The following is a 71,402-nucleotide window of genomic DNA, read 5'->3' as shown; positions in this document are numbered from 1 at the left end:
CCCCCCGTGAGCTCACACAGCTGCAGGTTCCATGCCAGCAGGGAGGTGTTTACTCCCAGACACGCCTTTCCAGACCAACTTTCTTCCAAACTCAGGACTTGTGCGTCAAACTGCCTCCTGTACATCTCTCAAATGTCAAGCGATGTCTCAAACCCAACGTTTCCAAAAGGGACTGCTTCCTGCTCCCCTCAGCATGCTCCGTCTGGGGAAAGGAAGACCTTCAGTTGCTCAGGCCACCAACCAGAGACGAACTCCTTGTTCTTGCCTCACTCCCCAGGCAATCCTGATGACTCTACTTTCAAACTCCACACTGAATCTGCCTACTGGTTCCCCTCAGCCCCCACCACCCTGGTACCAGGGCCTGTGTCTCTTCCTGTGGAATGGGCCATAGCCCAAACTGGCTTTGGGTCTCCATTCTCCCCTGCCCAGTTACCTTTCACATAGAGTGCTGGAATCTGTTCCAGAATGTCAATTCTATCTTCATTGACTGGCTCAGAATCCTCCAATTTTTCACCTCTTGCCCTGTCCTGTGATGAAAGACACATGTCTGTGGGTCTTGAGTCTGCTCTGGATTCTGGTTGTCCAATGTCAGGTATAGAAGCTCATGACTTGAGTGATGGTTTAGCAATGATGGGAACTAGAGATGCCTCCAGCCTCCTCTTCATGCCCAGGTTTGCAAAACAGAATAAAACAGATACCCAGAGGGTTCAGCTGGGAGTAGGGAATAGTAAGAGAAACAGAAAAATTAGTTCATTAGACCTGGGGAGCAGTAAAATATTCATGCCAGCTGGTAATCTGTTTGAGAATGTGGAGTTGGAGCCTGATCAAGAGCAGGAAGTAGGGAGCAGGGCCCTCACTTTCCCCACAGAGGAGAAGACAAGCAGGAGACAAGACACAAAGAGAATTCCTTCTTTAAGAACTTCAGAGAAAGAACATCAGAAACACACCTCTAGGACTGATGCTGTGTGCCAGTCACTCTGGTAAGCCCCTCATGTCTTTATACAAAGCTAGGCATAAGTTGCAACTATTGTCCCCATTCTGCAGATAAGGAAACTGAGGCCTTTGAGGAAAATCAGCTTGCCTAAGGCCTCACAGTCAGAAAATGGCAGAGTGACTGACTGCAAAGCAAACTGGCTCCACACTCCCTGTTCTTAACCAAGGAAATTGATCTGAGTTTGAGGGTGGGCTGTGTGCCCTGATTCAAGTCCTAAAACGGAAATATTAGCAAACTCTATGAGACAGACAGTCAGGGCTTATTTATCTAAAACTGCTTCCTTGTACAGAGCCATAGCTTACTAACACCTTGGGCTGTGGCAATAAGGTTTGGACTGGCTGATAATGACCTCAGTGGGAGAGGGGTACAGTAGCCCAGGGACCACTCCAGCGGCAGGCAGTGTCTGGGGTGGGGGTGCCGGCTGAGGAGCTGGTGTGTAAACAGTAAGTGCTTCTTGTTGTAAATGTTAATACCAGGGAGCAAGGAGGAATAATGAAGTGAAGGAGCCTTTACTAAATAAGAATGAAATACTGAAAAATGAGAATTTTCCTATTTCACAATGTCTTTTTACATCATAGATTTATATTCATTTATATAAGATCCCTACCTTTAACCATGTCCATATACTTCCATTTGCTAAGCAGAGTAAGCCTCTCAACTATATATATATATATATATATATATACACATATATATGTATATATGTATGCATGTATGTATGTTTGTGTGTGCGCACACACACATATATGGAAGCATTTCTCCTACAAATGAAATGCAGGTCACACAGTAAAACAGGCAGTAAATGCTAAGTGCTCTGTGGTGCTTTTAAAATAGACCTACTATCTTCCTTGCTAAGATCGTGGCTCCCTTGTTCACCATCCAGGGCGTCCTGCCCCAAGCTCCTCAGTGGAAACCTGGACGTTCTCCGGATTCTCCCTCTCCTGCTCTTCCACATGGAATCAATTATGGGGCCCTGATGATTTTACCTCTGAAACATTTTGTGGCAGAGTCAGTACTGTGTTAGCCAGACCCATTTCCTTTCTGTTCTAAGCTCTCAGTTCAACTACACTTGCTAGACTCCCTCGTATTGGGTGGGACCACAAGTCTGAGTTCTGACAACCAGGATGTTGGCTGAAGTTGTGTGTTGGCCACACCCAGGCCTGGCCACTAAACTTTCTGCAGGATCCTCCGTCCTATTTCTTCCCTCTACTGCTGGCCTTTTGCAGAAGAACAAGAGACCTCCCAGGCTCTAGGAAATGGCAGAACTTCTAAACGAAGAGCTTGAATCCCTGCATGACTGCATGGACCAGGACCCTCTTCCCCACATCCAGGTCCCATTGCAGACCCTCACTGGACGGGGATGGGAATAAGAAATAAACTCTGTTATGTCACTGAGGTTTTAGGTTGTTTCTTATAGCAACTATAGCTACTTACCCTAATTGACCTTCTCCTAAATAATTCTTTCTAAATCTAATACTCTGCCCATGATTGACTTTCTACTTCTCTCAACAGGCCATGTCCTCTCAACCTCTATCCCTACCTTCAACCTTGTCCCTCGCAATTCCACCTGCTAAGGCAGAGAAAGCCTATTAAAACACAAGTCAGACCACAGCACTCCTTGGTGTAAATCTTTTAATGTTGACTTTGAATATGGCCTCCAAGTGCTACAATGTGACAGATGGTCTTTACATGCCTGGCTTTGGTCTACAGTGTAACCCTCATATTAGATTTCTGTTGGCACCTATAGGACCTGGCTACAGGGGGTGCTGGGCATTTCTGACTCAGGACTGTTTCTTTCAACATGCCTCTTCTGGAACATCCTTCGTCTGCCTGCCTTCTACCTCCCTCTGCTGGCTTAACTTCTCTGGGCAACACCTCTTCTAGGCTCCCTTCCTCTGTATCCCCCCAATCATCCACACACCACGAATGTCCGTGTTTTCTACACTGAGAGCACTTGGAACAGAGATTGTGTTGGTTGTCTATGCTTCTGATACACAGCAGGGGCTCAAAAGATACCCCCAGATGTGACCATCAAAAATGTCTTTAGACATTGCCAAATGCCCCCTGGGAGACAAGATCAGCCCTTAAGAAGCCCTGCTCTGGAGTCATGTGGGGGAAGGGACTGTCTGCTTACCCTGACAAGAAAGCACAGGGCACATTATCTTGGTGGAGTCACCCTTGTCAATGTTGACCTGAAAATGGATTTTGTCAAAAAGTGCTCTCAGAAGCAGACTTGTAGAGACCAAATTCAGAAGAGATTGGGATTGGTACAAAGCCACCATCTGCTTTTAGCTATCGGACCCCAGTCTCTTTCATCGTGGCCATATGCCCAGCACAAGCCCGTCTCGCGATTGGTCTAGGCCATTTGTAATCATTCTGTGTACCAATATCCCAGCCTCTCTTGCACTTGGGGGTGGTCTTATAACCAGTTATAGTCAATGTGATATAAGGAGAAATCTGGTGTGAGGGTTTCTTGGAAATGTGTGCTTCTTTTATATAAAGGGTCACAAGCAGCAGTCACCTGTCCCCCCCTTCCATCCCTGACTGTGGACACATGGCTAGGGCTGGGACAGCCGCGGTGCTAAGACAGGGGTCAGCTTAGACATCCTGGAGTGCTGCATCACAATGGCAAGAGCCCTCTATCTCCTGGTTTCTTGTTTGGGAGAAAAATAACTCCTTGCTTTGTATAACCCCCCATAGTGGGTTGAATAGTGCCCCCTCCTGCACCACCACCATTCATGGCTACCTAGAACCTCAGAATATGATCTTACAGTACTTGGAAATAAGGTCTTTGCAGGGTAATTGTTTAAGGATCTTGAGATGAAATCATTCTGGATTTGGGGTGGGTCCCAAATCCAACGACTGGTGTCCTTGTAAGAAGAGGAGAGAACACAAGGAGGCCTGTGGAGAGGACACATGGAGACAGAGGTAAATGCTGCCACAGGTCAAGGGACACCAGGGGCCACCTGAAACTGGAGGAGTCAGGAAAGATCCTCCCCTAGAGCCTTCAGAGGGCGGGTGGCTCTGGTGACACCTTGATCTTGGACTTCTGGCCTCCTCAACTCTGAGAGAGTAGATTTCTGTTGTTTTAAGCCCCCAGTTTGCAGTCACTTGTCACAGGCAGCCCTGGGAAACAAATACAGCCATTCTGAAAAACAGAAGTTTTCTATTACTCTTCATGGAACTATTCTTAATTGATACACAAAGACATAAATTGAGGGCCAACTTAGAATTTCCACTGGGGGATTTTATTTCCAGGAGACCTCCTTTGAGGATAAGCAGAGGAGCCAGTAGGAAAGGGGTGGGGAGAAATGGGCTGGTTTCTTCTAAGTCAAGGTGGAGCCCTTAAAAAAATGGCTCCAAATATTTACCACTAATTTATTTTTTCTTATGTATCATCATGACATTTAAAATGGAGAAAAGCATACATGCATAACACTCCATTTACCTTATTGAGAGGAAATAAGACTTTTCACACAAATTAATATTACAGGTAACTGATTTACCATTTATGTTCACAAACTACTATTCTCTAATCTATATCTATTTAATATTGATTTTGAAGCATTTTGAAATATTTATTTATTGCTTTCTCAAAACCAAATTGTTTTTTAACATGCTTTATGTTTGAATTTTTAAAAATATAATTTATTTCTTTATTTTTATATAATAAAATTTGTACATATTTAGGATATAGAACATGGTAATTTGATATACCTATAAACAGTGAAATGATTACTAGTCAAGCTAATGTATCCATTTCCTCACATAGTTACTTTTTTTTTTCAGGTGGAGGTTTTGGAAACTTCTCGTTTCCCCAGAGGTCACCTTCTGGTGAAGGACCATGTGTGCCCACCAGGATCAGAATGTGCATCCTTGGACAAAGAGAATCAAAGCATAATTTTGGGGCTCCCTGTTTATAGATTCCCTACAGACCATCTCCCCAGTTCTGTTACATATTCCTTCCATAGGAATATTCCTTCCATATTCTGTGTGACTGAATGAAGTTAATTTTTTATGGGGTATAACTCAGAGGATGTGCTTTGCTGAGGTCCCACTGTCGTCATCCTGACTGGGCTGTGGTTTCAGGCAAACCTCAGAACCCTCGTCTAGAAAGTAAGGAGTTAGACCTGACGATCTGCAGGGCATCCCCTGCTTCTCAGATTAGGTGGGTGGGGTAGTACTGGGATCCTGTGCTGGCTGGGTATGATGAGTCAGCTCTGAGGAAACAGTGGACTTAGTGTTTTAGGCAATGCTCATCCAAGGCACTAACGTCACCACAAGAGAAACCAGATGCTAGGACCCTCCAGGTGGGACACAGCACCACCTCTGCAGTCGTATTGCCAAAACAAAAAAGACTAAACCCAAATTCCATCAAGACTCCAGATCCAATGACCAATTCACAGAGAACAGAGATGACAGAAAACATGTTAAATGATACCACATGGAGATATAATTGCAAAATCCAGACTATGGGACAAATGAACTGTGTTCTTCAACAACAGATTAAAAAAAAAGATGCCCGACCGGGCATGGCTCAGTGGTTGAGTGGCGACCTAGGACCAAGGAGACTGTGGTTTGATTCCCGGTCAGGGCACATGTCAGGGTTGTGGTCTCGATCCCCAGTCGGGGGTGTGCAGGAGGCAGCAGGTCAATGACGACTCTCATCATTGATGTTTTTATCTCTCTCTCTCTCTCTCCCTTCCTCTCTCTGAAATCAATAAAGATATATTTATAAAAAATTTTAAAAAATAAAGGAGAAACTATACATTAAAAGCCTTAGAAGATACAAATCAATCAATTGCAATATATAGATCTTTCTTGGAAAAAAAACAAGTTAAAATTTTTATAAGATATTCAAAGATATTTATTACTGATCAGACATTTGATTAGATTAAGTAAGACATTATTAATACATAGATGAGAAAATATCATAGTTATGTTTTAAAACAAGAGTGCTTGGAACTTGGAAATACATACTAAAATGGGTGAAATAATATATTATCTGGGATTTGCTTCAAAATCATAGGAGGAAGTGGGTGAGGATTCTGGTGAACAAGTGTGGCCATGAGTTGATAGTTATTAAAGCTGGGTAATGGGTACACAAGGGTTCATTACATACATTCTCTCTACTGTTGTATAAATTTGAAACTTTCTATTATTAAAGAAAAGAGAAAGATCTACACAAAAACTCACTCCCAAGATTTCCTTTAATGAGTGGCACCAGTGCTTGAAACTTCAAAAAAGTTCAGCATCTACCTTTGCAGGAAACCTCTTTTCATGAACACAAAATCAAAACCACTCTGTGGTCTGAGGAATGTGGCCTCTTCCTGTGTACCTGGCCATGAGGACACCTGGGAAGAATCAGGGCTCTTCCAGCTAGAGCAGAGCAGGGTGGCACGGCCCAAAGACTTGGGTGGGCAAACAGCAGCCTCTGCCTAGGGGTTGACATTTCAAAACAGATTTCAGACTAAAGTCTGTATTTTCCAGTTTTTCATGAGACAAGATGTCTCTGGCACCTAGGGTAGGTCCTGAATTCCAGCAGCCTGGAGAGGAGTGACTTTGGACCCTTTACACCAGAATCCCCATCTGTCTTCATTCACATCACATTGGGGCCCCAATTATTCCCCTCCCAGCATCCCATGCCCCTTGCAATATAACTGAAACTCCTTGCATCAAGAGGTAAAACCGATTTCTCTACCACTTGAATCTTGTCAAGGCCTCATCACTTGCTTTGTTTCACATAATGGTGAGGAACCGAAGGCATGACAGTACTGGCCTTGCGCATGTCCACTTGCTTTCCCTTTCAGCCACCCTGAGAACAAGCTGGGTCTAGCCTGCTAGATAATGAGACACACGTGGGCCAGTCCCTGGTGCCCCAGCTGTCAGCCAGCCAATTGCCAGCTATGTACGGCCACTTTAGAACATTTGCCTTCAGCTCACCTGCCAGCTAACTGCAGCTTATAAGTGATCTGTAAGCCCAGGTTGGCTGTATCTGATTCAGGTCAGCAGAACCATGCAGTTGGTCCATAGACTTGTGAGCAATAGTAAATACTTATTTGAAGCCACTGAGTATGGGGGTGGTTTGTTACCCAGCAGTAGCTGACTAACACATATATCCCTGATTTTTTCAGTTACCTATTCAGTTCCTGTGAGCAGTTGAGTTTGGGAACCCTAGGTTAGGCAAAGGTTTTTAAACCTTACTGTGTTTAAGACTCTTTAGGAAATCCACTTAAAATACAGACTCCTGGGCCTCATTCCTAGTAGGTTTCAGTCAGTCAATTGAGTCACAGATATCTGCATTTTAACTAACCGGCATATCTAATTCTGGTGCAGGCAGTCCATAGTAGGCCACATTTTGGAAACCACTTGTTTGTGAAAACAAACTGTAATGTAATCTCTACTATTACTCCTCCTCTAATATCAGGAGAGACAGGGAAGAGTGGGTTTTGGCCAAAAAAGGGAAAATGCTGGGCTCATCTGTGAAACTAGGTAAGCAATGAGAAAGACCTCCCCTGCCCAGAGTCTCAGGGACTGCATTTTACTCTCAGTAGTGTTTCTTGATTTATGTTAAGAAATATATTGCTTCTAATTTACATAAAAAGATTTATGACCAAATATACAAACAACAAAATCCCAGATCTAATTACAAGAAGTTGAATGGTAGCTGATGAATCAAAATAAGGTAATTAGCTAGAGACAAACAGCAAAAATGGAGCATGAGGCTATAGAGGAAAAAGCTTAAAATATTAAAAAGAAGTAAACAACGACAACCTGTATAACAGAACTTGGAAGCTGGCAAGGTAAGTGCCTGCTTTCATTCCCATTGGGTCGGTGAGTAGGCCCTTTGTCATTCCACCGACGTTCACTGAGGACCTACCATTTGACAGACACAGTCCCTGAGGTGGCCCACAGCGTGGAAAGGACAAATAAAAATTATTCTCCATGTGGATCTTACATTCTAATGGATGAGGGGGCACAGATGATGAAAAAGATAAATAAAATCTTTTAGATGGTGTAGAGGGGTTGAATTGTGCCCCCCCCCCCCAAAGATATGTTTAAGTCCTAAACTTGGGTACTAGTACAATGTAACCTCATTTAGAAATAGGCTCTTTACACATGTAGTCAACTTGAGGTCATTAGGGTGAGCCCTAATCCAATATGACCACTGTCCTTATAACAAGAGGAGAAGAGACCCAGACACAGGGAGAATTCCATGCACTAATGGAGAAGGCAGTCATCGGAGATTGGAGTGAGGCACCTATAAGCAAGGAATGCCAAGAATTGCCCCAACACTAGAAGATAAGAGAAAGTAGGAGCAGATGCTCCCCTACAGCCCTTAGAGACAGTGTGGCCTTGCCAACAGCTAGGTTTCAGGCTTTTAGACTCTAGAATTATGAGAATTTCTGTTGTTTTAAGCCAACCAATTTGTGGTATTTTGTTACACAGCCCTAAGAAACTAAAGGAAATAAATGCTAACAGAAAAATAAAGCCAGTAAGGGAAGCAGAGTGTGTTGAGGGTTAGGTTGCAGTTTAAAAAGTCACTTGGAAGTCCTCACCAAGACCTGAGACTGGGAGGAGGGAGCCATGTGGATATCTGGGGGAGGAGCACCCCAAGCGTGGAACAGTAAGTGCAAAGGCTCTGAGGAGAGAGTATGCCAGCTGTGCTGTGGCTCGAGCAGGCTGGGCTAGGGGAAGAGCTGGGAAGGAAGTGGAAGGAAGAGGGAGGACCAGGCAATGCAGAGGCTTGCAGGTTATAGTAAGGCTGCATAAGAAAGCAAGCCACTGAAGGGTTTTGAGTACAAGAGTGACATGATCTGAATTTTTAAAGAGTAACACTTTTTTTTTAAAGGATCACTTAAGCTGCGGTGTTGAGAAAATGCCAAAAGAGGCAAGAATGGCACGTGGGAAACTAGCTAGAAGGCACTGTTTTAAAATAGGCTGGAAAAAGTGGTGGCTTTAAGGGGGTAAAAGTGGGGAATGAAGGAGGGAATAGCTGTTGGGTTTTCGCTGTTTCTTGCAGGTGGAGCCAAAAGGGTGTGTTGGTTATGGAGAGAGGGGAGCCTGGTATGACTGCAAGGATTTTGGCCTGAGTCACAGGAAGAATATAATGACTATTTTTCCCCCCACATCTGACTTTTGTGTGATTTCCCGGTTTATTTAATGCACATGTTCTAATCCTTGTCATAACTTCCACATGCACAATATACAAGTACTGAAAAACATATGAACCAAAATATTAATTTTTAAAATTAACACCATTTGAGAAAAACCTTAGTATACAACACACGACCTTTCATGCTTGTAAAATGTTTGAAGTGTCAAGTGCTTAGTAACATGTACTCACCTAGGTATTGACAAGAAAGCATTTAAAACATAACGCTCTTAAAAATACCTTGCTCTGCGGGGCATGGCTCAGCAGTTGAGCGTTCACCTAGGATCCAGGAGATGTGGGTTCCATTCAGGGTCCGGGCACCTGCCCGGGTGGTGGGCACCGTATGCAGTCTGGGTCTTGCAGGAGGCAGCTGATCAATGACTCATCATTGATGTTTCTGTCTCTGTCTCTCCCTCTCCCTTCCCCTCTCTGAAATCGGTAAAGATGTATTTAAAAAAAAGGCCTTGCTCATGTTGTTTAAAAGCTACGGTGCCCCGGTGCCGCAGGAGCAAGGCAAACAGCTTTAGGGCCCCGGCTTAGGTTCCTTCAAGTTGCCTACCAGGGAGCGCATTCCTTGGGCTCAGATGAGGAAGGGAGGGGGGTCCCTCTGAGACCCGGGAGTGGGGTGGGGCCAGTGGTGTCCGGCCATGCCCTCAGGGCTTGCATGGCACGTGCAGGCTGATGAGAGTCTGGGGTTTGCTTCTGACTTCACAGAATGCTTAGTCTTGGATTCCAAACAATACCATTGTCAAACTGGGCTCATGGCATCCTCTGCACACCCGGAACTCAAACAGCAGACAGCTGGGCGATTGTCTAATAAGTTCTGCCAACACTGTGCCAGCTTGAATAATCAAGGCCACGAGGTCCCACACCCAAATACACGGGGCTGTTTCACCGATGGGCAGCACTGCCAAGTTTGCCTCCGGAAGTCGCACCATTGTGCTGACCTGTAAGTCTGAACTTTGCTTTCTGCACATAAAACCATTTAAGAAAAGAAACAAATAATAATGAAACCCGGTAAGGTGACCCGCAGAGACGGGTACCGCCAGGCCACCCCCGGGTCCTGCTGCGGCGCAGCGCCGTCCAGGCCGCAGGGCGGGGGACCGTATCCTCCTGGAAGCCCCGGGCGAGCACGTGGGTGCGCGCGGACAGCAGTGACTGCAGCGTGACCGGCTGCACGCCGAGCCCCGGTGATGGACGAGAGGGGCCTTCGGCATTTCCGCCTTTTCCCCGGAGCAGCGGGCGCAGCGCGGCGACGCTGCCTCAGCCCTTATGTAAGGCTCCCATCTGGCTGCGCGGAAACTTCCACCCGGCGGCGGCGGCTTCCTGCCGCTGCGCACGCGCGGGGCGGCCCGGCGGCTGACAGGGACCCCGCCCCGGCGCGCACGTCCCCACGCCACGGCCTGCGCGCAGCGGCAAGAGGTGGGACTGGCGGGAGCAGGCCGGCCAAGGGCGGCTCTCTGGCTTTCGCGTTACTTTTCTCTCACCGCAGCCAAGTTTAGGCTAGAAAAGCCCACGCTGCCGTTGCCACCCCTAGGTCAGCCCTTCCCAGTCGGTATCCTTCGGACACGCAGCTTTCCCCACCCACACCGAGGTGTGTCCCAGTGCGCAGGCGCGGTAACCAAGGCGGCGGTGTCTAGTGAGGATTTGAAATTGGCCGCGCGTGCGCACTGGCGCCCCGGCCCCGGCGAGGAAGGCAGTGCTTCCTCCGCGCCCGCCCCGCCCCCGCCCGCTCTCCGCCCCTCATTGGAGCGGAGGCGGCGGCGCCCCCTCCTTCCCCTGCGCCCTGTCGCCGCCGAGAGTGTCTTTTCGCCGCCTTCGCTGCTGCCGCCGCCGCCGGAGCACGGAGCCAGCGGCGCGAGCTGACTGAGGGCCGGGCGCACGGCGGCCCTCCCTCGGGTCTCGGGCCGCGGCGCCTGGGCCCGCCCCCTCACCAGGGCGCCCGCCCCTCTCCCATGGCCTCTCCCCGCGGCCCGTGTGGAACGCCGCCGCCGCGGCTCCAGCGCCCGCCCCGCGCCGCCTGAAGGAGCCGACAGGCCCGAGCCGACCCGCGGCCTGCTCGGGCCGGCCCGCGCCGCTCCGGGTCCCTGGGAACCGCCGCCTCGAGCCGGCCGGAGCCATAGCGCAGGCCCGTCCGCCCGCCCGTCTGTCCTCCCGCAGCCCGTCCGTCGGTCCGTGCACGGCGCGGCCGGGCTCGGGGCGCGGCGGGGGCGGGGCCGCGGCGGGGCGGGCGGGCGCGCGGGCCCGCGGGGCGGTGCGTGGATGGATCCGCGCGTGGCCTGGATCCAGCCGGAGCAGAAGGGGCCGGCCAATGCCCTGTGGATGCAGATCTGGGAGACCTCGCAGGGCGTGGGCCGCGGCGGCTCAGGCTTCGCGTCCTACTTCTGCCTCAACTCGCCCGCGCTGGACACGGCGGCCGCGGCGGGGGCTGCCGGGCTGGGCGGCGGCGGCCTGGCGGGGCCCGTGCGGCCAGCCGCGTCGCCCCCGCCGCCAGCGCCTGGCCCCACCGCGCTGCCCCCAGCGCTGCTGACGGCGCTCGGGCCCGCTGCAGAGGGTGCTCGGCGCCTGCACAAGTCGCCGTCTCTCTCGTCCTCGTCGTCGTCCTCGTCCAACGCCGAGTCGGGCACCGAGAGCCCTGGCTGCTCGTCGTCGTCCTCGAGCAGCGCCTCGCTCGGACGGGCGGCCGGCGGCCGCGGCGATGCCTTCTTCCACTTCGCCGACGGCTCCCCCGGCACCGCCGGCGCGGCCAACGGGCACTCCGGGCCGCGTGGCCCCGCGCCGGCCGGCTCCCCGTCGCAGCACCAGTTCCACCCCGGCCGCCGGAAACGCGAGAACAAGGCCAGCACGTACGGCCTCAATTACCTGCTGTCAGGCAGCCGCGCGGCCGCGCTGAGCGGAGGGGGCGGCCCCGGACCCCAGGCGCCGCGGCCCGGCACGCCGTGGAAGAGCCGGGCGTACAGCCCAGGCATCCAGGGGTGAGTGCGCGCGGGCGGGGGGGCGGGGGGGGACCCGGGCCTGGAGGGCTCGCCATGCTGCGGTGGGTGCTGCGGCCCTGACATTCCCGTCTGGCCTCTCGTTTTCTTTCAGGGAGGCTAAAGTCCGACTGTGTTATAAGGTTCTCGCTTATTTTTATTTTTAAAAATATTAATCTTCAGATTCTGGCTGTTGCCTTGTTGTGCTTGCATATTTGCAAGTCTTAAGATTCTAAGGTCATCCTTATCATATATTTCTTAAAAATATTAAACTTTTATAAACGAGTGATCAATTCGACTTGTGCAGATGTTTGCCCTTTTTTTGCCTCTTGAGACTGAAAAGGGGGATCAGATACTTTCCTCCTTTTCTTCCCTCCCTCCCCAGACATGCTAGGGACCGACCCTTTGTCTAAGTGGGGTGCAAATAGGTATGGAGTTTTATGTAAGTTAATTAAGTTGCAGAGTATTTAGTATTGCCAGGAATTTGAATCAAATTGAAGGTAAATATTAGCATTTTTTCTTTTTGGCAGTCTTTTTAAAAGATGACTTTCTCTTTTTTTTGGTAGTAATATAATTTGACCCGCAATGAATTTAGAAGTATCTTATGTTATGATTTAATTTTGTGCTGAAATTAACATAAAAAGCATCAGTTGCATTTTTTAAAAAACCAATAGCGTTCAAAGAAGCTAAAAACGATTATTGCACATACTTATTCTTTGGAAGATGCCACCTTTATTTTAAATGTTTCCACACCAGGCTAGAGGGACTTAGAAGTTCTTAAGTTTAGTACAATTACAGATGGCTAGGACTGGTTAAAAACGTGTGTAGTTGGGTGGAGCTGTCCCAGGTGAGGCTGCTCAGGTATGAATGTTACTTATCCAGTCCATATGCTTGTCTGTGCTTTTCTCAGCCTCTAGAAATAATATATTTGTACATAGGTTTTATTTCAGTATTTTAAGACTTAAATCATAAACTTTGTTTGCACAATTACATGTTCACCTAAGGATTTCCTAAGGTATTACAGTTGTCACAAACATTAGAGTCCTACTAATTTCACAATTCCTAGGCATTGGGATTACTTCTTAAAAGAACTCTGTTTCTTATAGGTCTGTTTATTCTCATTGGAAGTGTGTTGGAAAACCAGTTGATCCTACTTTAAAGCATGTGTGATACACATTAAAGCTACATGTTCTGCAACTTGTTTCACCTGGTTTGGGTTAGAAGTGTTACTTTCTTAATTCCCTGAAGCATGAGCATGCACTTCGGACCCAAGTAGGAGCCCAGCCTCCTCTTCCTCTCTCCTTCCAGTTCTTACTTGTAGAACTTGTTGAGAAGAGGTGGTGGGAGCACTTTCTTGATGTATGACATTATACCTGAGTTCTTCGGGGGACCTCCAGGTTTCCAAACTATCATGTAATTGGAATTGGCTCTGTATCTTAATACTAGGAAATGGAAAGATACATGGTCTTCACTGTAGAGCATTTTTAGACCCAGACAGCTGGGAGTCCCAGTTCTTCCCTTCATAAGCTTCTAGCAGTGTCAGCATCATGCCCTGTGCAAATCACTAGGGCTCTGAACGCAGTTTCCTCACCCTTAGGTTTCTATCTAAGCCACCTGAAACACTCTCACTTGTGGCTTAGAAAGGGAAAGGGCTGAGATACGAGAGTCCCAGGCTGGCCAGTAGAATACCTTGCTGATGAGAAGCTGCTCAGACTTAATGTATTGGCCCAGCACAGGTGTTTCTGGAGAGTGTCTGCAGTCCTCAAGAGAGGATAAGCAGTTGCCTGGTGCTTTGAGTAACATCAACTGAACCCAGTTGAGCCTTTTCCTGGTGGTCCATGGGGCAACCTGCACTATTCATTCTTTTTTGGAGAGGAGGTTTCTGCCCTTGGAAACCTTGCCTGGTGGCCTGGCTTTGTGGGCTTGCCATTCTCTGTTCATCCTTGAGTAAGATAAAGAAAAAGCAGGTGAGAGGAGAGGGATTAGTGCAGGAACCTTCGGAGTAGTGAAGGTGAAATACTTGTTTGGGGGCTCCATTGGCTCTAGTTCTTATTTCATCTTTTGGTTGAACTTCCACATTTTGGGAACAATGTGGACAGTGAGATTTGCTCTCTACCTGGGCTTCTGACACAGATGGGAGCAGCTTCCTGGCTTCTGGTTGCTGCCATTCTCCCATGCCCTCTACTCCTGACCCCTTTCTGACCCAGCAGTGCTTTGTCACTTTGCTCTCAATAGCTCCAGAAACCTCATCAGCGTAGACGTCAGATACTTTGCCACATCCTTACTGGTGCCCTGTAAAGCCCCAGGAAGAGCATAATGAAACAAGGGAAGCCCTCCAGCCCCTTGGCAGACACCTGCAGTCCTAGGTTCTCAGCAGGCTCTAGTTAGGGGCTTGGCCTTTTGAAGGTTGTCCTCGCAGGCATGCTTGCTGTGTGCAGCAGTCATATGCAGTATTCTCTCTGCAGATCCCTTGACAATATTTAATTTTTTAAAAAATATATATCTTTATTGATTTCAGAGAGAGGAAAGGAGAGGGAGAGAGAGATAGAAACATCAATGATGACAGAGTCATTGATCAGCTGCCTCCTGCACGCCCCCGACTGGGGATCAAGCCCGCAACCCGGGCATGTGCCCTGACCAGGAATCGTTCCCTGATCACCTGAATCCTAGGTTGACGCTCAACTGCTGAGCCATGCCCAGCGGAGCGACAACATTTAATTTTTGACATCTGTTCCTCCAAAGAAAACTGTTCTTCGTGTGAACTTTGTGAGAAACTGATAGATGCCATTTGTAGGACATGGTCAGCCATATTGTTCAGAGCCCTGGGCATGGGCTCTTTCTAACTTCATGTGTGCTCTCTTTCCTCTGTTCTCCAGAGGGAGTCAGAGTCTGGAGAAGCAGCCAGGATCCCTCCTCTTTCTGTCCTCCAGCCTGACTTCGCACTAGCTAAAGTAGACCCAATGTGACCTTCCTCAGCACATCGTTGGGGGGGGGGGGGGGGCGCCAAGTGGGAGGGCACAGGTGAGAGCCCAGCAGGGCCTGCCTCAAACCACAGCCATCATCATTCTAGTTGCCTTTCACTCTGATCTCTTCCTATAAACATCATAGGATGCAGGGAAGAAGTTATTGTGGGATCTGCCTCAAAATGTGGTGGTGACACACATGGGCCTTGTTTTCTGAGTGTTCATCCTCTGAGAACCCAGAAGTATAAGGTGGTAGAGGGAAGCAAGAATGATCATACTTTGCACGTATTTGCTGCTGTACTGACCATTTATGAAATGAGCTCAAACACTCCTTCCCACCTAATAGCATCACTCATTCCTGCCCATTTTACCACTGCCAGTCTCTCTGCAAAGTGAAATTGAAAATCTAGCACAAGAGGCTGGCTGTGATAAAATTGAGGATAGTGCCCAGCCAGGCGTGGCTCAGTTGTTGAGCGTCAACCTAGGATCCAGGAGATCGGGGTTCGATTCCCGGTCAGGGCACATGCCTGGTTTGTGGGCTCGATCAATGATTCTCTCATCATTGATATTTCTATCTCTGTCTCTTCCTCTCCCTTCCTCTCTCTGAAATCAATAAAGATATATTAAAAAAAAAAAAATGAGGATAGTGATGCCTGGCCACTGATAAAGGAGATAGGATGAAGATAGGGCAGCCAGCACTGGGGAAGGAGTTGCTAATGATGAAGAAGAGGGGGAGGGCAGGGCAGATGCTCTGGAAAAGGAGGATTGGAGTATATGTTGGGGAGTGTCCTTTGGGAAAATGGAGGCTTTGAATATTTCTGCAAAAAATGGCCTTCTTAATGCTCAGGCCCTAGAAGTCAGAGTGGGGTAAAGTGGAACCCATCTTGCTGCCACATTTGCTTTCTAGAAAAATGACGTGGTTGTGACTTAATGCTTTTGAAAGTAATTTTTTAAATAAATATTTTATGTTAAAAAATTAGTTTTTCATAATTTCAATTTCAAGGTAAGGTTTCAGACCTTCTTTTGGTCAATAATACGAAATTTTGGTCCCCATTTTAAGTAGATTCCTTTAAGTGGCATATGGTAGGAGAAAGAACAATTTATCCCTGGAAAGTGAGGACCTTCTGTGCCTTGGTTTTAGGTCCTTAAAATTTAGGACCTGGTTTTTCAGTTGTGAAGTAAAAGAGGGCTGTGCTAACAAAACAACCTAAAAACCCTGTAATGCTCAAGTTCAGAAACTTGATTTTGATGATGCAGCCAGAATCAGGCTAAGAGGAGAGGGGTGACTGAATCATATTAACTAGATTCACAGGAAATTGTGTAAACCACAGCATCACCTAGAAATTCCCACTGGCCATTGTGACTGGAGAGGCCTATCTAGAAGGCTCTGGTCAGTTTGTCAGTATTTTCTCCTCTCAGAAGGCTGCTGAGTGAGCGTGGCACGTGATTGAGAGCAGGTAGGTGATCACAGTGATGGAGACAGATGCCCAAGACATCTGCCCCCAATGCAAATGTCTCCCATGAGATGGTCAGGTTGCATCTTTTTGGGATTTGCTCTACAAATAAATGAAGATATTCATGCTATGCTAGTTTTCTGTGGCTGTGTAACAAATGGCCACAAATTCAGCGCCTTAAAACAATACTCGTTTATTGTCTCACAGTTTCTTTGGGTAGGAAGTCAGGGATGGCTGGGTTGAAGTGAAGGTTTTGGTTGCTGTATTCTTGGCTGGAACTCAGGGTCCTTTTGCAAGCTCATTCCTGTTATTGACAGAATTCAATTCCTTGTAGTTGTAGGATTGAGAGCCCTCATTCCTTGCTGGCTGCCAACTGGGGGCCTCTCTCAGCTACTTTAGGCCATGTGCATTCCTTGGCTTGTGGCCTCTCTGTCTTCAAACTGGCAACAGCTCCCTGAATCTCTCTGACCATGCCTTCACCAACTGGAGGAAGCCTTCTGCTTTAAGGGCTCATGTAATTGGGTCAGGTCCACCCAGGTACCCTCTGTCTTAAAGGCATGCCACATGAATGATAATGATCTCATCATAGTCACAGGTTGCACGGATTAAGGTATAGAATTTTCTGGGGCTACCTGCCACATGCAGGTGTTCTCCTAGAGGTAGATTTCCCCTACCGTGGGGAAATGGGTGATGCTGAGGTGGTGGCTTTCTTTTCCAACACTCTGTCCCTTGATTCCAGCCCATCAGGATGGTTTCTGCAGATTGCTGGTTTTGTTCTCTGGTTTGGTTGTATTGAACGTGGCAACCAGAGTGACTATTGCTATGAGAGCTTTACTGTCCCTCTCTTATGTGGACTGTTTTTAAAATATGTCATCTAAGAAAAGTTTGCATTAAAGCCATGTGAATGAACACATGAAAATTACAGTGATTGAAAAGCCCTGTTCTTGAGGTATTGAAAGGTGTCATTCTTATGCTGGGAGAAAGGGTGGTTGGTGACTAACCCAAGTCGTCTTTGGAATCCAGTTTTAAGTATGTAACAGTCTAACTTTCCGGAAGACCCCATATACTTATTCTTTAGCTCAGGGTAATGGGAGTGAGGGCTTTCCCAGAGCCCTGCTTCAGAGCCCTGTGATTCCTTCAGGAAGAGGAGAGAGAAAGAAGACTCCCACATGGTTTTCCTGTGGTCCCTTCCTGTGGAGTTACTGCTGCTCTTATGAAACTGACCACTGCTTCCCTGCAGCCTGTCAACCAGCCTTTTCAGAGACAAGCACATGTTAGCTGCTACCTCTGAATAAGTGTCGTCCAGATGGATGGATGGATGGATGGATGGATGGATGGATGAAAGGAGAACAGATCTGCCATCTTAGATGAGCATGTGAGGGGTGGGAAGTCTACATAGTTTAAATAAACCAAATTGTTGTTTGTCTTAGAATTTCTAAAGATTTGACTGTCATCTCTGAAGTTATTTAAATGCAGAACACTTAGATCTATTGGAGTTTATGGCCTGTCTTTCTGAAGAGTGTGGTTAAGGCAGTTTTATCCCTTGTGATATTTAATACAAAACAGAAAACATTCAAAAAATTACATTGTATTTGAAAGGCATCCCCATTAAGTTTTAAAATTTTTTAAACTGATCTTGGAAAGAGGGAGGGGGAGAGAGTGGGGAGGAAGGGAGGGAGGGAGGGAGGATATTGATGTGAGAGAGAAACATCAGTCAATCAGTTGCCTCCCACAAATGCCTCGACTGGGGATCAAACCCACTCCAACCAACCGAGCCACACTGGCCAGGGCCCCATTTAGTATTAATTGGCCTCATTTTCTTATAAAAGTAATACCTAACAAGAAAAGTTAAAAAACTTGGCTACCTGGTAAGTGTCCTGGGCTTCAGAGGCTTGTGTTCCTTTTGCTGGCATTGAGGAGGAGGAGGAGGAAGGCAGGGACTGAACCCTGTCCTGGACCAGGCGCGTCTGTGCAGAGATTTATCCATCTCCCACTGACAGGTGGACTAGATGGGAGCAGTGCTGAGGTTCCCATTGACAGGGAATGTCTTTGATTAGCAGCAACATGCCTTTTTATTGTGGGCTTTTGCTCTTTTTAATTACCACATCAGCTGCTCTGCACAACCACTTAGGCTCTTCTGGGGTTAAGATCGGAGCTAATTTCCTAAGTGATAACATGTGAATGTAGGTAGTTTGTCTCTTTCCATGTTTGAAAGAGATTTCAGACTATCGTAATGTTTCTGGAATCCTGGGTATCTGAAGGAATGGCTAGGATGCAGGGCTACAAGGGCAATGAAAAATCAAATTATTTCTGTTATTTTGCTTTGAACCCTTTGGCAGGCATTTGTTTCCCAGCATTGGGAGGCATGCCCGTGGTCTTGAGCTTGCTTGGTTAGCCTGCATTGTGCACTTGCATAGCGTGGTCCACAGGTCTGAGTTTGGCTGGCTTTATCCTGTGTTCCTGATTTCTGAGCCTCAGTTTTTTGATCTGTGAAGCGGGGCCTAGGACATCTCCCTTGCAGGGCATATTTAGAAAATTTGGAAGTGCTGTGCAAGTTGTCACATGAGGGATTAGAAAGGCCTCTGCTTTCCTTTCCCTTTCTTCTCTCTTCTCTGAGGAAATTGAAACCAAAAATTAGGTGGTTCTTGTTGCCAACTGGATAGAAAAGGTCTTTTGCTTGGTTTTTTGAAAATATGGACAACTTTTTCTTTCAGGCCAAAATTTTTTTCTTGGAGAAACTGTTAAAGACCGAAGTTCCGAGTCTTCAGGAAAAGCTGTGGACACAGCTGCAGACTATCATGAAGCTTTGGAAATACTTTCTCCCTTTGAATCAAGATATACTTTTCTATTTTTAAAAATGTAGCCTTAGCTGGTTGCTCAGTGGTTAGAGCATCGGCCCGTGGACTAAGGGTCCCGGGTTCGATCCAGCCAAGGGTATGTACCTCAGTTGCAGGCTCAGTCCCCGGCCCCAGTCAGTGCACGAGCTGGAGGCAACCAGTCGATATTTCTCTCTCATGTTGATGTTTAAAGAAAAAAAAATGTAATGTGTTCTGTAGTTTTTAAATAAGAATCTTACCTCCCCAGAACTGTAAGGGTACTCCTGAAGTATTTTATCAGGTATGTATGGGTTGCTGTATGTAACTTGTTTAAAGTTATTCAGGAGTTTTTTGTTGTTCTGTGCACGTGGTAGAGGTGCATGTTATGTTATTTCTCTGACCTCTTTGCAGCTTCTAACATGTTCTGTGTACAGTGGAGAAAACAAAAGTAAGGGGCAGGGAACGTTAGAGCCAGAGCAGCACTGTCTGGTAAATGGTTTGTGAAGATGGGAGAGCTCTAGTTTTATGTGGTCCGATATAGTAGCCACTGAGCACTTGTAATGTGACCAGTGCAACTGAGGAACCGAATTTTAATTGTGTTTGATTTAAATTAAAATTTAAATAGCCTTATGTTTGAGCAGCATGGAACTGGAGTGACTTTAGACTCTTTATTCAAAACAGTGTTTGATTCAGTAACTGCTGCCTAAATAAATTCAAACTTAGACAATAGCAAAAGCCGTGCTACCCAGCAAGTCACTACTAGAAAGCTCTAGAAATTGTGTTTCTGAGTTTCTAGCGTAAACCCTTTCAAAGGGCTGCTGTTTCAATAACACATGAAGCATAATGATAGGTTCACAGCAGAGTGCGACCTGGCACAGCTTGTATGGCTTGGAGTGCCTAGTCCAAGGATGCTGGTGACAGGTCTTTGCCCTTTTGCACTCTGGGTTAACATTATTGACAGTCAGTATCTGGTTCTCTGAAGCAGCAGTTCACAGTATGTGGGGCTCCGTGGGGCTTGGCTGTGCCTGAGTGTCCTCCTTGAGTTCTCAGAGCAGGCTCATGGCATGGGTAAAGTTAATCCTGTCTTTAGACAGAAAACCAAAGCCCTAGACACACGAATGTGATTTGGCAAAAGGTGTTGCACGCAATTGGAAATGTCAGTTTAGTGTTGAAGTCAGGGAGCTCCAAGCAGTGTTAAGTGAAGGAGACATCCCCAAGATGTGGGGGATGAAAGCTAGCAACTATCACGTCCTGCAAACATAGTTTAAATGTGTCTGTAACAGAGACCATATTCGAGGTGGGTGAGGCCTAGCTCCTCTTGTGAGAACTCTTGACAGTCAAGTGCAGAGTGAAGAAGATGGGGAGCATTGCAGGATTCCAGGGACAGGAAGCCAGTCCTGCACTGTAGTACACTGGAACCTCCTGTTTTCCTAGGCGTTCCAGAACTTGCCTGGAGGGAAGATGGGTTGGAGGGAGCAGAACTCCCACCATCTGGGTTATTCTTAGAAATGGCATTCTACCAAAAAAGGAGCATTTGCTGAATTGCTGTTGTATCTGTAGACAACTGAAAGACCAAAAGCAGGACCAGCGAGCATTTGCCTATCTCCTTGGTGTCAGGTGCTGCATTGTGTGGAACCTGCATTCTCCCCATTCGTCTTGACAATAACTCATTTTAAAGAGAGACAAATTGAGCCTAAGTAAATGTAAGTGTCTTGCATGAGGTGCAACCAGAAACCAGAAGGAATGGAGGCCTGCTTGATGAGAAAGCCCTCCCACTTCACCACTGCCGCCCCAGAGAGGGAATTGGTGCACTTAAGAGCAAGAAATAAGAACCTGGTGAATTGGCAAAGGTGGGAGCCATGGTGCAGCACCCTAAAGTGTATTTTGGTAATGGCCATCTTCTCTAAATTTAAGCAAATTTTTAAGAATTGAAGGACAACTCTGAAATGATGGCTGAAAATATAAAAGAAGATAACCTTGCATGGCTTGTGAAATGTAAATTAATTCAAAAGTATTGTCTTAAGTTATCTCATGGGAAAAAGCAGAAGATGAATCTCTCTACAATGTTTGTGGCTCTATCAAAGACTGACTCACAAGAGACTGATATACTAACCTAAGTACAAACATGAAGAACAGAAATAAGAATATAGAACTGAGACCAAATTCCAGAGAATGGGAACCTGTGAGAATTGTCACAGGGTAAGGCTTAGAATGAACTGAAGTGTGCAAAATTGTTCAGAGTGAAAAGCGCTTTTTCGGGTAGGCTTTAGAGTAAGACCAGAGGAAGTGAAAGGCCTGTGGCTGGGGAAGAAGGCTCATTGTGTTCAGAGCCTTACTTAGATGGTGGGTGTTTCAGCTTTTCTTTGCTTCCATCAAGCAAGTCGTCTTCAGCACTTGTCACAGTAGCAATCGTCATTTTCCCTCCTGAGCCCTCACCCCTCTATGCAGTGTGTCCTGTAGCACTCCCAGGACAGGGAGAAGCTCTTATCCTTTCACCTACCAGAAGATGAAGCGAGGCTCCATGAAACTGCCTGCCTAGGTTCTCACATGCCTGGTAGGTGCATAGCTGGCATTGGAGCCCAGGTCATCTGACCCACAGCCCATCTTTTTTTTTTTTTAAATCTTCACCCAAGGATATGCTTTATTGATTAGAGAGAGAGAAACATCGATGTGAGAGAGAAACATCAATTTGTTGCCTTCCGTACGCGCCCAGACCAGGGATTGAACCCACAACCAGATATATACCCTGACCGGAAATTGAACCCACAGCCTTTTGGTACATGGTACGATGCTCCAGCCAACCAATCCGTATGGCCAGGGCCCACAGCCTGTCTTTTTAACCACAGGATCTGTAAAGCAAAGAGGGACTTGTCCAAAGAGGTATAATAATAGGAAGAAAACAATTACATTGAGCTCCAGTTCTCTAAGCCCATCTGTAGGTGGACACGTGGATTGATTAACAGAAATACTTCCATACAGTTTCTGTTCTCTTACACAATTGAGACCAAAAACATAAAAAAGATGAAAACTATAAGTGGCTAGGTAAAAAAAAAAAAAAAAGAGTAGAAGTTTTAATGAAACCATAGTGATTTGCTTGCTGTTGTGTAGGATACAGATGTTAGCCCTTGCTATGGACTGATTTGTATACCCCCAAATTCATGTTGAAGCCCTAACCCCCTGTATCATGGTATTTGGGGCTGTACCTTTGGGAGATGATTAGGTTTAGTTGAAGACATGGGGGTGGGGCCTCATCATTAGATGAAGTCATGGGGCTGGGGTATAGTGCCCTTATTAGGAGAGGCCAGAGAGCTCACTAGTGCTCTGTACCGTGTGAGGACACAGCAAGAAGGCAGCTGTCTGCAAGCCAGGAAGTGGGCTCTCACCATAACCTGGCCAAGCTGGCACCCTGATCTTGGACTTTTAGCTTCCATGACTTTTAGCTTCCATAACTGTGAGAAGTAAATGTCTGTTGTTTATGCTGCCCAGTCTGTGATACCCTGTTATAGCAGCCCAAGCTGACTAAGACAGCCCTTTTATATATCTTCCTACCTCCTGATTTGCATTATCTTGTCTGTCACCATGAGTTAAACATTTGTATTTTGTTCTGTAATTATAATCACTATCATTTATTGAGCCCTGACTCAATGCCAGGCCCTATTCTAAGTACTTTTTTTGGATTCATTAAATTCTCATGACAGTGTCATGTGGGGGGTACCATCGGCATTCTCCTGTTTTCACATGAGGAAACTGAGGCACAGAGCAACTGAGGGTTCTGTAAGTTCTTAGAGCTTGAAAGCAGCAAGCAGATCTGACCCCAGGCAGTCCAGATTTTGGATGATTCTGTGATCCTGCTTCAACACGGGAAACCAGAGTTTGTAATTGAATAGTCTGGGTTTTGTGTTTACATAGACTTCATGCTCCCCACCAGGACTTTATGGGGACTTCTTCAGATCTCCAAGTTCTTTGTGTGGCCCCTGTTCCTGGTGGGCTTCATCGAGGGTGTGCCTTGCCTGGCAGGGCATGTAGGTGTGATGCTGTCTTTGTTGCCTTTGTGTGCTATATCAGCTTGGCAGGGTCTTGCAGGGTTGGTGCCTCCCTTGCACTTGGCAGACAGCGCTCCTCTGGCTCTCACCTTGTGCCGTGCTTCACTTTGACCAAGTGCTGTGGTCCTCACACTGAGACCCTCTGAGGTGCCTGGGATCCAGGCAGCCATCCTGCTCTAGCCCTTACGTTTGTCAGTATCTTTTTGTTGTTTGTGTTGATTGGCCAACTTTGTAGAGGATCTAATTGGTGCCATATTCCCGGAAGCCTGCAGTGTGCCTGAGTGACGGTTTTCTCTGCCACAGAGCCTCTGCATGTCCCCACTGTCTCTGGCTTTGAATGTTGTGGAGAAATCTGAAGCAAGTCTGATTCCCTTTTTGGGAATGCCCACTGTGTACATCCACGGGCATATGGATCTGGACATGGTCAGGCTTTACCAAGTGCTTTTCCAGTCTTGGTGACATGGAAGATGATTGTCAAGTCCTCTATCAGGTGTGTTTCCTGCATGGAATTTCCTGCTCTGAGTGACTTTGGGACAACTTGTCCTATCAGGACAGCAGCACTGGCACAGGGGAGAGGCTGTGCATGTCTGGTGTTGCTACTAAATTGTCAAGGCCAGGCCAGTAGATGGTGGGGAAGGAGCAGCTTAACTGGTGGAGGTAGAGTGGGGTTCAGAGATCCCAGAGGTCTGCAGGAAGCAGATGGAGGCTCCAGGGAGTGCTTTGAGCAGCAGAGAGACACGTGCAGTAGAGACTTGCTGCTCGGGCAGATTGTTTAACCTCTAAGCCATCTGTAAACGGGAGATAGTGGTTGTTATCAGGCTCATACTCAGTGAAGCGTTTCAAGCAGTGCCTGGACAGAGTAAGCAGGTAGTAAATCTCAGCTAATAATAAGAATATTGATATGATAGTATCACTAATGAATTTTAAATTTTCTTCTACTAAGTCTGAATGCAGCCTCAGAATTCTGCTCAGCACAGCCCTCTGTCAGCAGTGCCTTTGATGAAAGCTGGCACAGGAGAGAGAGGCTGTTAGTTGTAGCTGGTGTGGCATGGCCAGAGAGGTGGTGGACTGAAGAAAACCACTCCCCTTGCCCCCCTTGCTCACATACGTCTCCTCTGGTTTCAGTCTTCCACATCCACAGAGATTTTGCTGGGATCGTGGGGCAGCTTCTTCAAGAGCCCTGTCTTTTTTTTTTTTTTTTTAGGAGGTCGGTGTATGCTACAGTGAGGGATAGCTTCCTAAACCAGTGACTGAGGGTGGCACTAGAACCAGAGCTTTAGCGCTGAGGGGCCCTGTTAGCCTCCTGGGCCTTGGAGCTGAGCAGTCATAGGGGTAGTTCTCAGGATCTCCAGGATGCCCGGTGTCTCTCGCTGTGGGCTGCAACAGACAGAAGGGAAAGCCCTCACTGGCTTGGCCTTATTCTAAAGACAAGAGACCAGATTCTTAAAGAGAACTTAAGATAAGTACAATAATGTCTTCCCTTTGGCCTTTGGAGGTAAGGTCAGTGTCAGTAAAGCTGAAATAACACTTTGTTTTGGTTATGGTTATAAAAGCAATACTGAAGAAATCTGGAAAATAGAGAAAAGCTACCCATGATCTTCCTTCTAGCACTTGAGCATATTTCGTTCTGTTATTTTTTTAATATATATATCTTTATTGATTTCAGAGAGAGGAAAGGAGAGGGGGAGAGAGAGAGAGAAACATCAATGATGAGAGTCATTGATTGGCTGCCTCCTGCGCGGCCCCGACTGGGGATCGAGCCCGCAACCCAGGCATGTGCCCTGACCAGGAATCGAACCCTGATTGCCTGGATCCTAGGTCAACGCTCAACCGCTGAGCCATGCCCGGCCGGGCTCATTCTGTTATTTTTAATGCTGATTTAAATATGTTGCAAAGGTATTTTTTTGTGTGTGTTTTTTTGCTTGTTTAAATCTAATTCTAGGTAAATGGTTCCTCCTGTCATTGAAAAGCTCTTATAAACCAATTTAAATATTGTATGATGGACGTTATTTCATAGAGAGTTTTATTTACAACTTTTCACTCTTTCTAAAGGGACCACAGTGAGCTTTCTCACATGTTTCTGTATGTCTGGTCACCTGTGTTACTTCCCGCTCTGTGGATAAACATTCAAATTGAAGAACTTATCAGCCCTGGGTTTGAGTCCTGGCCATGTGGTTCTGGGCCAGTTACCATCTGTCTAATGAATACTTAATTTGTAAATTAAAGGCAATAATATCTGCTTCAAAGGCAATTGGGGTGGCTCTAATGAAAATGCTGGTAATGTGGATGGTATTGTGTAATGTCTTGGAATGTTAATGTTATTAGACTCTTACTACATTTTGCTTCTTCAAAAGATTATCCCAGCTTACCTTCCCATCTAGGGTAAGGATCTCTGGAAAGATGCCAGAAAATATAGCTATTTTCATTTCAAAACTGATCTAGCTACTTGAGGCTTAGGGACCCTGGCTTTCAGATGTAGCCATGTGGTTCCCTCTGAGCACCCTACAGGTAGCCTGCATTGGTCTGTAATTCTGCCATTAATGCCATGCAAGGCTGGGTGGTAGTTAGCCTGAGCCAGGGCAAGAGGGAGCCAGCACACATGGTTCAGCAAAGCACCTTCTTGGCCTCTCCTTGTGCCCCAGCAGCTCACCTGGCTATAATCTCCTCCACTGTATTGTGGGTTCCTTGGGACATCACTGTTAGGAGACTGATGGGACCCTTGGGTCATTTTTTTTTTTTTTAAATATGTCTTTACCTCATAATGGTTTTCCTCAAGCATTTGGAATTGACCAGGTTCATGGGGGATGTTAAAGATAAACTACCACATGTGGTTAACACGATGACACATGGTTAACAGTGGAATAGGGACTATAGGGACTACTAAGAGTTCAGTGAAGTGGGAAGGTTGGACATGCTAACACTATTTAGTGGGTTCAAGTGCTGAACCCACTTGAGAGGGCACGTTCATTCATCTGGCTTCTCTCTTTCCTTAACAAAACGAATAAAGTCTGAGCTCTGACCATGGCTTTGTTCAGAAGCAGCCTCGAGATTTGTAATCTAGGGGGCAGGGAAGCCCACCCATGCTTCACCCTCGAAGACCAGACCAGCATTCCTAACTGATTGGAATGTTTTCTTCACCCCTTTTATTTCTACAGTTTTATTTTAAACACATGTTGTTGTCCTTTTGGTCAGGTACAAAGAGGTCACCATTAAACAACTTACTGACTGGGGGGAGGGGGCTGCGAGGTGGGGGCAGGGAGCCAGCTCTGCCTGGGGCTGGATATGAAGTCTCCTAGATGGGGTTGTCACAGAAACAGGGGGGGGAGGATAGGGCTGCTCCCCCTCCCTTCACCCCTTCAGAGTCAGCCAGGCCTCCCTGGCTTTGAATCAAATTTAGACACAGTTGGGAACCATGAGCCCTGCCAGCTGAGCTTCTATAATCAAAAGACATCCCCTGAAATGGTCATCTGTTTTCATCAGTAGCTTCATCAGCTATGAAATTAGGTAGTTTGGTTCTCTAATCGGGTAATCCGTCTTGTGCTCTTTAAAACAGCTTTTTGAGGTGGGTTTTATAAATATATACTGCAACCATATACCAGATACTCAGATAGACAGTAAAACGTTGCTGATCTTATATTTGGTACTAAAAGCAGAAATTAATTTAGGAAATATACTAAATATTGATAAGTTAGTCATTACCTTTTTTCCCCCTAAGTATTATTATTTTTAGATTTATCTTTATTGTTGAAAGTATTACAGATATCCCCCCTTTTTTCCCCATTGATCCCCTCGATCCCGAATTCACCCCCACTCCCCTCAGGCCTTCACCACACTATTGACTGTGTCCATGGGTTATACATATATGCATATAAGTTCTTTGATTAATCTCTCCCTACCCACTCCCCCACTCCCACCTTCCCTCTGAGATTTATCAGTCTGTTCCATGCTTCTATGTCTCTGGATCTATTTTGTTCTTCAGTCTGTTTTGTTTATTAGATTCCACATATGAGTGAGATCATGTAAAACTGAATCAGGAAGAATCAGAAAACCTGAATAGGCTAATAACAACTGATGAAATCAAAGCAGTAATTAAAAAAACTCTCAGCAAACAAAAGCCCTAGTCCAGATGGCTTCACAGGGGAGCTTTCTAATTCTTTAAGTTGTAGGATTAGTTTACTAAAAATTTTTCTTGCTTTTTGAGGTAGGCCTGTGAGGTAGTACTACGAACTACCCTCTTAGTACTGCTTTTGTTGTGTCCCATAGATTTTGGGTTGTTGTGTGTTCATTTTCATTTGTTTCCAGGAAGTTTTTGATTTCTTTCTTGATCTTATTGGTAATCCATTCATTAATAACATGCTATTTAGCCTCCATGTGTTTGAATGTTTTTACTGTAGTTGATTTTTAATTTCACACCATTGTGATCTGAGATGCTTGATATGATTTCAGTTTTCTTGATCTTGTAGAGACTTGTTTTTGTCCTAACATGCTGTCTTTGAGCATGACCCATGAGCACTTGAGAGGAATGTATATTCTGCAGCTTTGGAGTGAAATATTCTGTAAATATGAATTAAATCCATCTGGTCTAGTGTGCCATTTAGAGTCACTGTTTCTGTGTTGACTTTTTGTCTGGAAGATCTATCCGGTGAAGTCAGTGGGGTGTTAAAGTCCACGACTATGACTGTATTGCTGTTGATCTCTCCCTTACAGTCCTTAAGGTTATTATTGATAGGTCCTTATTTATTGCCATTTTAATTCTTTATGCCTGTGTTTCTTTACTTATTATTACAGCAATCCCTTTACCATTTCCTTCAATGCTTCTGTTTCTACTTCTAATTACAGCAGTCCCTTTACCATTTCCTGCAATGCTGGTTTGGTGGTAATAAACTCCTTTAGCCTTTTTTGCCTGGGAAGTTCTTTATTTCACCATCTATTTTGAATGATAGCCTTGCTGGATAGAGTTGTCTTGGTTTCAGATCCTTGTTTTGCATTACCTTGAATACTTCATGCCATTCCCTTCTGGCCTGTAGTTTCTGATAAGTCAGCTGACAACCTTATGGAGGCCCCTTTGTAAGTAACAGATTGCTTTTCTCTTGCCACCTTTAATATTCTCTCTTTGTCTTGAAGTTTTGGCATTTTAATTATGATGTGTCTGGGTGTTGGCCTCTTTGGATTCTTCTTGCTTGGGACTCTCTGTGCCTCCTGAACCTGTGTGACTTTTTCCTTCACCAGGTTAGGGAAGTTTTCTGCCATTATTTCATCAAACAGGTTCTCTAACCCTTGCTTACTTTTGACTTCCTCTGGCATTCCTATGATGCGAATATTGCTATGTTTCATGTTGTTCCACAGGTTTCTTAGACTGTTCTGTTTTTTAATTGTTTTTTCTTTGTGGATCTCTGATTGAGTGATTTTTTTCTACCCTGTCTTCTAATTCACTTATCCAATTCTCAGCTTCCTCTAATCTACTATTTATTCCTTCCAGTGTATTCTTTATTTTTGTTCTGTCATTCTTCATTTCTGACTGGTCATTTTTCATAGTTTCCGTATCTTTTTTCATGCTGTTGAGCATCTTACAATCAGTGTTCTGAACTCTACATCTTATAGATTTCTTATCTCTATTTCAGTTAGCTCTTTTTCTGGAGACTTCTCTTCTTTCATTTGGGCCTTGTTTTTTTGTCTCCTCCTTTTGGTTGCCTATTTGGTTTGTTTCTATGTATTAGGTATGCCTGCTAGGACTCAGTGTTTTTGGATGGTTTGTAGTGCAGGCCAATGTCATATGCTGTTTGTGACCGGCCTTGAGTAGCCTGTTTGGAGCTATCAACCCACAGCTTGAGGTCCCCTCTGCTGGGACTGGTGCATTTGGACAGGACCAAGATGCACACCAAAGTCTGCTTTTCCAAGGCCCAGGTCCAGAAGCAGATCAGGCAAAGACTCAAAGCATTCTGAGTTTGGCCTCTGCCTGCAGGCTGATTATCTGATTCTCTTAATGAGCCTCAGCCTATAGAAACTTCACAGGGTAGGGTGAGAGGTTTTCCAACAGGGTAAGGCAATTGCTTCCCTCTCAGGCAAAAGCTGCTTGGAAGGTAAATGTCTGCTTCTGCAGTATGGGGGAATGACTTGGCATAGGAATCCAGAGGGGTGTCCTCTGAGCTCTGTCTCCAGAGCCCACAACCCTAGATTCTCCTCACACAGCTCCAGGCCACTCTGCACCCCCTCAGCTGGAGCCCAAGATAAGTGGCTACACATGAAACTTTGTGCGTTGGCTCTTTAATAGGGTGCCTGCATTACCAGCCATCTCTCCCTGGCAGACAGAAACCCAACTGCTTTTCACAGCCATTTGTTATGTGGGCACCTTTCTCAGGCCTGGTGCTCTTAGCTGAGAAGCCCACCCTGAGGTTTAGGCCCCAGAATCCTCAATTGTTACCCCCCCACAGCTGAGATCTCCCTCGGGCCCTTCAGCTGCTGCCTGTGGGATCCCAGCCAGCCTTCTCTGCACTTCCTACCAGTCTCTATGTGGTCTCCACTTTTCTCTTTGGTTATGGGGGTGCTCTCCAGCTTGTCTTCAGTTGCAGTTGATTATTCAGCATGGTTTTTCTCTATTTTAGTTGTAATTCCAGTTTGTTCCCAGGAGAGTGTCAGTGTAGCTTCCACTTAGTCTGCCACAGTCTTTAGTCGTAGTCATTACCTTTTGAATGGGTCTATACTCTTATGAGAGAGCTATTGTAGAAGAGAATGTCTAGTTTAAAAGTACCCTAGAAAATAATGCTTCAGAAGTCTGTTCTCCAGTAGTTTCATGTTTAAAACTAAAATTCACTGAAAACTCTGGTCTCATCTTTTTAAATAACCAGAAAATTAATCATTCAGCCCTTGCTCCATTATGATGTGTTACTATCAGATACTTCCATATTGAATCGCAAAGTTGCACCTAATCTGTAAGCTCCAGTAGCCACCACTAGAGTTTCAGAATTCCTCTTCTCAGAGGCAAGCCATCAGAGGTGAGCTGCATTCACATATCCTGTTTCTTGCAGGATTTCTTTTATACTTATGACAGCAGACCTTCTTTCCCCCGTGCATGCCCACATTGATGACACAAACTAAGATGAGGCTATAGCATTTGGAAGCTCTGCTTGCTGCCATTGTCTCTCTCAGCCCCACAGCAGTCTGTACACTGGCGGTTTGTGTAGTTTGTTCATGGCCCTGTAGCTGGAAAGTGGCAGGGCAGACTTCATACCCCAGTGGGCCCTCGCTGTCACTCTTGCTGCCTCCCCTAGATGTCTTGTAGTCATCATCCAATTCTTATGTTTTGTTGGATCTGAAGTGCCATTGCTTGCAAAAAGTTGACCCATTTGAAATTGGTTTTTGTGCATCAGAAATATATACTTCATAGAGACAACTTCCTATCACCTGACCTAAAAAGAAGCATCTTTGTGAAATGTACCATGAAGAAAGGAAGCAAAGCACTTAAACAGACCTGATGCTGAGCCATTGGTTGATCCGAAATCATGTATGACATGTTAAAATGGTAAGGAAAAAGTGATGAGAGAATAGTCTGTGTGTTGCTCAATTTCACAATTACATCTGAAAAGCCCTAATCAGGCACCATTGTTACATCAGTAAGTATGTGTTTAAATTATATCAAGAACTATAAATGCTTAATTTTGACAGATATTGCTCTTGTTTGTCCACATTTAGCCCTAATATTTTAAAATGTTTATTTTAGAGAAAGTTTGGAGAAAGGGTTTGTAGACCTACTGGAAAGTGTTTTATCACTTGACTTGGTCTGCCCCAGAGGGTGTGCAGGTGGTGGTGGGTGCTTAAGTCAGGCCTGGCACCCTCTGGGGGGAGCCAATTCTTATTTCCTTGGCTTCTGTGCCTCTAAGGGTGGGAAGAAGGATTGAGGATTTAGAAGAGGAGATGGAGGCCATTCATCCAGTTTGGAAAACCTCAAGAAATATATTCTTTTGAGTTTAATGTTACTCAGCTGTCTCAGATTGAATTGAGGAAGAAACAGCCAGAACTGTGTTGTGCCAGGCAGTAGCTGCTGGCCACATATGGCTATTTAGATAAGGAAGTTAAAAATTGAGCTCCTCAGTTGCCGCATTCCAAGTGCTTCATAGCCACATTTGCAGAACATTTACTTTATGCAGGAAGTCCTCTCCTTAGAGCTCTGCTAGATATGTAAGGGCCACGTCTCTCCTTTCCCTGTGGCAGCACTGTTAGCCTGTGTGTCACTGCTCATAGTAGTGGTAGAGTCTGGCCTCCATAACCCACACCCAGACAGACTGATCGCACTAACTGTGCTGCTTTTTATCAGCTGGAATGGGAGGTGGCCTCGGGTTAGAAGCCTGACTTGATATTCTTTTGTTTTTTTTAAATTAAGGAATCTGAATTCTTTGTTAAAATTAGAAAATGCACACAGCAAAAAGAATATAAAAATCACAAGTAATCTTGTGATGTAGAAATATAGTTGACTTGTTTTGTGTTGTATTTAACATTTTGCTATTTCAAAGTGTTAAATATAAGCAATGATTCAAAATGTTAAATATAAGCAATGATATAATGAACATTCTCATGAGTGAACTTTTCTGTACAGCCTTTATTGCTTTTCTTCTAAAAAGTATATATTTTTTATTTTTAAATTTATGTATATGATGAGTACATTCTTGTAAAAACAACTTCAGCTTTACAAAGATATCTGGAGTAGAAAGTGTATGTTCCCTTGCCCAGCTCATCTCAGTCTCCTGGGTAGGAAGCCCGGTTCGCATGTGGCATTTTAGACCTTTGGTGTGTTCACGTGGATATGCAGCTGAACATTCATCAGGAAGTGGGGCCATGTCTTTCTTTTGTCTGTACATGGACAGTCTGTTAGGAGATCTTTCCATATTAATGCACACATCTTCCTCGTTCTTAATGAGTGTACAGCATCATGTCATGTGGTACCATGTCCTTACAGTCAGCAGCCCTGTGGTGAGCGTGCCTTACAGGCTCTTGTGTATGTTTCAGTGTTTTGTAGCACCGGTTTCCAGAAGTGGCATTTCAGGGCTCAGAGATGGATAAATTGCCCACTTCTAGAGTGTGCCAGGCCCAGGTCCCCGTGCATTTTGTGGGAGGTCTGTTGTTTCTACATGTCAGAGTCTTTCTATTTTTGCCATGTGTAGCTGTCACTTGCTTTTGAATTTTACACTCAGCGTGTTTTCTGATAGAATTTCTTTGTAATTATTTGAGTCTATCAATTTTTGCATTGTGATTGTTGTTTTTGCTTAGGAGTCTGGAAAGTCCTCCTTCAAGTTTGAGGTAGCTCAAGGTTCCCTCTGATTTTTTTCTTTTGATTTTTTTCAAGTAAAAATTTTGATTCTGCACCTGTAACATTTTTAGATGTAGAGCAAGATGGGAATCTTTGTTGTTTCTAGGCTACTCTGTCAGGATTAGTTTTGGCTACAAAGAACAAAAGTATGTATATATACATAACCCATGGACACAGACAATAGTGCAGTGAAGGCCTGGGGAGGGGGCAGGAGCAGGGTGGAGGGCGTCAGTGGAGGGGAAAAAGGAGACATCTGTAATACTTTCAACAATAAAGATATATCAAAAACACAAACACACAAAGCAAAAGTAATGGAGTAATGGTGATCTAATCCCATCAGAATCTGACCACCTTCTGGCTCCACACCTGGCCTCTGTTCTCCGAGCCACATGGGGATTGTGGTTCTGGACTCTGGCCATAGGTCAGTGCTCCAGGACTGAGAAAGGGGAAGGCAAAAGAGCTACCCCCTTAAGAAACCTTCCAAAAAAGTCTCCTGGTAGCTTCTGCCTGTAACTGCTGGAGAGGATGTTCCACGTGTCCTTTTAGCACCCAGGGCGGGCAGCCAGCAGCCTCTGCCACTGAAGCTGGGTTGGAACTAGTCCCAGAGCCTCCTGATAGATGATTGTAGTTTCTTGCTGGGTTTGAGATACCATCTTTATGATTCATTTTAGAGATTTTTCTGTGATGGTCACAGCCTAAAAAGTGTTTTGGAAGATTCGGAGACTGAATTCTAGTGGACTGACATTGAGCTGTAAGAGATAACAGTGACTAAATTGTCTGCTGGTAAGGAGACTTAGTGTGATTTTCATGTAGCTATCTTGTCAACTGTGAAATGCCTTTGAGATTTTGATATGTGAGAAGAGTAAACTTTTTATGGACGTAATTCTGTGAAACTGGAGAATTGAGCATGTGGGTATATTCAGTATGGTAAGTAATAGATTCATAAAGTCACCTGTGTTATGTCTGAATCTGGTGGCTGGACACATAGCTGATAGTATGTAATTGTGAAAGTATATTGTCCTTACCCAAATATGCAGTTTCTTAAAGTGATGAAAACTATTTGTAATGCTAGTATTGAATAAATCCAAACTGTTTTATTTAGCACTGTTTACATTTCTAAAAGGACAGTTGGCCATTTTTAAATGGGTTCTGTTAACAAGTCAAGTTAGCCACTACAGTGGTAAAATATTATTTCTTGGAATGTTAATTTTTGATGTCATTTTGTAGGAAATGTAGATTTTAAATGACAAGGTCATAGTAAAATATTTATCAAGACTTGAATTTATTCATTCTACACATATTTATTGAATGCTTACCATGAGCAAACACCATTCTGGTGCTGGAGATCAGGCAGTGACAGGTGAGCCCTTTTTCTCTTAGAAGTTGGTAGGTTCCATCCTGGGTGGAGACAGACACCAGTCCATTGCCACTTGGCCCTGAAGAATGCAGGGAGTCGGGGAAGAGTGAGTGCTGGACTTGGCCAGGGAGAGGGCACTGCCTCCCTGTCATGCGGCTTCTGTTGATTACTGTGATTCCAGGCTGAACAGCAGACCTCCCTCACTGCCTGACCCCTCTACCTCTCACCCTTAGTGCTTCCTCTCTCCTTTGAGGGTTCCACTTAGAGCCCCAGCAGGAGGAGGCAGCACGGTAGCTTTTCCAGTTTGCCTAGAGGTTATGATGGTTGTTCAGCCTTCCTGTGTCTTTCTGTGCTGAGGGTTGTAGTCACAGTCCAGAGCCACACAGTCGTCTGTTGGTTTCAGGAGTCACACAGTACTTTCAAGGCCTCTGCTTGCCTCAAGGAGGGCCAGCAGGGCTTGGTCAGCAAGAGCCTCCTAGTCCAGCCAGTTCTCCAGTAGTATCCCTTCATTCCCAGAAGGCAAAGTCAAAATACTCTTCTTGTGCAATGTTTGTTAGAACAGTTGCTGACTTGGAGATCCAAGTTAATGCCTATTTCAGATAGGTGTATTATCGGTGTACCTTACTGTGTAACACGCCACTGAAATCAGGAGGCCTGTGTATCCCACTTGGGACCTTCCTGCTCTGGGAATGTGGACATACTGTGACCCATCATTAATTTCTCCTGAAATATGGGGAGGAAAGAATGCCAGATGTCATGAGCTAGTCAACAGATGTGAGAAAACCGACACTGTCACAGATTGGGTAGCACCTGTAGACAGGCAGCATGGGCTCTCTTTATGCCTTTCCCTTCCTGGTATACATCCAGGGTGCTGAGGGCAGGGTTCCTAAGAAGCTGAGGAGGGACTGTCCTATGTTGTTATTTCAGATGCACACAGCTTAAGAGAACGGTGACGGGACATTCTGCTCTGCAAGGGCAGACCTGCAGTGACATTTGGCAAATTGGAATGCCTTTTGACAAGATGATTTAATGTATTATATCTGTGGGATGTGGATAGAATTTTAGCACACAGCTTTGGTATTCTTCCATGACTTTTGGGCAAATGTTTAATTATTCTAGGCCCATATCTTTATTTTTGTCTCTAAATTTCTATACTCCTGTTGTTGTCAGAACAGAACTAAGAGGTGCAGGAGAGCATGTGCCCTTGTGCTTCTGGTGCACTAACTTCTCACCCAGGGTGATGCTGGTCCTGCAACACGAGCTGTTCTCATGAAGAGCTCAGTGCTCCTCTGAGACAGCTCTCCACAGTGATGTCCTAACAGGGAAGGGCTCACCTGTGGCCCTTTGATAGTGTGGGCACCGACCTGCTAACCAGACACATCTAGTCCTGCTATCATCATTGCCAAGTGGTCAGGAATTTTAGGTCACATCTCAGAATTGAACATGTCTGCTGAGCTGCTGGAAGACATATGGTTGGTGCTCAGTAACTGTTGAAATAATAGAAGCTTTACCCTCACTATCTTGGAGTTTGATAGATATTTTGGAAAACTTAGTGCGTTTTAGCGTTACATGATGTTCCACCTTTTTGGATTTATTAAAAGACTGGATCCTGGCTGGCTGAATTGGCAGCGTGCTTGTGTGAGGTTTTCTCTTTCTTTCTTTCTTTCTTTCTTTCTTTCTTTCTTTCTTTCTTTCTTTCTTTCTTTCTTTCTTTCTTTCTTTCTTTCTTTCTTTCTTTCTTTCTTTCTTTCTTTCTTCTTCTTCTTCTTTCTTTCTTTTTTTTTTTTTTTTAAATTAAACACAGTGAACAAAATTGGGTGATAGCCTGAGATTGCATCTATATCATGAACGAGGGTGTTGAGGATTTATTCCTTCTGCTTTCAGTGGCCTCGAGTGGCCTTCAGTCCTGCTGCTGAGTGTTAGAAATGGTCACTCCAAATGAATTTTGGGGGGAAGGGAGGTAAGAAAGTTGAAGGCCCTAAACATGAGCCTATATAAGGTAATAGGTAAGAAAATATGATGCTCCTTATCTTTGTAACTTCACATTAAAGTTCTTGTTAAGAAGTATTGCCTGCTGTTTTGTGGACTATTTTGCTAGCTTTTCAGCTAACATTATTATTATATTATTATTGAGCCAATTTTTTGTCTTTTATTTGCTTTCTAAACAAATGTGGAATGGAGGCAGGTGAATTTGATTTGTTATAATTTCTAGGATTCCCCCCACACCCGGCACCTTTAATTAATCTCTAAAAGCTATCTTTCCTTCCTCCAGGAGGGCTTTGTGGAGCAGGTCCTTGGCCCTAAAACTTAACTCCACAAACCGTTGCCACCCCCAGGGGACTGGGTTTTTGCCCATAGGGCTTACAGTGACAGAAGTGACTTTTGAGGCAGAGGTGAGGTATAAGGCCGATTTTGGAGCTCACTCCTCTCTTCTGAAGGACTTTGTTAGGAAGGGGGGGCGAGCATACTACTGCCCACGTGCATTTGGTCGTTTATCTCCTTGCCTATGAGTTGTAAGGAGAGAACACTTGAGTGTTGAGTTCAATAGGGCTTTTCTGCTTCCAGGGCCAATGTTTCTGCGTAACAGGTTGGGAGGCTCTACATAATGGGTCTAGCATATTGTCAGCAGGTGGAGGACAGAGCCTGGCTGCTGAGACTTAACCCTCAGGCCTCCTGAGCATGTGTGTCTTCCTTGTCTTGCATGTCCCTGTCTCTTGCTTTGGCCTGTCTCAGACTATCCATGCTTAGCATGGACACTGAAGGTGCCCAGTGGGACTCAGAACACATCAGAGCTGGGGTGACAGGCCTGGGTGACTGTCTTTTGCTGTGACACATCAACTGGAATTGTCTTTCATTTTTCTTGGGTGAAATTCTCTGTTCATGTAAAATCTCTTGAGATGATTCTTTTGGACAAGTCTCAAAGTGCCAGTCAAAAGTTTAGTGTACGGTATTGACAAAATTCACTCGTGTTAATCTGTGGCACTGAACAGTACTGTGCAGTTGGTCTGTCATAGAGCCTTCATTGTGTACCTTCAGAGGAGAGAAACTGGATTGTAAGTGGCCAGAAAAATATTACAGCATCGTGCTGATCTAATAACAGAGTGAAAAGTACAGTTAAGTTTAATTGTAACTCTAGAATGTTTTTCTCTTGTGTTTACTAGACTTCATGAGGAAATAATCGACTTTTATAACTTCATGTCCCCTTGTCCCGAAGAAGCAGCCATGAGACGAGAGGTGGTGAAACGAATTGAAACTGTGGTTAAAGATCTCTGGCCAACGGCTGATGTGGGTATAGCCTTTGTACTTCTCTGTCACATACAAGTAAACGTGAGCACCCCACATTGTAACATGTCTATCATGTCTGTACAGACCTGTGTCTCCCCCCTTGGCCCAAGGCAAGGGTTCTCCAGGTGTGGTCCTGGGCCAGGCAGCAGCACATCACCTGAGGGCTTGTTAGAAATGCACCTGCTGAGTCAGACACCTTGGGGTGGGGCAGGGGTCTGTCTTTAACACGCCCTCCTGGTGGTCCTGACACATTCAAGTGTGAGGACCACTGGCTTAATGGAAGGTTTTTTGAACTGATGTGATTATTTTTCTTTTAAATTCACCTTAAGGTTAGAAATTTTACCCCTTCCCCCATCACTCATCGTAACATAAGTTCATTTTTGTGAAAATTGAAAGTGTTTCCTCGCATACCACTTTTACAGTAAATGTACTCCGTTGAGGTGAAAGTCACTGGCATTTCTACTGCTTGGTGCAGGCAGCATGAACATGTCCTCTGACTAAGTTATGATGGCCCACCCATAGACTCCTGTCCTAGTTGATGAGTTTTTCCTATCAGTGACCATGACTGGTGACCCACCAATGGTGGAGATAAGCTGGGCTGCTGAAGGGCACATGAGCTCCAAGTGAGCCAGGCAGCAACTCAATTCCCCTCCTCTTTTTAAGTGACTTACAGTATCCTTGGCTTTAAGTTTAGTGCCCTGAACAGTGCCCCACCTCTGTCCTAGCTATGGGTTTGAAAATTGTTGGAGAGTTTGAACCAGGCTCCAAAAAGTCCTTGGCTTTGGCAGGTGTGGGCAAGGCCAATAATTATTTTGTCTCTTAATTTTGAGTTTTAAAAAATTCCTTTTTAGGGCAGGTCTTTAACTTAAAGATTAAGTAGGTTTCATTGGATTGTTTTTGTGTCCCCTCAATGTGCAGGGCAATTTTAATTTTCCCCAAAGTAGGAGTGAGGCCTTTCTTTCAGTGAGAAGTTGTCACTTTCAGATAACTGAGTTGTCGCCTCTTTTAAGACAGTCATTCTTTCTTTCAGGTACAGATATTTGGCAGCTTTAGTACTGGTCTCTATCTTCCAACCAGGTGAGTGCCGGGTTAGTGTTTATGTTTATCTGGAGGAGGATGGCCGTGTCTCTATTCAGGGCTCGTAGTAGGTTCTTTGTATTCAAATCTAAGATTAAACAGTACTTTGTTAAGATTTTTATTTGATAGAAAAATGTCAAACAAGTTTGCATTCTAAAGTCATTCTCCAGTGTTTTCCCATCAAGGACTCTTTTAATATCCAAATTAATTTTATGTACATTGTTTCATTAAAAGTCTATTTTTTTGTTAACCCCATTAGCATTTGGAGACTGAAGAGACCATAACCTCAGGGTTTGGAGTTGGCATTGGCAGGGCCAGTGGGGAAGGGAACAGATTAGAGGGGTCCAGGAATCCTGGGTTAGTTAGCAGGAGTGATCCAGTGTAGAGAGCACAGAGTAAAGGCCTGGAAACCTCAGAAGGGCAGGCACTTTATTTCAGTCCCTCATTACCTCGAGATGTTGGGAAACTGTCAGCCTTTTTGCTTTGAGTCTTTATGTTACAAACACTACTTGTTAAGCTGCATTTTCTCTCCTTGAGAGGGGTATTCGTATGGGGTTACCTACGGCCCTTGAAGGAGATGGGAGCATGTGTGCTGTGGCAGCATCCCACCCCAGACGCCTGTTCCCACATGGTGAGGTGCGCAGCGGTTCACGATCACTTTCCTTTTGCCCAGTGACATTGACTTAGTGGTCTTTGGAAAATGGGAGCGGCCTCCTCTCCAGCTGTTGGAGCAGGCCTTGAGGAAGCACAACGTGGCTGAGCCGGGCTCCATCAAAGTCCTGGACAAAGCTACAGTAAGTGTGGGCCTGCCCCGATGCCTGGTGATTAACTAAGGTTGTCTGCAGCAGGTATTGGTTATGTTTCTGAAGACCGACCTCTCTGCTTTTGGTGTAAACGTGCTTCCTAGTTATATGTTCCTCATAGTTAGGATCACCAGCTGAGAACCTGTTCAGTGACAGTCTGAATCTCACAGTTGTGAGGGCATCCAACTATTCCTGGCACTAGGGTACATGACTGTCGACTTCTGTTAGGGTGTGTGAGGAAGGGATGTTAGTACGGGAAATGAGGCAGGTTCAGCTGCTGCCCTTTCTGGAGAATGTATCTGAATGATTAAACTATGGCTTTTATTACGTAGAAAAAGATTACCATTTGCCAAGTTATACTTCAGAAAGAAGAAACTAACCTGTTTCATTGTTCTAAAAATACACACTTATGAAAAACCTCTCATCTTGGAGAGGAGTTGGGAGACTGATTTTGAAGTATGCTTGTCAAGATTTCTCTAAGTTCAAGATTAGAAATGGTGCAGGAACTGTAAGTTACTTGCCTATTGTGTAATAGTTATAAGCTTACCTGGACTACAGACTAACATTTCATTTTAAATTGTGTTTCAACCTATATGAAGCCGGATTAACGCCTTTTAGTTTTAAGACAATTGTCATAAATTAAGATGGTAGCTGTAACTTGCTCATGTAGTGGAACCATTTGCTCACTTGCCTTCTAGCACCATGGATTAGTTTTGGCTGTTTTTTTAAACCACTTACAGTCATTATGTCAGTTAATCCTCCAAGCCACTCTCATTAGCAGAAACTATAGTCTTTCACATTTTATAGGTGAGGAAACAGAGAGGTTAGGTAGTTAGCCCAGCATGGGTCCAACAGCCATGCCTTTTCCTCTGTTGACAGAGGTCTTCTCTCAGCTGGGTGTCCTTGGCAGTTGGCCCCAGCTGAGCATTTTAGATCAGGTTGTGCTGAAATGTCTGTTCCTATATTGACTTCTAGACATTGTAAACCTTTAACGAGACCCCAATTGTTTTGGTGAAGGGAATGTCCTTTTTATTCTTTAGAGGCTGAATGAACAAAACATTGCCTTTTCTTCTGGAAAAACACAATTTTTGGGGTGGGAGTGATCTGAATGGTTGCTTGGGAATCTTTTATGAAGCCAGTTTTGAGTGCCTTTTGGTGAATATTTCTATTGATGAGTATTTCCAAAATGGCCTTTTATTCTCTGATTTTTAGGGGGAAAATATTTTTTTTTAGTTTAGTTTAAAGATTGAAACCCAAAGTAGAATTGTTTGAAGAAACAACATCAGTACAAATTTTTTAAATGGCTTTGAAGTTACTTTGAATGTTCTCAGAAATTCTAGCAAACGTAACTTGGATACCAGGAGTTCCTCCCCCTCACTGGGCACTCATGGTGGAACTGGGACTTAGCTGGCTTCTCCTTGTGGTAGGCAGGCGTGCAGCGCCTGGGCCCTCTTTCTCCTTCCCTCGGGCACCTGTTCCCCTTCCCCCCACCCCGTTGGCATCAAGAAGCAGATAGTGGCCATGATTGATGCTCGATCACTGGCAAGGTGCTGAGTTAGGTCAACAGGTCTGGGCAGAGGTGTTGTTGGGGGGGGGGGGGTTCAGGTGGGTCTTGGGTTCCAGGGATTAGAGGTTAATTAACCCTAGCAAAGTCCCTTTTCTTCTTATCTTTAAAATCTTGGGTTTATGATCTCTAAGCCCCTTTTGTGAATAATTTTTAAAAAGCCTTTCTGTACAACTTTGGGAACATTTTGATGACTGACTGTGAAGAATGTTGCATATTGAAGCACAGTTTTTCAAATTAAATTTTTGCAGGTACCAATAATAAAACTCACAGACCAGGAGACTGAGGTTAAAGTTGACATCAGCTTCAACATGGAGACTGGGGTTCGGGCAGCGGAGTTCATCAAGAATTATATGAAGGTGCTGCCATCAGCAAGTTAACACAATAAAAATCAGGGACTTAAGATGTTATGTTGGATATTGTTTCTTTTATAGGTGTTAAAAACTTTAAACTGACTGTCTATGGTAACAGAGACTGTACAGTTGAATTACGTATCCTACGATATTATTTCTAGGGAAATAATATTGAATAATAACTTTGAAACTACATAGCTGTTTTTCACATTTACTTTCCTTGAGTAATCATTTCATAAACTTGAATATTGTTTTAGAGGGCTTTGGGAAATGTTCTTTCTGGTAATTACAAAATGACCATCCCTCTAGCTCTGTGTGCCTGATTTGCAATCGAGTCCAGGGGCCCACTGGACGGTGAATGCATCAGGATGCACTTTAGATTTACTTACTTGATCTCGAGCATGAGGATGGCAGAGCAGATTTGTTTATTGAGGGGACCGATTTTGGACTCTGACCAGTTAAACAGATGGTCTTTCCTTCTGTTACAGTGGAAGTGGTGACATCCTTGATAGAGGCCACCCTATCACCTGTAGTCTGGGTACTGCCTTTTCCCACAGTCAGGGACCTTGCTCTTTCTGTTTTCCTTTTCCTCTACATCACGTCTTCTCTGAAGGCTCATTTCTACCCCAGCAGACATGGAAACAACAGAAGTTTCCGCTGTCCCCCACCTCTTCTCACGTCTGCATTTCCTTGTTACTTACCTTCACCCTGCTCTCTCCTCAGACTGGCTATTCATCCTGCTGTTGTCCCCTAACTCATGAATTGTCCTCCTCCACCCCTTGCTTTTCTCTGAGTGCCTCTGAGTGTTGGAGGTTCTAACATTGGTTCCAGGCCCTTCCCTCGCTCACTGTCACATCCCTCCCTTCACCTGCACAGCCCTCCACCTGGCAGCAAGCCCTGGGAAGTATTTGAAGGAATGCCCTCATTTATCCCTTGAGTTTCTCTTTGTGCAGGGTGTCCCACTTGGTAACCTGGGAGGAGCTCCCCAGTGGGATCTTAAATGAGCATTGATTAGCCTCGATCTTTCCAAGGGGCAGGAGGATGCAGGAAGGTTTCTTTTCTACCATGTAGAATTTGCTGCGAGAAGTCTTCAAAGGTATATGAACTAACCAGTAAATATTTTTCTTTTGGAATTTACAGAAATATTCATTGCTGCCTTACTTGATTTTAGTATTGAAACAGTTCCTCCTGCAGAGGGACCTGAATGAAGTTTTTACCGGTGGAATTAGCTCGTACAGCCTGATTTTAATGGCCATTAGCTTTCTACAGGTGAGTGTGCCTTCTCTCCAGTAGGAAGCAGATTCTTCCTCTGTGGGTGTTCTGACCAGTTGCTGTGTGGGTCCCAGCTGTCCCTTCTCTCCCTTCACTACTCTGTTTTGGTTTAGAAGAGATTGACTTATAGTTTTTAGTAAAACCCTATTTTGATAGATACTTCTTTTCTATTGTTTCTTTATAGCTTATTTTGTAGCTGATTTAACTGTTAGAGGAGGGAGGGCTTATCTGGTTGTCAGTTGAATGTATGTCCATCTAAACTCAAAAACACCTGTATTTTTATTTATCATTTATTTACTTATTTATTAAATATATTTTTATTGATTTCAGAGAGAGGAAGGGAGAGGGAGAGAGAGAGTTGAAACATCAATGATGAGAGAGTCATTGATCGGCTGCCTCCTGCACGCCCCCAACTGGGGATGGAGCCCGCAACCCGGGCATGTGCCCTGACCAGGAATTGAACCTTGATCTCCTGGATTCTAGGTTGATACTCAACTGCTGAGCCATGCCCTACCAGGCAGGGAAATACCTTTACATTTAAAAAACTTTAATACCTTGATAGACAATTAAAAAAACAAATTTTTCTTGGTGTTAGAATCTCAGAAAAAAGTTTGATACCATATATGGTAAAAAATATTGAAAGAGGCTTTTTTTTTTTCCCAGATTGGCAAACCTTCAATATTGCCCTTATCTTGTTGAGTATCATGGGAAAGTCTGTCAGTGGAAAACCTGCCTAAGTGTTAAATGCTATGGTGTACTGATACACTATACTCATAATTATTTTTTATAAAATAGTCTCTAAGTTAATTGAAACATTATCTCATTTATATTTTCTTGAATGAAGGATTCTGTGCTTTACAAAATCTTGCCTATGTATTTTAGCTGTACAACACTTTTCTTCCAGGTTTTATTATTAATTTTGTATTTGGGATTGTGCTTAGTGAGGGTTTTATGTCCAGAATTTGGTCATTTTCTCATTATCAGGAATATTGCTAGTGGTCAGTACAACTCCTGGTTACAGTGCCTTCAATTATTTTGACTTCCTTGGCCTGTCTGTGCAGAGATGCTTTAAGAATGGGGAAAATGGAATCCCATGTGTTTCCTTACAGTTTTAATCCTGTTGCCTTGTCTTCACTCTCACCTTCACAATGCTGCCTTTACAGTCACGCTTCCCTAGTTTTTGGACATGATTTGAAGTAAACACAACCTTCTCTTCTTAACTTATTTTCTCATGTATTCCTGGTAGGAATTATTTTAGTAGCCTTGTAATAATGACAACTCCTTACTTACATTGCACTGGGCTAAGTGCCTTTTGTTGAATTACCCCATGGGATCCTTGTAGCGCCCCTGTGACCCCAGGAGCCTTGCCTAGCATGGGTGGGATTGCCTTTGTCTCCTCCACATTCCTTAGTGTCTTGCCCCTCCTGCCTCAAAGCATCTGAATTCATTTCATGGCTAATTGAGATAAGAAGACCCAACCTTGCCCTGGGTAGTTCTTGGGTATTTGATTTTGACTACAAGGCAAGGAGTAAGGAAGGGAGTAAGGTAGAAAAAATAAGAATGCTACACTTGTGTCTTTGGAACATGCAAATCCCTAGAAGTCTAAGTTCTAAACCCTAAAAGTACTTTTAGTATTCCTCATGGAGGTCTGTGTTGTAAACTGTGTTTCTATCAGGACTCTTACTTTCATGTGCTGTCATTGTAACTCTGCAGCTGGTTGTGTTCCCAGTCTGTACAGTGCAGCAAGATAGCCATGGGCCAGTGGGCCACAGATGCCTACTGAGCACTGGCCACATGGCTACTAAGACCGACAAATGGAATTTTTTATTTGTCTTAATTTATTTAAATATAAATAGCCACATGTGGCTCATGGCTATCCTCATGGGCAGCACAGGCCTGCATTGCTCAGATTTGATCTCTTAAATCGGTGACTCAGGAGGGTTTCAGTAGACAGAAGCTTAAGTTCAAAAGAAGTCCATTACCCACTTAAAGAAATTGTGGCACTGAACTGAGACTAACACTAATCTCTATGACAAGTTTGCTATAAATATTATGATACAATACTAATTACTTATACATAGTTAAAATTAATCCTTTCACATTCTGGTTTTCTGTAATACTCTTCAGTCTAATACTGCCCCCTTTTGGTTGTATTTTGGAACAATGGAATTAAGATTAGAGTCTGTAAAATTACTTCCACTATCTAGATCAGTGATTTTCAAACTTTTGCATCTCATGGTACATATAAACTAACTACTAAAATTCTGCAACACGAAAAAATATATTTTTTGCCAATCTGACCAAAAAAGATAGGTGTAATTTTGACTCATTCATACTGGATAGCTGTTGTTGTATTGGCTGTTGACATGTTTTTATTTGACAGTTTGAGGGAAAAGAGGTCGGTGCCCCTGACTAAATAGTCAGGTATTGCATGTTTTAAAAATTCTGCAGCACATCTGTTGAAAATTGCTGATCTAGATGACTAAATTGTGCAGAATATGGCCTGCTTACTATCAGTAGTTGGGAACTTATGGTTAATCAGATGTCTGTGTGTGTAGGAAGCTGCTGTATAGCTTACCAATTTCAAAGAATTAAAATATAATAAAAACGTTCAGGCAGAAGGTTTTCTTTCTTTTGAACTCTTTACTGGGAAAGGCTCTCCAGGCTGTTAGGGCCTTTCACAGCTGCTCTGAGCATCCCAATGCTGGTGTGTGAGTTAGTGCTGCTGAGGGCGGTTCGTAGAAGAGACCACTAGGTAGCAGCCTTCATCGCATGCAGTCTTCTTTAGAAATGACTTGAATCCCTTGCTTTTACAGTTGCATCCAAGAATTGATGCCCGGAGAGCTGATGAAAACCTTGGAATGCTTCTTGTAGAATTTTTTGAACTCTATGGAAGAAATTTTAATTACTTGAAAACTGGTATTAGAATAAAAGAAGGAGGTGCCTATATTGCCAAAGAAGAGATCATGAAAGCCATGACCAGTGGGTACAGACCATCAATGCTGTGCATTGAGGACCCCCTGCTGCCTGGTAAGGGTGCCTCGCTCTGCATTCACCACAAGTGATGTGGGAGCATCCCTTCCCTAGTGCACCAGTGTTGTGGTAGTAGTGGTGGTGCAGGCGGTGGTGGAGGATCCTCAGGCCCTGCGAGCCACAGGCAGTTCAATGGACCTGAAGCATACTCCTACTGTCCTAACAGTTAATAGTGACAATTTACAATTCCTTGTTTAATGCTTCTAATTACTTATTGCAAAGTTGCAATTTTGTTTACATTCTGTAGTCAATCAGAAAAAATGTAGAAGGTGAGAATTAAGAAAAAAGTTTATTTTTTTATTACAAAGCTATTACATATTTATCATAAATCATTTCATTTCCAGAGGTGTGTAATAGAGAAAAGCAAAGTATGCCATAATCCCCTCCCATTTTGATGTGTATTTCTCCCATTTTTTTCCCTACATGGACATTAACATTGATTATTGCAGCTTTATTAATTAAATGAAATCAGATAATACAAACAGGTTTTCCACTTCGTTTTTACTTAAAAGTATATCCAAGACCCCTTTTTTTAATGTGTGTAGGGTGTGTTCCGTAACAAGGATTGCCACCTTAAAGAACCCAAGGCAGGTCTCCAGCTTTCCAGTTTTCTCATGTTTATTGTATTTAAGGGTGCTTATATTCCCAACCATGGATGACAGTCTTAAGTTTCTGCCAATCTGGTAAAACCATGCAATATAAATTTTCATTTATAGTTTATACTTCTTTAATGATAGTGAGGTTAAGCACATTGTTTTTTTAATCAATTCCACAAATGTTTATTGAGCATGTATAAGGTAAGACACTGTTTTTACTGTTGGTGATAAAGTCAGTGACAGAAAAGGTGGTGGAGATGTCAGCTCCAGGTACACTGCCAGGTGACAGAAAAGGTGGTAGAGATTTCAGCTCTAGGCACATCCCCCACTTGGGATCAAGCCAGCAACCTGGGCATGTGCCCTGACTGGGAATCAAACAGCAGTCTCCTGGATCCTAGATCGAGGCTCAACCGTTGAGCCATGCCTGCTGGGCTACATGCTGTACTTTTTTTCTCCCAGTTTGTCACTTGCATCTAGATTTGGTATTTTTTATTTATATTCTCTCTCTCTCTCTCTCTCTCTCTCTCTCTCTCTCTCTCTCTATATATATATATATATATATATATATATATATTTTTTTTTTTTTTTGGGGGGGGTGTTATAAAAGCCTTTTTATAAAGCCATTTTTAAATAAAAGTTTACAAAAGAAAAAAGATACAGAAAAAGAATCTATATATTTTTAATATCATATTTAATTTGTTTTATAGCTTTTGGGGTATGAAATTTATTTCTTAAAAATCTTTTCAAACAAAACATACTGACTGTTGTTTTCTCTTGTTGTGAATGCCATGAGTTAGGCCTTTCAGTAGTGGTTTTCCCAGCAGCATGCTATGACAGGTTTTCATCATCTGTCTGTCTGTGTTAATACGTTTAATTGGAGACATTTCCATTGTCTTCAGTGTTTACCAAAATGTACTTGAAAAACAAAAACCCCACCCTATCACTAGGTTATAGTATGTAATTAAATCTGGAAAAGGTAATATTCCAATACTTAGAATACAGTTTCTAAAAAAAAATCCTTCGTTACCTGACTCGTGAAGAAGTTTCATGTAAATTAAAATTAAAGTCAAGCTCCTTGACTGTGGCTTGCTTGGTTACTTCAGTGGCGGCTTCATTTGATTTGCTGCCCAACACCCGCAGTTCAGATCTGAGACATTCTATCCCAGAGGATTTGCTCTGCGGGTCCCATTGGTGCCGACTGAACTGGTGTTGGGCTCAGGTTAACTGCCTGCTGCAGTGGGTGCTCTGTCAGCGAGACGGCAGCCACATTCAGGTTGCTGCTTTGGCTTCCTTGTGCTTTTGGCCACCAGGGAAGTTATTTGACTCTCATAAACTCACTCCATTTCTGTGAATTGACGTCTCCGTTCATGGAGGTAGACCCTGATCTGATGATGCATGTCAGGCCCCTCAGCCCGCGAACACCGGGAGATGTGGGTGGCGATTAACAGGTGTGTTTGCAGATGCCTGGTTTGGCTTTGCTCTTGGGGTCTGGACATGTTTGAGTGGTGAGTGCCCGATTCACAATAACCTTGTATGAGAAGATAAAACCACCTGGATAGTGGCCCAGATGTGTGGTAGAGTCTCACAGCTGCCTTTCTGTTTCAGGAAATGACGTTGGCCGAAGCTCCTATGGGGCCATGCAGGTGAAGCAGGTTTTTGACTACGCCTACATTGTTCTCAGTCACGCGGTGTCACCACTGGCGCGGTCCTACCCGAACAGAGATTCTGAAAGGTAACAGCAGTCATCGGCACCTCTGTAGGGCATGGTAGTTGCACTCTCATTAACCTCTGCAAAGCTGGCGCCCCTTGCCTCTCTCATTTGCTTCCATGAAGTTCACTAATGGATGTGCCATTAGATTTTAGTAAAACTTAAAAATAACAGTAAAAGAAGACCTTTAGGAATTCAGAATAGCTGTATTTGATTCATCTGAGGTTAAGAATTGAAAATTTCTTATTTGAGGAGCTAGCCCCCCCCCCCCCCCCCCCCGAATATTTTGTTTTGGGTAGGTGATTCTTGGCATTTAAAACTTCGGGACATGATGCTTTTTCTCGAGGCAGTCTTTGAAATGTTGGATAGTCAGCTCTACACGAATGTATATCTGAGTCTGCAGGCCCCACCCCTTCTCTCTTAGGCACAGTTGTCCATCATTCTGCATTCTGGAACACTTGCAGTGTACACTTTCATTGCTAGTGAGAAGTACTTATTTCTGACCTCAGATTATGCTGTGGTGGTGGAGATGGTGGGATTGGGGGATGAAGAGAGAGAGGTAAGAGCAGGGAGTGGAAGAATAATAGTGTGATTGTTGCAAGTGGTAGTTGAAACAGTGCCATTGGCTCTGTTTCTTGGGCAGGATGTGGAATAAGTAGCTTTGGAGGCCTCACACTGGTGGTGGTAGAGCTGTCATGGGTTTTGTGGCCTCTCTCCACTCAGTGTTTTCAGGCAGTGCTTTGGGTTCCACGAAGGGTGCACTGTCTCTCCGTTCTCGCTGTACAGTGGGAAGTGGGAATGTCAGACCTTCATGATCACGGCGGGTGGGGAGGGTGGACTTCCCTACTTTGGCATTGGGTTTAAATAGTCTTTTTTAGATCATTTTAGGTTCAAAGACTTCTACATAAATGAATCCACTTTTACTGTGATATCAAAGTACGTTTGGGCTGAAACATCAGAAGTCATATATAGTTTTAAAAATTATTTTAGCTTTTTTTCCTGTATTTTGCTTAGCAAAGCAATATATTGTTAAAAGTATAAGTAGCTACTGAAAAGGCTTCATGGCTTCACAGTCCTGTTGCTCTGTGTTGATTTCCCTCCCTGTCCTTTGCAGTACTTTAGGAAGAATTGTCAAAGTAACTCAGGAAGTGATTGACTACCGGAGGTGGATCAAGGAGAAGTGGGGCAGCAAGGTCCACCCAGCTCCTGACCTTGGTGAGAGACTGTCGGGTCGCCTTGCACCTTCTGACCACTTGTGCAGGAGTATCCCTTTGTCCTTTCATGGGGATTGTTCACACTAAGGAAAATACCTAGTTTTTCTCTAAGAGTTTAATTTAAAACTATAAGACTTAGGCCAGCACCATTCAGTAGAATATAATGTGTGCCACATGGAATTTTAAGGTTTCTAGGAACTCCCTTAAAAATGTGAAAAGAAACAGGTGAAATTAATTTTGATAATATGATTTATTCAATTTAGTATTCAAATTATCATTTCAAAATGTAATCAGTCTAAAAAATTAATGAGATATTTTGCAGTCTTCTTTATACAAGACCTGGAATCCAGTATGTAGTTATACATGTAGCACTTTACAGCTAAGATGCTAAACTTCCACCAGAAATGGTTAATCTGTATTTAGATTTCATAAAATGTGAAGTTGAAAACTATTTACATATGCAAATTGTTTCAAGTATATTTAAATGTTTTCCAGTAACTGAAACATAAAATTTTTAAATAAGAAATTCAATTTGTCGGTCTCATTAGCATCATCTTAAGGCTCAGTCACACCTGTGGCTGGTGGCTGTCCCATAACGTCCGTATATCTGCACACCTAGAAAGTGGATCACCTCTGTTGTTTTTCCTTCCACAGACAATAGAATTAAGATAAAAGAGCGAATAAGCACGTGTGATGGGGAGCAGCCCCAACGCCGAGATCCGGAGCCACCCTACAGCCAGCACTTGACCTTGTCTCTGCCCAGCCCCCAGCTTCTCTCCTCAGGCTCCTCTGCTTCTTCTGTGTCTTCACTTTCTGGAAGTGACATTGTGAGTGTGTCTGCTGGGTGGTCTGTGTTTGTGGAAAATGTCCTTAGCTGTGTGTGTGTATGAAACCACCACAGGTCTGCAGCAAGGGTTTCCACTTTGCTGTGAGCCTGTCTCAGTGGCCCACATGGCCCCTTATGAACAATAATGCCACTGACAGTAGAATCACAGTGGACTTCCTTGAATAGTTTTTTAAAAACTTATTTGGAAATAAAACATTTATGTCTAGGTGTCCCTTCTACATTTCCTTTACATTTTTCTTCAGCTTTGAAATGAAGGAAATGTGAGCAGCTTTGGGCTGCCTGTTGTTGAGCAGCAGTGATGGACGGGTTCTAGCAACCTTGCATAGCAAGCACACTGCACACGCTTCTTTCGTGACCTTAAGAAGTCATGCACCTCTGTACAAACCCACCCCCCGTTCTCTTTGCTCACAGGATTCCGACACACCGCCCTGCACAACGCCCAGCGTTTACCAGTTCAGTCTGCAAGCGCCCAGTCCTCTGCTGGCCAGCTTGCCCACCGCCTTGCCCATGCCGAGTGGCAAACCTCAGTCCACTACTCCCAGAACATTGGTCATGACAACTAACACTCAGGTACGTGGCCACTGGTGTCCATCCACTGGGAACCAGTGGGCCTTTGGGAACCATGTAGGAGGGGCTGACATTTTGATTTAGGGAAAAAACTTTAAAAGTCTTTGGAAGGTACATTCCTATCTTGTAGGAAATTCTGTCAATTGTGGATCCCATAGAATGTAGTTCCTGTGATTCTTTTTTTTTTTTTTTAAATATATCTTTATTGATTTCAGAGAGAGGAAAGGAGAGGGAGAGAGAGAGAGAAACATCAGTGATGAAAGAGTCATTGATTGGCTGCCTCCTGCACGCCCCCGACTGGGGATCAAGCCTGCAACCCGGGCATGTCCCTGACCGGGAATCGAACCCCGATCGCCTGGATCCTAGGTCAACGCTCAACCGCTGAGCCACGCCCAGCCAGTCCTGTGATTCTTTAAGACAGTATTGTCGAGGTTCATCATACACAGTGTTTGTGGTGAGGGGACTTGGTTCTTGAATACCGAAATGGCTTTTGACAAGGTCCAGATTGACCATCGTTCTGCAAATTACATTGATACACAGTGTGAGACCAATGTCCTAGGGTTGTGTTGAAGAGAGGACTTTAATGCTTTCCCCAGGCAGAAACGGACATTTGTCCCTGTTGCCTCTGAGAATCAGTGTCTTTTATCAAGTTTAATAGCAACTTTGGCTTTTTCAAATTATTTTTACTTTTTCACATAGGCAGTATTTATAGGGCTTTTTCTATTAGAATATGTTCTCTTTTTTTTAAATTTAGACAAAATTAGAAGTCTGAAAGACAATTTCAGAAATACTGAATTTTGTATCTACTTCCCAATTATAAATCAGTTGAATATGTATATGTAAAAAACCTATCACATTAATTTACTTTAAAAGTAAAAACAGTTTCTACAGTGTGGGTTATAATTCAGTGTAAAGCTTCATAGATACATGCAAGGAGGGTCGCGGTCACTCTCCAGAGGTCTGTGGGGCAGAGGACTGCAGGATGTGAGCAGTGCAGTTTTGGAAAGTCTAGGGAGAGGGATTCACGCCAGCACTCTGGGCTGTGACAGGGTGGTGATGCAGAAATAGGAGCAGCCGACAAACTATGGAGGAGGGGCAGGGACCACCTGCCTTGGCACCGGCTGTGGGCCGTCACTACTGTGGGCTCTTTCCAGAGATTCGAGGGACAGTTACTTTGATGCCTGAAGTCTTCGAATTATTGTTTGGTCTTAGTGAATATTGAAACTTTCTGACTTTTGTCACTGGGCATACTTCATATTGTAATTGCTATTTCGAAACAAAATGTTTCTGATTCGGAACAAAATCTGGTGAGGTTCTAGTCAAACATAAACCAGAGTCATGAGCCTTTTTGCAAATGGCAGCTTTTTCGGTGCTCAGCCCTGGGACTGGGATGGTTGACCTGTGTCAGACCCGTGCCTTACAGGTGTCTCTGGTGGTTCTTTCCCTAGACCAGGTTTACTATACCTCCGCCGACCCTGGGGGTGGCTCCCGTTCCTTGTAGACAAGTTGGTGTTGAAGGAACTTCGGCACTGAAGGCAGTGCACCACATGTCTTCCCCAGCCATTCCATCCGCATCTCCCAACCCGCTCTCCAGCCCTCATCTGTATCATAAGGTAGGTCTCCTATCCGACCCAGGCCCCTGGCACCCACCACACCAGGTTCATGATAGGCAGTGTTCATAGCTTCCTCCACCAAAGAGAGAATTCCACAGAGGCTTTTCAAAGGGGAATTTGTTTTCTGATCATTCAGCTTCATGTTTGCTTCCCCTTGTAACAAAGTGTTAAGAAATTATTTTAAAATTTAATATAGTTTAATTCTTTTCCACATATATTTCTCTTAATTCGTCTGTTGAACTTGTTAGCATAAAACTAAAGTTTGAAATAAGGTTTGATGTGAAGAATGTTTTGTTTTCCCATTTATCAATTTATGTGCTAAAAACTTTGGTTTTCAAGAAGCAAGCAGTAGAATCTAGAACAAATACAGCTGTGGCCCCTGGCAGTGCTTTCATCCCACGTGAACTCCCACCAGGGCATGGCCTGGGCGCCTGGCAGAGGGGGAGGTGGGCTGGCAGGGCCCGAAGTTCATTTGCTTTCTAGGTCCCTGCGAATGCGTTTCCCCGTTTCTCTGTGACTAATCTGAGTGCAGATCCCACACATTAGAAGCAGTGGTGTAGTAGGAAAACAGGCCATTACAGACTTCCTGCGCTCTTGAAGCGCCCAGGTGTTTGCAGAGCTGGGACTGGCATCTTCCAGCAGGAACAAGGCGCAGTGTCTGAGGCCGGTGTGTTTGCTGTGCTTACTGTGCTCCACCTCCGTCACTGCAGTCAGCTCCCCTGTTGCACAGGCTCACTGCTCCCAGGCCGGGGGGGGGATCTCCCAGCGGCCGCCTGCTGTTCCCAGGCCACCCTCCGTCACTGCTGTGTCTCTATCTCTTCAGCAGCACAGCGGCATGAAGCTGGCCATGAAAGGCTCTCACAACCACAGCCAGGGTGGTGGCTACAGCTCCGTGGGCACTGGAGGCGTGCGGCCCCCAGTGGGCAACCGGGGGCACCACCAGTATAACCGTGCTGGCTGGAGGAGAAAAAAACACGCGCACACGAGGGACAGCCTGCCCGTCAGCCTCAGCAGATAGTGGCTCCCAGCGGTGCCCCCTGGCCCCACCCTCCGAGACTGAGCCGGGTGGCCTCGGCGCCTGGCGGGAACTGAGACCAGCATCCAGCACATCGGCCGGGCCCCGCGAATGCCCGCCGCTGAGCACTCTGCATGTTCCTTGTGTGGTGGTCACGTCCATCTTAAAGTACAGCTCCTTGTGCTCATCTGTGAAGCCTTATCCGTGTGGACGCTGTTTTCTGCCTTCCCAGGATCCTTCCAGAAGCAGGCCTGGACCTGGAGCTGCAGGGGTGAAGCTGGCTGTGGCATTTGTTTTTCGGTAGCCGTGCCTGTTCCTTTGAGGTTGAGTATTTCTTTTACGTTTGTCAGAGCTCCAGCGATCAGCCCTGTCCTTGGTTCTTCCGCGACGAATAGGACGGGAGTCGCCATTGTTTTACTGCCCTCGCATTTCGTTTCAAGTTTCAGAACTGTTTTTCTATGTAAATATTGAAAACTTATTATTTGTGCAATAACTCAAGATATTTTTTATTTAATTTCATATTTTCACATAAGTTATATTTAATGGAGGAGGGAGTTTTTTTAAACAAGCTTAGGTCCTTTCCCCAGTTACATTTTCTAAGTTGGGTTCATCAAGTCGGCTGGTTGTCTGATGAGCGTGGTTGCAAACACTATGAGTGAGGGGCTTGGGTTTATTTTTATTCCTTGGGTCAGAGGGGAGGCCTCTCAATTTGTGATGAAGGAGCCGAGTTGCCCCCTGGTTTTCTGAAGGGGTTTGGCCCCCAAGTCTTCTGACCAGCTGCCTGCCGGCTCTGCCGTCCAGCCTGTCGTCTCTCTCTGACCATGGAGTTTTAATGTTTTGGTTTTTGGTTCTTTTAAACTAGACAACAAATCCAGCATTTAAAGTGCCAGAAGTATAACTTTCTAAGGAGAGAAGAGGTTGTCTGTCACATTATAAAATCTTAAAAAAAAAGGGAACTACATGCTTCAGTCAGTTTTAGTCACATAGCCTGTAATGATGGGTCTGGTGAAGATCATTACGGACAATGGTGCCCAGTTTTAGGAATGTGGAGAAAGGGATTATGTTGATTCCATTGAGGAATCTGTAGCAGTATGCATTCGTTCTGTTAAGAGCAAATATGTGAGGAGCGCTTCAGCTGCTCAGTGTGCCGTGGGGAGTATTCCTAATGTATTACAGGAGAGCACAGCCCGGTGTTGGGGCTGGGAGCGGCTGTCGCCCGACTTGAGAAGCATACCGGTATACTATGCAAGTGTATTCTGCCATGACAACCACTGTCTTTGTTACCTTTTTTTGAACAAGAATATATCCATCCCGCCTAACCCTGAGTTTTTGGAGCACCACAGTTGTCCTGGGAGGTAGCTGCATCTCATAGGTCACCTGACTTCCCATTTCTAACATGGGCTAGTAGCCCTGCTGAACACTACAGGGAGGTTTGCCTTTGAGTCCACTAGTGGAGAATGTTGAGAGGAGAAACTTATTACCATGACACCTGATTGATACGCAGAGTGATATCTGAAAGTGATGGACACCTGGCAAGGACAAGCTTTAAAATGTCTATGGTCTGTTTCGTTTTTAAGCAGGACTGGCCCACATTGTTGTTGAGAGCTGCCAGCTGTGACTGCAGGTTCTCTAGGAGGCATTCCAGAATAGAGTAGCACATTTTGTCTGCAGTTCTTAATGATCGAAAGCTATCAAAAATATTTAAAGATATTTAAATTGTGAACCTATTGATAAAGAAATATTTATAAAAACTGATATGTAGGTCTGTACTAATCTCTACGTATTAGCAATATTGACTGTAACCCTACACTAAGGACACCACTGCGGGGATGGTGGCCAGTGTCCCGTGGGTGCCCATTTTAAAGCTCGATATGCAGGCACAGGTGCCATGCTCCACCCTGTCATGGTGAACTGAATGAATTGGCCTGGCTACCACTGTAGTCACGCACTACAGGTTTAACAAAAAGATATCATGTTTTGATTTTTTGTGTGTGTGGACAACAATGTGGAGACTAAAATTGACATATTTTTATGTAAAGTTTTTCTATTTGATTTTTAATAAACTTTGGAAAACATGTAGTGTGTGTTTAAGTGAACTTTCCTCAAGGGAAAGGGTGGTTTCTATAGTTCCACATCCTCGAATTTTCTAATAAGGCAATGAAAAACTATTTCATCCATTGGTTCAGTAAACTCAGAACCTGGTGGCAGTTGCAGGTTCCAGATGAGAGAATCGGAACTGGAACAGAGTCTGCTCTCATGCTGCACTGATGGGGGTTCAGTAAAACCATTCGAATGATACTGTGTCTGTGATTTCTGACCAGCTGATACTGGGGTACTGTGTACTTAGACTTCTCCGTTACTCTTAGGTCATTTGTATCGCTTTAAAAAAGACACATTTTAAGTTGTTAAATCAAAATGTATCTTGAAATGTAACTTATGTGTAGACTTTATAAGGAAATGTATAAAAATTCTTACAAACCAGTGAGTGACAGAACTACTTGTCTCAGACTACAGGGCCCCTTTGAGTGTGTGTTCCAGAATGATCCACAGCAATTTGAAGGCAGGTATTATGAATACACCACACAGGTCCTTCCACAGAAGGTTCCCGAGGGTGCTCTGAGCAGGTGCTGCTGGAGACCACTGGCCCCTCCCCAGCTCTGTGCTCCCATGAGGTCGCAGGGAATCTCAGTGTTGCCGAGACTGCAGTGGCTGGAGTGACCTTTGCTGATGTGTGTAAATGAGGTGTGATAGCACCACCTGGCCCAGGAAATGGGCGGTTTCCTGGTGGGCTGGGTTTTCATGTACTGTCAGTGTTTATAAGATGCTGGTCCTCATCAAGATGGGTCCTGGAAGGTGTGCTGTGGTTGCTTCAGACACGCCCTAACCTCGGCATCTGGTCATTTCAGCTCATTCCTCGCCCACTTAAGGCCATCGGGCCTCCAGTTCCAACCTCGCTGTTCCCCTGCTGTCTCATCCAGCTACATGGCCCATGCCACAGCCCCCCAAGGTAAAGTCCCTCACCTGCTGTCAGTTGATTCTCCTAGCAAGACCCCAACCCTGGTTCTCACCCTTGCTCGCCCCTCAGCCCCTTGTGCAGGGTAAGGAACACTGGGGGCTTTAGCCAAGACCCTATAGACGGCACCTCTGAGGTGGGGCTGACGTTGGTAAGTGATTAGTGGGTGCCTGACCCCTTGGCACAGGTATAGTTCCTATCTCCAGGTGAGTAAACAGGCACAGGGGGGTCAAGGTTATTCAGTAAGTGTCATAGCAGAGATGGGACACATCCTTTGTGCCCTCAGCACTCAGGTGCTCCTTGCCCTTTTCCAGTAACTGCTCTTACCCCCCTTAGTCCAGACTCCCCCGTTCTCCTGTTGCCCTGACTGCCTCTGGCCATTGGCCTTGCCTTCCCTGCGAGAAAGGAGGCTTCTCTGGGCCGCTGCCTCCAACCAGCCCTAGCTCTTCGAACTCCACCTCGTGAATGAGGCCTGTTGGTCCCTCGTCTGTGTGGCCCTGGGCTTGTCCCAGCCACCCCATCCTCGCCTCTCCAGGACACCCTCCTGCCACCCACCCAGCCTTCGGTCCTGACCTCTGGGCAGCACTGGCCAGGGAGGGGAGGGAAGAGGTGCGGCCTTCATCAGACCCGGCCTGCACCTTCCACCCCTGGACAGCTGCGGCCGGGCCATGGAGACCACAGTGGCTCTCTGCAGGTGGGACACGTGTCCCCTCTGAGTGGAAGTCGTGGTTTCCCTTGCCCTCTGAATGCTTGCCTCTCAAATGGTCTGCACTGAAGGGCTTGTTTATGTTTTAATATCCGATTGGTCGTGTGCCAATAGTCATATAAAATACAATAAAATGAATTAACTCAAAAAATGAAACAAAAAAAGAAAAACCCTGGATATTTACAAAATAAAAGCTCATTTTGTTATTGGGTTGGACAGACCTGAGCCGTGCTGTCAGTTACAGGTCTCTGCTTCCCATCAGTGCCCATGCCCCTGGGCATCTCTGACGGGTTCTGGCCCCATGCTCTGGGCAGCAGCTCCCACATTCTTGGGCCTCTCCAGGCACCCCTTCCCGGGGAGCATTTCTCCTGCACCCCTGGAACTAGTGACTGGTGGACCTCATGGCTCCAAGACAGCCCCTACCCACCATTTGCTGACTCCTTCCTGTGCGTGGCCAGTGGGAGCCGACGCTGCACCATTGTTCTTGACAAAGTAATTCTTATACCTGTGCGTGGGTCTCCAAGAGGTATGGCTGTCAGGCCGCACCTCCGGAGATGTGAATTCACTGGTGTAGACAGAGCTGCATCCAGGGAACTTCAAGACCCCGTGATTCTCCCAGGTGGCCAGGTGTGAGAGCCCTTGCTGTAAGCCACCATTGTTCATGTTTCTGGGATGCTTCACCAGAAGGGATACGTTTTACCTTGCCATCACGTGCATGTAACTGCGCCACTCTTTCCTATAGTGCCTCTTCTGTTCTCTTGCATTTCATGAAACAACTAAAGACTGATGAGGGGGTGGGGAGAGTGGCCTCAGAAGAGAGACTTTGGAGATGGGCAGAGCCTGCCTCCTTCCTCCGGGGTCTCCCAGCCTGGCCAGCATCCCCTGCTGCTTTTCAGGAGACACTGTGATGGGTGAGGTCCACAGTGCTTGGCCCGTTGATGAGGCAGGACTCACTGGTTGGAGGTGACACCACGTGGTCAGGTCTAAATGTTGCTGCACTCTGTCCTGGGAGCAGAACAAAGAGCTGCTGGGATGTGTTTTTGGCTGGTCTCCCTCTCTCCATGCCCTGAATTTCCAGCTTATTGGAAATGAGGGGGGTGGTCACACAGGTGTGGAAACCTCCCACACACACGGTGACTGTTAGCAGGTATGGGGGGTAATCCTTGTTTTTCCTGTCCACCTTTTCTGGCCCCAGCTCCTTAGTCCAGGTCCATGGGGTCCCTCCTCAGAGCCGCTTGGAGGGGACTAGATGGTGGTTTTTCTATCTGGTGTTGCGTCTGGAATCTTCAGTGGTCAAACCTTTTTAGCTGAAACATAGCCCATTTGAGTGTCCCTCACCCCAGTTTTGTTTATTTTTTGACGGAGTGCATGTTAGTCAATCAGCACAGGAGGAAGAAAAAAAGTTGGAGCCACAAGGAAACCAGATCATTGCCAACATTTTGTTTTGTTTTGCTTTGTTTCGTTTGATTTCTTCTTAAGTTCCTGGACGGGTGTGTTTACTGATGAGCCTGTCCCCCTGGCAGGTACACCAGGCCCCCGTCCTTTCCTGCTGCTGACTGCTCAGGGGACCTCTGCACCGTGGCCAGTCTGCAGCAGGGTCTGGGTGAGGCTGAGGGCTCCCTCCGCGGTCTAGGCCGCCTCAGCGGCCCTTGGGAGGTGCTGGCCTCTCAGAGGCTCACTGAGATGACAGGGGGCGCTCTTGCCTCATAAGCAGATTTTCTCTCCCTTCAAAACTTCCATGCTTGTGGGTCCCTCCCACAGGGGTAACAGGCCTGCACATCACTGAAGGGCAAGAGGGCCCCTTCCCCGTGAGAGGGTGGCCCCATGAGGTAGATGTGAATTCAGTTAGTGTTTGGAAAACTTTGTGCTCGGGTTTAAAAAATAATACAGGGAAATAGGCTGCATTTTTTCTATTGAAAAAAGATCTGTAAAATCCCAAGTGACAATGAGGATGGGGCTGCATGGCTGGGGGGAAGGGGGGCCTCTGGGCCACTCCAGCTGCCCCAGGGTGTGCCTATCAGCTCTGATGGGGGGAGCACCCAAATTGCTGAAATCAGACATCCACCCTCCTTCCAACCTGCAGGCTAGACACTGTCACCAAGGTCCCCATGTGCTGGGAGGGAACCCAAGCTTGATGGAGGGGGCTGTGCCCCAGGGACCTGCAGGACCTGCCCCCAGGATGCCCTTCTTTGAAAGAAGGACAGGGTGGGAACCGGAACAGTAGCTGCTTGTGGGCTGAAGACTATGTCCTGTTCCATCTCCCTCCCTCATTGGCTGTGTGAGCTCCCCCAGGGCAAGTGACCATCTGCCTCAGCCCCTGTACCTGTGGACCCTGGAACTGGGGAGGGCACATCCCAGCGTCTGTGCCAAAGCACTTTGTCAACTGCCAGCTGCTCTGACAGGCCTCGGGGTACGGGCTTCCTGACCTTCCGTTCCATGTCTAACGCCTCCCCTCCCTGGGCTCTCTGTCCAGCCACCTTGACAGTGGCGCACAGGACAGGCCTCTGCCTCTGGGAGCTGCACAGTAGCTCGTGTGTATTTATTTACCTGCACACCCAAAACAGCACCTGGTTGGACTCAGCGGAGAACCTATCAAACCATCCCCCACGGCTTGTCATGGGGCCTGTTGATTTTATCTTCTTACAATTACATTTTCCTCCGAAACAATTTTCAGTTAAATTTTTGTTTGGCAAGGTACCCAGTGAAACCAATCCAACCTAAAAAATGACAGGAACACCTTAAATCTTTCCAGCGTAACCTTTTCATCCTGACTCAACCTTTCCCTTCTGACATAAATGAAGAAATGAGGGCTCTTGCCTGTTACGGTTTCAGGAGATTAGAGGCCGGCTTGGGAGAATTTAGGAGAGTTTAGCTCCTCTTGGCAGCTGAAAGGAGATCCTCCGTATTTGGGGCGTCAGACCTTTGGGAGGAGGCTATTCAGCAGAGAGTACAGCGTTATTCTTGGCCCTGATGGGCACTCACTGACTTGGCAACGCTGGCTTGACCTCCTCTTGATGGCTCTTGAAAGCAGGGGAGTCTGTATGCCAGCTCAGTGGGTGCCAGGCCCTGACTGAGCACAGCCTCAGTGAATGATGCTGCGGGATGGCCTTGTTCAGCTGGGCCATTCACTCGCCAGTCTTCACCCTGACCCAGTGCCAGCTCGGGGGGGGCAGCACCCCTGCCCCACAGGGTGCTGTGCTGAAGGAACAGGGCATTTCAGATGGTCACAGGGAGCAGGGTGCAGGGTCCTGGGCTGCTGAGCTGGAGCCCCATGCTCCACCTGCTAGTGGGGTCTCAGGGAGTTCCTGCACATCCCCTGTCTCCTGTCTTCCCCCCCAACTGCTGATGACACCAGGGACCCTCTCCTGGGATCACTGGGGCATTAAATAAACCAACACTTTATTCGGTGCTATGCTCACTGGAACAGGCACAGAGAGGAGGAAACATTCCAGCTGGCCTCATTTTTTCATTCCTATTGAGCTTGTGGTGTAAGAAATAAAAATATATTCTTTGACTTCTATGCTACCAATGAGATGAAGTTGTTTGAGGAAAATGTGCTGGAAAAGAGAATTCCATCCGCTTTCCTGAGAAAATCAGTGTGTCTGTGAGTATGTGAGCATGCACCCAAGTGCCTGCACAGGTTAAAGACAAGAAGTAAAGTAAATAAAAATATTTCTGTCAGTGTCTCAAAGCAGCCCAGTAATAACCATTTAATTCCAGGCTCCTTGTAAACTGGTTCCACAAGGATCTTTCTCTCCACTGGGGAGTAAACCTCTATCAATAGAGCTGATCAAGGCGTCAGCCTCTAATGATGGACATTCGTTTAACTCCTTTTTCTGATTATAGATACGATGTGCATGTTCTTATTAGCACACTTGGAAAATATAGACAATATAAAGGCTATCAGAACCACCTGGAATTCCAGCAGGTGTAGATAGCCGCTGCGATCCATTGGTGTAATTTTGGGCACATTTCAGTAAACGATGGCCCATTGGAAAGCTAGCCTGATGCCTGGTTTTGTAAGTTCTGTGAAGTTTTACTAGAATGCACCCACATGCATTTGTTTACCTATTGCCTAGGGCCATTTTCCAGTTTCAGTGGTGGAGCTGGGTAGTGACAGATACTGCATGGCTTGCAAAGCTTAAGATATTTACTATTTGGCCCTTTATATGTATGATCATTTTGTCAACCCTGCCTAGGGCAGTTTTCATCCTGTGTGTGTGTGTGTGTGTGTGCACCTATGAGCGTGCATGCATATGGCAGACCCATTGAGTTGATAGATTCAGTGTGTCTTAGCAAGGGGACTCTAAGAAGAACCAGTTTCAAAGTTCCTGGGGACATAATGAGCTTAGTTAGGCCATGCTGAGTGTGGAAAGCACAGGGGAGCAGCCTGGGAAAGAGCAGGGGTGGGGATGGGGGTGGGGAGGAGGGTGGTCTGGATGGAGCAGGGTCTTGGCAACCTTGGAAACTGTGGGCGTGAGTGACGACTAAAGTTCAGAGTGAAAGAAAAGACCAGCAATGAGCTGTGGAGAGCGTGGTGTCATGAACTGCTCTTGTGTGGGTGGGAGAGGGCTAGAGAGAAGGAAAATGAGGGTCCCAGGTCAAGGCAGGAGGGTGTCACTAGCAGTGACAAATGCTGCAGAGAAGGCAACTGAGCTAAAGAGTATGAAGGGGCCACTGGATAGGAAAGTTGGCAGGTGGCTGTTGAGTTGTGTGATCCCACATGCTACAGAGAAACACAGACCAGAGGTGTGGGAAGAGGGGTGCACAGATGGGGAAATGGTAGGGGGAGCCCCATGTTTGGGAAGATAATAGGTATTTCCTGGAAGAAAAGGTGCCTTAACAATTTTGTATGTATATGCAATGTTAGTGGAAAGTTCTTCCCCCCCCCACTATTTTAATATAGGTCCAAGTAAAATCTTATCTGTGATTTATAGATCTTTCTGAATAAAGATGCTGCTTCATATATGTAAGAAATTGTAATATGGTATTATTCATTAATTTATGTATATGCTATGTTTCCTCAGTGTTCATATAAATAAAATCTACATTTTTAATTGCCATAATGAATCACAGACCCTAGGGAGAGAAATTATAATATAAATCGTTTTACAAAGTCAATAATTGCAACCCAATTTTGTGCGATCTGTATTTTAGCATGTCAGCTGGCTTGAAGAGATGCATATATTAAGCATCTTAAAGTTTAGGTAGTAAATGCTTACTTTTAAAAAGGCATAGAAAATAACTTAGTTTAGAATTTAATGAAAAATTTCTCTCCATTTAAAATAAACTAGACCTGGATGCCAATATTTTGGATGCCTTGTAACTCAGAGCCACCTAGTCAGGCGGTTGTGTTATTTTTAACTCTCCCATCATTTTTCTTAGGTCAAGTGTTATAGGAATAGTAGTTTTTTATTAAACATGCCCAACCCCACCCAGCCAAGTAGAGTGGTCTCAGCGGTGACTCTGAGAGGAGAGGGGTGTGTGTGAGGGGACAAATGTCTCTACTTGTGGAAAGAGCTTTGTGGGGGATGGCAGATAGGGGACATGAGAGATGGAGTGGGGGAGGGGAAGAGAAATGGTGAGGGGTGAGAGATAAGGGGCATTTTGAAGAATATTCTAGAGGAGATGAAGACCTGTAATTTCACCTATAAGGGTTCATATTTTCTGTTCAGAGTGCAGCCAATAGGCCTTGATTTTCCTAATCGACCCGGCACAGGGTGGGGATTGCTGGGTGTGGGGCCACATACTAAACCTGACAAGCTCAGGGTGGCCTTACAAACCCAAAGGCCTAAAGTAACCACATAGGATGGTCTGAAATGAAAACTTTCTAACTAAAAGTGAGTCATGGCGGGTAGTCTTGTCCTAGATCAGTATCTTCCTTGACAAAGTTCAACCTTTACTTTAACTGAGCTTGTCTACTGTTGTTTTGCATCTACAATAACATACCTTTGGGATCTTCTTTTCCTAGACCCCTCTGGGCACAACCTCCCCCCAGAGCAGGAGGCCGCAGAAGCCTAGTTGTCTTGTTTTTCCACATGCCGCCTGGCTGTGCTGTAAATGTTGACTGTTAACTCTGTACCCACCTGTGTGAAAGAAGTATGTGCCTATTCCTTTTACTTTTTATCCAGCCCCAGAGGTTCCCCCGCTTTGCTTTCTCCTGCCTCCTAATCTATCACCGATGGATTTTGTGAAAGCCCTTACATCTTCCCCTTGGATTATGATGGATAGAGTAAGTAGTAAAACTGCCATTTTGTGGAGCAGTTTCTCAGTCTGCTGAGATCTTGTTTCCCAGCGATTGTCGTCAGTTTGGCTCATATAAACTCATAAAATTCTCTACAGGTTTGGACGTTTCTTATGTCATCATGGGGCAGGACCAGCAAACCACCCAGCCCCTTATCTCCCACCTCTCACCCTTTCCCTTCCCCTCCCGCACTCCATCTCTCATGTCCCCCATCTGCCATCCCCCACAAAGCTCTTTTCACAAGTAGAGACATTTGTCCCCTACGGAGAGCTGGTGGTATTTCCAACCAAAGCTGGTGGGTCCTTTGTCCACCACATACAGAGACTCCAGATTCTGAGGCTACAGGTTTTGTTGCAGAGGAAAGTGGTTTTTATTCATGAGGCAACCATATGAGGAGACCAGAGTGGAAGTTCACATTAGCGTCTCCAATAAAGACTCGAAGCAAATTTAAAGAACACGATGAGGGGCTACACATGATCATTAACTCTAACTCAGGGGATCTGACTGGTAGTCCTGGAACCAAGCCGCCTAAGGTAAGGACTGTGAAGGAGGGTGGGAGGGAACAGAAATTCCAATATGGTAGAATGTGATGGGTCAGTCCTGTACCCTGTGTGTGTCCTTGTTGGGTCTGGGCACCAGACCTTCCTCACTGATGGGCCTCTGCCTTCTCAGTGGGCTTAGTTCCACGAATCTTGGTTCCTCTGTGCTCTGTGGGTCAGTTTTGAGTCACGTGCTGGCTAATTGGGCCTGCTTAAGCCTCTGGGACCAGCTTGATCTGACTGGTCTGGTAGTCTCCTGAGCATTGTGAGGGGGCCTGGTGTTATCTCCTAAAAGACACTAAAGAAACTAAAGAGGAAAACACACACAATAGGATGTGGTTTCAGTGTTAGGCCTGGGTTTCAGCAGGGAGGCAAAGACACATTGCCCTACTGTGTTATACCTATAGCTACCTATATGCCTACAGGGAAATTTCTGAATTCCTGCTGAGCTCATTTATTCATTGTTTCTTATTTCCCTGGTCATCACACAGCCCCATGAATTTTCACATACTGAGCACAGGGAGCAAGGATGAGCAGGAGGGGCCTGGGGAGCTCTGGTCCCTCCTGGTTCCACAAAAGAGCCTTGTGAGGATATTGAGCCACTTGCCAGGCCTTGATTCCCTGGAGCAGTAGGGGTGCTCTCAGGACCTCAGGGGCAAGGAGGCTTAGCAGGAGGGGCGGTCCCAAGGGGTGTCCTGCCCAGCCCACAGACCAGATTCCGCAGGGGTGTCATGGCAGAGTCCTCAACATTATCCAAGTGAGAAAGCTGAGGCTACCAAGAGATAACCCTGGTCCAGCCTGCTGGCCCCTCCCTGGGAGCTGCCTCAGCCCTGGGAATCTCTAGAGGTAGAGAAAACCCAAAGACAGTGTGTGGTGACAACTCTAGTCCTTTCCTTCCCAGGAGTGGTGGAAATGGCCCAGAAGCTGCTAAATTTGTTTTTGGCTCCAGTAGGATATCTGGGTGTGAATCTTTAGCCCAGGAATCTGTGTGTCAGGATGCACAGCACTCGCCAGTCAGAGTCGTGCCTCTGCCAGAGAGCTGTGATCTTGACTAAATTTATCCTGAATTTCCTGTTGTGCCAGATCCATCCCGACTTTGAACTTTAAGAACAGCTCCTTGGGTTATGTAACTGCACCACACTGGATGTGAGCTGAAGGCAGAGACGGGAAATCGTGCACGCAGGACTGAAGAGCCTTCTTCCTCCTCCGAGGCAGCTGGTGTCTGGCTGCAGGCAAGGTGGGGACCCAGGGGGGCCCCCCTCCTCCAGCATCTCTGAGACAGGACCTACACTACATGCCCTCTTCCCACATGCCCTCCACCCCGACAAAGCTTACCCCTCCTGGGCCCATTGCTTCAGGGCTCAGCAAGGGGCTGGGCAGATGGGTTGAAGTGAGTTTCAGTTGGAATGTGAGCCATGTGAGAAAGCCAGGGGGCCAGTGTTCCACCCTGGCCACTCATTGCATTCACCTGGGACAGTCGTAAAGCCATTGCTGCTGGGGCCCATTCCCACAGATGAGGATTTGGTTGGGTTGGGGTCCAGCCTGGATGCCAATGTTTTAAAGCTCTCTTGGCATTTTTGATGTGCTGCCAGGGCTGAGCTCCACTGATTGAAGGCATTACTTTCCCAGGTAACATTTGTCCATCCACAGAAGCCTCAGAGCCTTCACTTTCGAGTCTGTAACCAAGGAGCTTGGTTTATATCATCTCCTTGACCTGCTAGTCCCAATGTTTCATGATCTTGGTGTTTGAATGCTGTGGGATCCCTAACAGTGCTTGAGGCCACAAAAGCTGCCCTGAATGGCATTATAATTTTGGTTGTGTTATACCTACATCCACCAATATGCCTATGGGGAAATTTCTGAATTCCTGCTGAGCTCATTTATTCATCGTTTCTTATTTCCCTGGTCATCCTGCGACCTCGTGAATTTTCACATACTGAACACGCCCCTGTAACTACCCATTATCCAGAGCGAGACACAGAGCCTTGCCAGTCCCCAGAACTCCTCCTCGTATATTAAGTCCTCAGCATCGTAGATGGTTCTTGGAATTGCAGCAAAGCGACAGATAATGAAACCAATTTCACCCTAGGCTAATTGATGTAAGCCAGAGTTAAGCTTTTAGGGCATCTTATCAATGTTAGAACAAAATGACATTGGACAAAACAATATTGTTTGAGGACCTGCTGTATTTCTTTCTTTCTTTTTTTTTTTAAAATATATCTTTATTGGCTTCAGAGAGAGGAGGGGAGAGGGAGAGAGAGAGACAGAAACATCAATGATGAGAGAGTCATCGATCAAGCCCACAACCCCGGCATGTGCCCTGACCGGGAATCGAACCCTGATCGCCTGGATCCTAGGTCGACGCTCAACTGCTGAGCCACGCCCGGCAGGGCTGCTGTATTTCTTTTAAGTCACTGCTCCTGTTGCCCAAGAGTAATGTCTATCCCGACCTTTATCACCGTAGATTGGCTTTGCCTGGCCTTGAACTTGACACAGATGGTATCCCAAAGGACCTTCTCTTTTCTATATGGCTTCTTTCACTTAACCATGACTTTGAAATTTATCCATGTTGTCATAGACATCAGCAGTTCCTTCTTTTTCATCACTGTGCTATGGACTTGTGATAGGCAGTTAGACAGACATGAGCAGAGCATGTCTGATAAGAGACAATGGGATGAAGAAACCAAGCTCTCTCTCTGCTTTCTGCCGTTTCAGGACCCAGTGAGAAGCTGGCCATCTGCAAACCAGGACGTGGGACCAGATGCTGATCCACTGAGCCTTGATCTTGGACTTCAAGCCTCCAGAACTGTGAAAAAGAAATGTTTAAGCCAACCAGTCTGTACTATTCCATTATAGCAGCCTGAACTAAGACACTGTGTCACATTCCATTGCCCAAATACACCAGAGTAGATTTATCCTTTCTCTGGATGTACACGTGAGTTGTTTTTAGTTTGGGGATATTTTAAAGCTGCTGGGAAGATTCTCATATTTAACTCTAATTTTTAGCAAATAGTCTTAACTTGGATTTGTTTCATCAGACCTTTGAAAGGCTGGTCTGGACACTCAGGAGGAACACTGTATAGGAAATGGGCCCTCAAGAAATCTGGTTTTGATGCAATGTGAACAATGAATCATGATGACTGCATTCAGATTTAACTAATCTGTTTGGTTTTAAAGATGTGCTTGACCACTTCTCCACTACCCAAAAAATGGACAAATGGAGTTTGTCCTGGGCAGCAGTAGCTGGCACTGCTGGGGCTCGTTCCCAATCCTGCTGTCCTGGGAGGTGGATGGGATAGAGCCGGAAGTGACGTGGAAGATGGAGTGGAAGCAGAGGATAAGTTACATTGCTGGGACTCACATGCATTGTGGATGCGTGTCCCACAACACGCGAGGGCAACCCCACGTGCTCTGAATTGTGTTTCCTGCTGAAGTCTGATATTACCTTTTGAAAAAATAACATGAGCTCTTACAGATGATTTTAGAAAACCATAGCTAAGGCTAATGACTGCATTTTCCAAAGTTTCTCTGGGTTTATGACTGCACTGGGAAGAATGGACTGGCCTTGACTCCAATCCTCAGTCCCTTTTTAACACAGGAAATATATAGAAACCTTATGCAAGAGAGGAGCCGAGTCTTATTATGCACCCCAAATTTCTCACTGCCTCCATCACCAGCCACTGGGTGCACCTGTTCCCCTGAGAGAAGGGAGCGAGGCCAGCATCGTGCGGGTGGACTGCATGCCACCTGGAGGGCAGGGGTGGGAAGCTGTGGGCACCCTGTGTGCCAAGATTGCTGTCTCCATCTCTTTGCATGGGACCCAGCTGGATGGAAGTTATTTCTCCACTTCTACCTGTCACATTTGGCTTGGTACACCTGGCGCTGCATCTTATCATCTGCCGATCGCCCCAGCTAGACGTGATTTCTCCCACTTTTTCACTCCTGAAGCACAGGGCCATAACTTATGCATCACACTAGCTGTTCCCGTGCTCATGGGCGACAGTCTCCTCCCTCTGCCTCCTGGTGCGGCCGCAGGAGGGCGGTGTGCTCTGGTAGTTATGAGAGCCGGCTCTGGGGGCAGGCTTCCTGGGTACAAACCCCTGCACCTGCTCTCACTAGCTGTGTTGAAGGCAAGTTAACTTTTCCATCTGTAAAACGGGGTGGATCTTGGTAACAACTTTGAGTTTTTGAGTATTAAATAAGTCCTTACAGGTAAATTAATATGTCCAAAGCTCTTAGAGTACACTGAGTATTCAATAATGTCAGCTGCTACTTTTATTACTAGTTTAATTGAATTAACAAAATACAGCATGTAGAATACATTACCCTTTAAATGCATGCTATTTTTTCTTTCTTGGTTGTCAGCTCTTTGGTGATAGAGATTGTGTCCTATCTGCAGCGAGAGGGTACCACAGTGGGGTGTTAGGTCACTGAGAGCATTTTTAGTGAAAAGGCCTCTGTCCCCAGAGAGAAGTATCCAAGGGGGCTTTGTAAAGGCTGGTTGAGCTTCTAGATCCATAGGGATCTTAATCATAAACTGTGGCCGCTCAGGTCTGAGGGTCTACGGGGGTGCGTGTGCTCACCTACAGGCTGCCTATTTGGGGTTTCCTGGAAGAAATGCAAGAACTGTGATGCCCATGGAGGAGGGCCTTATGGAAGGAAGGGAGGGCGGGAGCTGGCAGTCACAGTAGGACACAGATGGGAACTGGCAACTCAGTGCCACTGCCGCGACGCCCTGTGCTTAAACCACTCTCTGAGGCTGGTAAGTGGAGGAAACCCAGCTTCCTGTTCCACCTTCCATGCACCCATCACTGATGCTCAAAATGCATTTGCTGCATAGATGATTCAGTGGCCTGAGGACCTCAGGCTGCTGGCGTTGGCCCTTCCCTGACGACTGCGAACCCAGACAAGGCTCGCCTGCTGCTTGCCCTCTGAGGGTGGTCTCGGGCAGAAGCCTGAGGCTGGCGGCAATGCCGGGCCAGATGGAAGAGCCTGACTGTGAGCGCGACACTTACAGCTCTGCCCGGATGCAGTGGCGGCTGCAGGACAGGTGTCCTCGTGCCGAGGAATTGACTTTCCAGTGAGATAAACCAAGTCGTGGAGAGCAATGTGATTAGAGGAAAGAAGTCTCCTCTTGCAGTACCAGGACATGACATACTCCTGGCTCAGGACTTTTTAAACAAAGAAATAATAATAAAAAATCCCTAATAAAAACAAACTGGCAAATGTTTATAAAATATTTATAAGATGCAGGGCCTTTTCATATGCAAGGATTTATTAACAATTTTTTTTATTATTCCAGGGAGGGCTATTTTTGGAACCAATGAAATTGTTCTAGAGGATTAAGAAACACAAGAAAGCCAAGACTTTAATTATTGTAATTTAATTATATTTTTTTGAGGAGGGGACTTACAAAAAGCTGTTTGCACTTTTAATCTTTTGCCAACATTTTCCCCCACATTGACAGCAAGGGTGAATTTATCCAACTTAACAGTTGAAGAAAAAATATTAGGGAGAAATCTGGCTAAGATAAAATCACTTGGTCTTTGATTTTTTTAAAATCTGAAACCCAGTAATTCAGACTTGTTATATTAGTGAACTAGTAAATATCCTGGTTTGTAGATCATTTAAAAATGACTAGTGTTTATTTTCCTTTGTCCCACGTCACGTGGAATTATTGCAGTTTCTGAGTTACGCACTTGATCGTTGACATTGGCACAAGGTCCAGGACAGAGCAGAGAAGCCAGGGACAGTGGGTGATTTCAAACCATTCTGCAGAGGGAATAGCTGAAGACATGGGGTTCTGCACATGAAGAGCAGAACACTGCACGTGGAATCACGGGCAGGTCCCCCAAAGTATGAAGGTTTCCCTGTCCTCTGCTCTGTGTGCTTCCTGGGAGGGGTTCATGGCCAGATGGATCAGAGAACATGCATACAAGCCATGCACAGAGTGTGGTCAAAACTTTTCCCTTTTTGTCCTGAAGTTCCTTTTCCTGTGGGTTATCGGCTATTCTGTCAGCCTTTCCTGACCCATCAGACTAAGTCACGTCTTCTGTGCTCACCGTCACAGGTCTCATGCCCTTCCCTCCACCGCAGGCAGGGGGCAGGCCTGGTTTGCAGTCTGTGCACCTGCAAGGTGCCCAAGGCAGGGGCTCAGTCAGCACTGCCTACTGGTGAGTCTCTCAAATGTGCAATAGTGCAAAAGGCTGACAAATCCACTTGTTGGGTGCTGGCTCTGCATGAATAGTTAATACATACATACTTAATGTTTATTATGATTTGTGGTCTTCCAGTCTGTCTCTCCAAAACAGAGAACACATATACAAATTTACATTTCTCTGTTTTCAAATAACAAAGCTATGCCTCAAAGCACTGATTGCAGCAGAGGCTCTCCTTGATCTTCTCAGTCGGTGGTATTTTTAGATATGTATTTTGATTATCTGGCTCTCACAGAGCCAGAAGAAAAACAAACAGCATCACCCCCCTGTTAACACAGCTGACAAAATTTACTTCTTTCTATTAACAACTTTTAAAAGGGGCATTCTTATAGAATGAAAGGCTTGTCTCTTATTTCTAGCTTTATTTGCTGTTATGTTATCTTTCTCTAAGGAGTGTCAAGTTACTATCTTACCTGCTTCTCTGGGAAAACAGAAATAACCATGCTGACCCCTCCCTGCAGTGAGTGTGAGCCATAACGAGCAAAGCTGATCGAAAAGCACTTTGAGGATGCCAGATGTTACCTGAATGCTAAATTATTAATTGCTACTGTTCACCCCTCCCCTATTGTGAACTCTCTCTGGCAATGGTGATTCAAGATGGGAGTTTTTCTTTACATGGCTTAGGAAAAGCTGAAAATCGAAATTGAGCTTACAGATGTCTTTATATTTGAAAATCATCTTTGTGGGATAATTCAGCAAGCTGTTTTGCTCACACATTGAAACCAGAACTATGAGGTTATCAAATCTGCATGTTCTCTGCAAGCGTCGACACTCTGTCATTTTGCAATGATGGTCTCTCTCATTGCTAGTCACTGACCAATTCTCAGAACCTAGTGGAAAGTGCACTGATGATGCATATGCCTGCTGGAGGCACAGACCCAACATGGGAGGCCTTCAAGGTGGACGGGAGCCATCTTGACCTGGGGCAGTGGAGACGGGCATCTTCTAAGACTCACCCCTGTGGAACAGGTTGTCTATACTTTCACACGCGCCAGTCCTCCCCAGGTCTTGGAGATTGGAAGCCTTCCCTCACCCCTGAGCAGCTGAGTGGTGTGTGAATCACTGATCCCAGGAATCAGCCACAGCTACGTTTAATCCCAACCTGTTTACTCCTGCTCTTGGCTGCAGGCCAATCCCTTGCCCACATGACCCTGGCTCAAGGAGATGAGATGAGGTCTTCCTGAGCCACTTCAAATGGTTCCTCCTAAGGACATGAACTCAGCACCACCCTTGGAAAAATGATGGCTCCTGGGCTAGTTGATCCATTGTAACTGAATGAGGACCTTAACAACAGGGTTTCTGTCTGCACAAAGGTCAAAGAACCTGGGAATTATAAGAACCTCAGAAGGGCAAGAACCTTTGATTAGGCCTCAGAACTTTTGAGGTGAGCATTGGGCTCGTTCAGATATTCAGGTATGTCTCCAGGTACACACTATATATGTATATATGTATGTATGTGATATATGTATGTAAATGTATATATGACACACATCTATGTAAATGACCCTATTAAAAATTTGCAGATACATCACCTAAATACAGAGAAATAATATAAAATTGGCAATTTATTAAATTTGGAATGTTTAAAATTTATTTCAACTGTTTAAGTAAAAAAAGTTATATGGTTTTACTCTGACATTCTAGCTCTTGATTAAAGTCTTGATCAAAAATTGTGATTGC

At 45.4% G+C, this 71,402-nt stretch overlaps 1 protein-coding gene across 2 annotated transcripts; it reads left to right on the top strand.

Moving 5' to 3' along the window:
* Positions 1-11,390: 11,390 nt before the first annotated feature.
* Positions 11,391-55,077, top strand: TENT4A (terminal nucleotidyltransferase 4A). Of its 2 annotated transcripts, none has more exons than XM_087815355.1 (13): positions 11,391-12,124; positions 37,217-37,340; positions 38,371-38,417; positions 39,091-39,211; positions 41,036-41,143; positions 42,278-42,406; positions 45,226-45,439; positions 47,644-47,770; positions 48,861-48,961; positions 49,615-49,787; positions 50,219-50,377; positions 51,823-51,987; positions 52,814-55,077. In XM_087815355.1, exons 1-13 carry the CDS (start codon positions 11,412-11,414, stop codon positions 53,003-53,005), a joined length of 2,373 nt encoding a protein of 790 aa, XP_087671481.1. In that variant the 5' UTR covers positions 11,391-11,411; the 3' UTR covers positions 53,006-55,077. The 2 variants fall into 2 exon arrangements, with proteins under 2 accessions (XP_087671481.1, XP_087671480.1); XM_087815354.1 differs by having other exon boundaries at positions 52,811-55,077.
* The last annotated feature ends 16,325 nt before the right edge of the window (positions 55,078-71,402 follow it).

The sequence above is a fragment of the Miniopterus natalensis genome, chromosome 3 (genome assembly GCF_054644295.1).
Source record: "Miniopterus natalensis isolate mMinNat1 chromosome 3, mMinNat1.hap1, whole genome shotgun sequence".
NCBI classification, from domain to species: Eukaryota; Metazoa; Chordata; class Mammalia; order Chiroptera; family Miniopteridae; genus Miniopterus; species Miniopterus natalensis.
The sequence above is the reverse complement of the archived record's forward strand: the minus strand, read 5'-3'. Positions and strand labels throughout refer to the sequence as shown.

Coding starts and splice junctions, on each gene's coding strand:
- TENT4A (XM_087815354.1), top strand. CDS start 11,412: ATGGATCCGCGCGTGGCCTGGATCCAGCCGGAGCAGAAGGGGCCGGCC. Junction 47,771..48,860: donor CCGAACAGAGATTCTGAAAG/GTAACAGCAGTC, acceptor TGTCCTTTGCAG/TACTTTAGGAAGAATTGTCA. Junction 50,378..51,822: donor TCATGACAACTAACACTCAG/GTACGTGGCCAC, acceptor TTCTTTCCCTAG/ACCAGGTTTACTATACCTCC.